Source organism: Chlorocebus sabaeus, chromosome 10 (genome assembly GCF_047675955.1).
Source record: "Chlorocebus sabaeus isolate Y175 chromosome 10, mChlSab1.0.hap1, whole genome shotgun sequence".
Taxonomy (NCBI): Eukaryota; Metazoa; Chordata; class Mammalia; order Primates; family Cercopithecidae; genus Chlorocebus; species Chlorocebus sabaeus.
Window position 1 is genome coordinate 103,121,844 of NC_132913.1, and position 61,848 is coordinate 103,183,691.

General features: G+C 39.0%; 1 long non-coding RNA gene across 2 annotated transcripts; it reads left to right on the plus strand.

Annotated features, from left to right (window-relative positions):
- Positions 1-7,634: 7,634 nt before the first annotated feature.
- Positions 7,635-43,890, plus strand: LOC103217805 (uncharacterized). 2 transcript variants are annotated; one of them, XR_491239.3, is made up of 4 exons: positions 7,635-8,586; positions 22,386-22,530; positions 26,357-26,551; positions 42,761-43,890. It is a non-coding gene; the product is annotated as an uncharacterized lncRNA (long non-coding RNA). The 2 variants fall into 2 exon arrangements; XR_012094302.1 differs by having other exon boundaries at positions 7,636-8,586; positions 26,357-26,492.
- Positions 43,891-61,848: the final 17,958 nt, after the last annotated feature.

Consider the following 61,848-nt stretch of genomic DNA (forward strand, 5'->3'; position numbering starts at 1 on the left):
CCTCTCCAGTAGCTGGGACTAAAAGCTCGCAACACCACACCAGACTAATCATTTTTATTTTTTGTAGAGACAGGGTCTTGTCATGTTGCCCAGTCTGGTCTTGAACTCATGGCTTCAAGTGATCCTCCCACCTAGGCCTCCCAAAGCTTGGATTACAGGTGTGAGCCACTGGCTATAAAACACCACACAGCCTATTTGGGGTATTTTAAACTCGACGTCATATTGTGTTTATCCTTCTGCAACTTGATTTTTGTTGCTCTGTTTTTATATTTGGTGAAGGTATTCACCTTGATAATGTAACTCTAGTTCATTCCTTTTAATTACTGGATAGTGTTCCACGGTATAAGTGAGCCACAATTTCTTGAATCATTCTCCTGTTGATGGACATTCAGGCTATGTGGATTTTTATTTTTGTTACTGCTAACAGTGCCACAGTGAACATCCTTACATATATCCTTGCATACATTGAGAAGGTTCTCTCTTGGTGCCTCAAATTGCTGGGTTCTAGGGTGTGTACATCTTTAGCTTTACCAGATCTAGATACTGCCAAATGCCGTCCAAAGTGTGTATCTGGAATTCTTCATACTCGTCCCTTTACAGACTGCTCAACACAGTGACCGTAGTGACCCTCTTACAACATGTCACATCATGTTACCCTTTGCTTGAAACCTTGAAATGCCTCCCCACCCTATTTCACTCAAAACAGCTACAAGGCCCTGACTGACCTCACCCTAGCCCTGCCCTTGTTACTTCCATGTCCCCGCTCTTTCTGCTCCTCAAATACTCCAAGCATTCTCCCTGCTTAGGGCCTTTCTTCCAGCAGTTTGCTCTGCCTCACATGCTATTCTCTCAGACCCCAGGGAGCAAAATATTTCACCTTCCTTGAGTTTCTGTTGAAATCTCACCTTAACAATGAACCTTGCCATGACTACCCTTCCCGCATGCTCAACTGATGTTTTCTTGCTTGAATTTGTTTCTTTTGCAGTACCAACACCTTATAATGCATTATATAGTTTGTTAGGTTTATTGCTTAGTGTCTCACACCATCTAGACTGTCAGAGCTTTGCCTGATGTGCTCATCAACGTATCCCATATATCTACAGTGGAATCTGATGCATTGTGAGCATTCAACCAATGTCTGAGAGGGGCGACTAGTGTACATTTGTGATTTCGCATTATGCTTTGCAGGGTATTATCCAAAAGAACATATGATATTTTGGTTGGTTATACATGAGGACTATGATTTGAAAAAAGACTAAATTTCAGCCCCCTTAAGGGTAGGGACCAGATCTGTGTTCACCACTCTATTCTTTGTGCCAAGAACAGTGCCTGACTCATAGCAGATGTTCAATAAACGTCAAATGAATGAATGGATGAATGAATGAACAGAGATGTTTTCAGAAGGTTATTCCATAGTTCGGAAGTGAATTATACTGGAAGACGAGTTGGTTCAAAGGTTTGTGATTCAGAGATGCCCATCAGACAAAGCAAGCAGGTGGTACTCCCTACTTCTAAATTTACTGTTGGGCCATAAGTTTCCCTGTTCGAAATCTTTTCCTCTTTACAGTTTCCCTGTTTTGGGGGAATAAAAGGATGGAAATTTGCTCAATTGAATGTGCCCTTGTAGAATGTTTCTCATATTTGCCTCATGATTAGAATCTCTCAGGTAAGTTTGTTAAAAATACAGATTTGTGGACCTAATTCTTAGAAACTCTGGGAGAAAATTCTGACAACAAACCCAAAAAACTGTTATAAAACTGTTACAGTCAGGTGAGTTACAAAAACAATGGGATCCATTGACAGAAGAAAGAACAACAGCGTGCCTGAAATGTCAACAGGAGGAAACAGCGCCTGTTATAAACTGTGTTTTAAAAAAGTCAGAAAAATAAATAAATAAATAAATAAATAAATAAATAAATAAATAAATAAATAAATAATAAGGCCGGGCACGGTGGCTCAAGCCTGTAATCCCAGCACTTTGGGAGGCTGAGATGGGCGGATCACGAGGTCAGGAGATCGAGACCATCCTGGCCAACACGGTGAAACCCCGTCTCTACTAAAAAATACAAAAAAAAAAAAACCTAGCCAGGCGAGGTGGTGGGCGCCTGTAGTCCCAGCTGCTCGGGAGGCTGAGGCAGGAGAATGGCATAAAGCCGGGAGGCGGAGCTTGCAGTGAGCTAAGATCCGGCCACTGCACTCCAGCCTGGGCGACAGAGCAAGACTCTGTCTCAAAAAAAAAAAAAAAAAAAGAATAAATAAAATAGCTGCTAAACAGCAGAACCACCTTCTGCATTTGAACTGGGTCTCAGAGTCTTTCCTCTTGCCTACCTAACATGGTCATCAGGGTCTTAGGGAATTTGGGGGTGACTCACAACCTTGTGTTTATGAATTAGTCATTGAGAACACAACTAGAAGAAGGCAGGCCATCCTCAGCTGTTCCTGAGATCCTGCTTGTTTCCATCCCATGAGTTTAAGAAGCAGACAGTGGGAAGTAAAGTTCCGGGCTAAACAGCAAAAGAGAAAAGAAATATTATGAAACACAAGGAGAAAGAAAAAAATATTTTATTATTCCAGGTTCATTTTATCTTTCTCCCAGTCTAGAAGTCTTTCTTTATATGGGAGTGACTTGGTAAAGGTGATTCATCTATTTAATGTATTCTTCCAGATAGTGACATGTGTATCTATAATAGGTTTAAACTACAGCCTTTAAAATGTAATGTTTATTCAAGAGGAAGGGGAATTTAATGAACTCTACAGTATGTTTCTATTCCATTGACGTTGCTGGTAAAGCTGGTTAGTGGCTGTACTTTTTGTATTTCAGATTTCAAACATTTGCATTCCAACTCATCATTCCGGAGTATTTCCAATAGAAGACATTTAATTAAAACTTATGCTAAAGTACAAAAAGGGAATTTGGTGAGAAAGAGACCTATAATTTGATCAAATGAAAACTCTCTCCATTTTTAAATTTGGCATACATTTTAGACACTCACGTGTTTTGTTTCCCATTTTGGCAACCGAGTTGAATTTGGCTGCTGGGATGAGAGGGAAAGGGGTAGATCAGAGACCCTGTGGGATGTCACAAGTCTTTGCCAAAATCAGCACATATTTATTAAGCGGTGGGCATGAAGTTCCCCATCTGTTAGTTTTCTCAAAGTGCTGACAAGAACATTCCGATTTCCAGCTTGAATGCTTTTTTTAAAAAAATGTCTTTTCTCCATTTACTCTGACCAAAGGGCTGTGTTAGTGTTCAAAGACAAATGGAAAAATGATGCTTAAATTTTCTAATTTGATGTTGTAAGTAATGGAACCACCCAACACCTCACACTTATGGATATTTTTGCCAGCTTGCAAAATATGGGTGAGAGCCACCCAATTCTACCTCCTTTTGGAATTGGGTAGCTCTCATCCAATGAGGAGCTAACAAAATTAGCCTTTTGTTGCCCTTATCTCCCTGTTATGGGAGAAGCCCAAACTCTGCTATAAATAGACAGATACCCCTAAGGTCTCCAGCAAAGGAAGTCGAAAGGGGAGACCTTTAGAACTGTTGCTTGCTTCCTTTCACATGGAAAATGCACAACTTTACTTTCAGAAATTAAATATTTGGGTACAATAGCGCAAGCCAGGGCATGATTTCACTTTGATTCATTTTAGGGCTACATCAGTTAACTCCCTTTATGTTATCTCACTTGCTCTGCTTCTCTCCTCTCCCCATCCCCATTCTCATCCTAGCAGCTTGCTAGTGCAAGCTCACTGGTCTCAGAAAGTCTCCCTCAACCTCTCAGATAGTACCTGTGGTATCCTATAATTCTCCTTCATAAAGTTTTGCACAGTTCTAATTGTTTAGTAATTTTTTTGTAATAATTTTTTAAATATCTGTGATAGAATTCTAAGATGGCTCATAAGATTCCCATCCCCTGCTATACGAGTGCTGTATAATCAATGCCCTCCCTTTGATGGGTAAGACCTGTAAATAGGATGGACTGTCACTCCTATGATTAAGGATTTTGCAGATGTAATTAAGGCTCCTAATCAGTTTACCTTGAGTTAACCAAAAGGATATTATCTTTGGTGGGCCTGACCTAATCAGGTGAGCCTTTAAGGGGGGCCTAGATGTTCCCTGAAGTCAGAGACACTCTCCTGCTAGCCTTTAAAAGCAAGCTGGCATGAGTTTTATAGCTGTAAGGAGAATTTCTGCCAGCAAGCAAAGTTCTCTTCAAGGAAGTTCGTCAAACTCCTCCCTAGTTTGGAGGAAAACTCAATGCCTCCAATGAGACAGCAATCCTGGTCACTGCCTGTTCTCATTCCCCCCAGGCCCTGGCCCGAGGACCCAGTTAGGCCATGTCCAGACTTCTGTCCTACAGAACTGTGAGATCATAAAGGTGGACTGGTTTAAGCCACTAAGATTGAGGTAATTTGTGACATAGCAATTGAAAACTTAAACAATACTTCTCCTCTACATGAAGGCAGGGTCTATATCTCTTATTTACTGTGTGCCAATGATTACCACATTATCTGACATTGAAAAACTCGCTAAATATTCACCAAAAGAAAGACTGATTGACCTTAATTAGTGGGCAGGTTCAATAGATTGGGAGTCAGTCAGTATACATCAAATTTTCAAGAAAAATTTCATGAGAATAAGATAATCACCCACCATGAATGAGCCTGGCTCTCACTTTCTAAGTCACTATCCTGGCCAAGGAAAGGTATCAGGTTCAAACAGAGATGAAGGGCCTTTAATAAATCATCTTCAGATTTGTATCTGCTTTGGAGCAAGTCTGATGAATTTTAAATTTTTCTCCAAAACTTTTCTGAATTGACTGAATCTTCTGAAAAGTGATGCACCCTCCCACTACCAACCACCATCACCGCAGCACAGTACCTGTTCTGCCACATTGGACTCTGCTGCCTGCTGGGGAAGGTCTGGACCATGGACGCCGGGCAAGTCATCCAAGCAAAGCCCAGAGAAGTTCCAGGATAGGCTCGTGACTCAGTAAGAGGCAGTGTTTCTCCCTGAATCAGCCCCAGCGCGGCCACATCTGAAGGAAGCATGGCTGCGAGCTCAGCCACTGCCTGGCTGCCTGTGGACACATGGATCCTGCACTGTCTCGGATGAGAGGACACCGTCTGCTGATTCACTTGCACCTGGGGTTTCGTGGGTGGACATCTGGAAAGAGCCTCTCTTGCTAGCTCAAGTTTTATTTATCTAAAATGATCTTTTAAAAATCATGTCTTCAAAGTGTCTGGACATGGTGTGGAATGTGGTTTATTCTGTCCACATGGCAGCAGGCTCTGTGTCATAACTTGCTGAGATTTTAGGTCTGCCATCAGTATGCAGACTGACACTGGCTTTTACTGAGTAGCAATGTAGAGCCCTTGGGAAAAACAGGAGAAATGAAATAGGAGAAACTATTTTGTCAGATGAAGCCCATACTCAGATAACCTAAATGCACCTTTCTGGGAATACGCAAGGCACTATGTCTGAAGGGTCGATTCAAGATCAAAATATGCATTCAAGTGGATGGTTTGAAATGAGATTTGTTTGAGATAGCTAAAATTTGTCTTCTGTGCTTAACAGTTTACAAAAAGTGTTATATACAATAGGCCCTGTATCTCACAACACACTGTGAGGTGGGGAGGATATGTAATCTTAGCCCCGTTTTCTGTACAAGGGATGACATAAGTGCCAGCAGGCTGTGGGAAGAGACCTGCAACCAGGTTTGGGTGTCAGCTCTGCCATTTGTTGAGAAAATTAACCTTTAGGAGCTTCTAGTTATTAACCTACAGAATGCAGTCAACAGTCCCTCCCCAGCAAGGTTATTGCTAGGATAATCCGAATATGTGTATGAAAGCATCGAGGATTCTGACCTGTGATCAAATGCTCAGTTAATTTTCTTGAATCTAAGGCCCAGAGATGTTTAGGAATTTGTTGAGGGGACTTAGCTTGTAAGGGAAGGACCTGGGACCTAAACCAGGTCTTTGATTCTGAATTCTTTTACCAGCCTCCAGAACTTTGATCTATTAAAGGCTTTTAAATGAATGAGGTTCACCCATGACAGTTATATTCCCCATGGACTGAGGACCCTTTAATAAGTCTTTGATTTTCTGTTCCTTTGTTACTGACGTCCCTCTCTCCAGTCCCTTCTCTACTTCAGCCAATCTTAAATAGCTCTTTTCCAGAAATATCTTTCCAGATATTGAGGATATATCATGAAATGAAAGGAGCAGGTTCAAAAAGTATATTTAATAGGAATTATGCCATTCTTATTAAAGACAAATGAGGTAATTATAGGCAGAAAAAATATATGAGATCTATATGAACATATTAACAGTGGCTGTGTTGAGTGGGGAGATTAGAAGCAATTTTTACTATAATTTTTGCTTTTTTTACAGTTCCCAAGCTTTTTACAATAAATATACATTGTTTTAGTAATAGGGGAAGAAGTTCCTCATTCTCTTCAAATGCCTCTAAACTCTCCCGTGAACAAAGTCAGATCTTTTGTCTCCAGTTGGGTGTAAGTTACCAACTGCTGTGTCCTTGACCTGTACATTCTCTGCATCTCCTTCAACCCACGCTCATAACACCCACTTCAGCCTTATTCTTCTACATTAATCCATAGGCTCTAAGAGCCTAAAGCTTTCTAAACAGCTCAAGCCATGGAAACAGCTGTCAGCTCTTTCAGTATAGGTGCCAAATCCTTCCCAGAGTTAAAGTAATAATTCGGATACCCACCTCTAAATATAAGAAGTCCCGACATGTAAGGCATCCTTCCTAACTAAGCCCCTCAATATTTGTCCACTCTCTTTCACTAACATCCACTTACAAATTATGTATATGGTTTTTTTTCCCCTCCTGGATCGCAAACTCCCTGAAGGGAAGGAATTGATATGCCCATCTTCTATAAATCTCAAGAAGACCACGTGTTTCTTTCTGAGAATCTAAATGTGTTTATGAACTGTGTGGGTAAATTATGCCTTGGCAAATTAGCAGATTGAAAGTGTTGAATCTCTACATGCCCAGACTTATAAATTTTGCCACTATTAACTTTTAATACATGTTTGAACTTTTTTTTCCTCTTCAAAAATTGGGGTAGTATTTCTCACTGAGGACTTCCTTAAGCCAAATTTAACATTTTATAGCTCCAACTGTTTTGGAAGTCAGACAGCCAGACAGTCAAATGCATTAGAAAAAAGCATTCCCAGATTTTCTTTTTCTGTGTCATGTTTATTCCCCTCAAAAGCAGTTGAAGGATGTTTCTCTCCAAGATTTTAAAAGACCATCTATTCTGTGGATGGCAACTTCACACTCTGAAAGGTGTCTACCATAAAAAGGGAAAAGGAGAGATGTATCGTGAAACTGTCTGGTTAACCCAATATTTGTCACTTCAACTGCTTCTGATGATGCTTTCACTGTGAAACAACACAAAAGGAAGAGTAAAACACTTGAGTCAAGGGGAAAAAATAGCAACTGCCTTAAGTGTCTACCAATTTTACAGAGTCAACAATGGCCTCTACTTAGAGTTAGCACTGAATCAGCCGGGCTCACGCCTGTAATCCCAGCACTTTGGGAGGCTGAGGTGGGTGGATCACCTGAGGTCAGGAGTTCAAGATCAGCCTGGCCAACATGGCGAAACCCTGTCTCCATTAAAATTACAGAAATTAGCCAGGCATGGTGGCTTATGCCTGTAATCCCAGCTACTTGGGAGACTCAGGCAGGAGAATTGCTTGAACTCAGGAAGTGGAGGTTGCAGCAAGAGTAAGCCAAGATCGCACCACTGCACCCCAGCCTGGGCAACAGAGCAAAACTCCGGCAAAAAAAAAAAAAAGTTACAGTTAGTACTGAGTCATGCTTCTTGAGAAACCCCAGAATAGAGTTCCTATCATAGAGAACCAGAGGGGAGTCCACCCCCAGCACTGAAGATGTATTCCAAACATTCTAGCAGGGTTCCATGTGAGGTACGGGACCAGGTGAGAGGAGGAGAGCCTGCCTGAGACAAGTGAGGTAGGTAGTCACCTAGAAGACATGTTTTAAGGAAACAAAGACCCATTCACCTACAGATCTGTCTACCATGAGTCTTTCAAATACAATTAGAGCCAATCCTTTGGATTAAAAATTATTGGCTCAAACTGGCCTTTTCAACTAGAGGCATGGAAACATACTATGACCTGTCTTTTAAAATCTTAGCACCAACAATTCATTAAGTGTATATCTTTGACTCAGTCACCCATCAAGACTTTGAGACAACGCACAGAACAGATCATCTTTGGTGGAAGTTAGAAGGGCAAAATACTGCTTGAGGTGAAGATGTCAGGGTTGAAAGAAGGCAACAAATAAACAAGAAGTCTTATTAGTGGAGACAGCAAGAAAGCCTGGAAAAGATGGTGCCAAACTGGAAAATACGGTGCTAATGAGCATAGGAATGGGAACACCAAAGACCAACCTTACTTAGCCATCAGATTGTCTGCATCAGTACTGTAGAGAGGCTACTAAAGGGAACTATTGCAGAAGGAAAACAGTCTGAAAGAGACGTTATAGAGGGAAAGAACTTGAAGAAATTGAAGGATTCTCATACTTTGGAAAAAGTAAGTTCTCCTATTCTGGTCCTATTTAATCCGTGTGTGTGTGTGTGTGTGTGTGAGAGAGAGAGAGAGAGAGAGAGAGAGAGAGAGAGAGAGAGAGAGAGAGAGAGAATTCTTGGAAGCAAACCCTCTCTTTTCTCATGTTATCCTATTTTAGGATATTCCATGTTATCACTATTTTACACTGAGTTAGGAGGATCTTCTGCCCACACATTTGTATTATTGCTTTTCTTTTAAGTATCTTAATTCTATAGTAAAATTTGCCATAAAATATTCATGGATGGATGGGCCTGGCTCTTTAGCCATAGGTCCAGCAAGACTTACTTACATTAAATGTACCATGATATTCTAGATGTTTTAGATTATATCAGAGAGTCAAGTCAAAAATCAGAAAGTGTTTTATTTCTACACAGAATCTTAATGATGTCTTTTTTTAAAAAAAGTAATTATAGGAAGTGTGTATTTTGAACACAGTAGATTTGAAAGCCCCATTTTGCTCACTTTACTCAAGTATCTGCCTTCTTAAGGTACTAAGATTTGCCATCATCAATTAGCTGTGCAAACCATGCTGACAAAATCCCTTTTAGAATAGTTTCTTTCACCACCAACTTGCTTCAGAGCCTCATGAAATGACTCATCTAAATGAGACGGGTCCTCTGGTCCAAAGGGAACAGCTAAGTGAGTGACTAATATTTTACACTTGGGAGAGAACAGGAAATTAGCTGCATGTTTACTATGAGGAGACACTGAAGAATTGTAAGAGAGTACCTTTAAATACTTGAGTCCCCAAAAATGTTGCTCCACCATTTGCCTAAATGTTGCTTTTAAGTTGGAAGTGTCTCAGTTTCTAAGTGAGGGTTGGATGGTGTTATTATAAGGCACACAGAATTAATGAAAGTCATTTCAATTTCAACATTAAAAAAATGGAAGTCCAAAGTTCCTGGATGAAAGAAATGAGGCCTCAATTACATTACGACATATTTTGCTTTTGTCTGTCTGGTGAGATACAGTACAATTAACAAGATTCTCTTTCAATTTACAGTTAAACCAGACATCTAAAACCAATCTAACAATGAAACTTTTCAAGTTGACACATCTTATGAGTTTTGTATGGATTTCATTGAAATATTTTCAATGAATTTGTTGAAAGATTGCATGCTTGCAACAAGTTCTACAATTCATAGGACTAATAGTGTTCTCATCTTTCTTGCCTACTACAAAATTCCCATCGTCCATACTGTCTCAACCACTGTATAGCTACCATTTATAACAAAAAAGAATCACTTTCTAGGTACAGTGTTTTCATAACTTCAGATTTAACCAGATGATCTAGACAAATTATTTAAAAAATAAAATACTACACAGTCCTTTTTTATTGATTTTGGTGGGAAGATTGTTCTTAAACTTATCAGTTTCTACTGTTGATTGTATTGTGTTAGTCTTTTCATCAAAGGATATTTCATTTTCTTTGTCTACCTATTCAGCATTTCCTCATGAAACACTTCACTGCACAGAAATAATAAGTGTTGTCTATTGACTAACGTCAACAGTCAACCCTTCATTATCTCTCCTATTGGGGAAAGAGAAAATATGATTAAATTGAATCTGCTGTTTATCCCAAATTACACTTTTGCTGAGATTTTTTAACATTCTTAAAAAACAAACAAACAAACAAAAAAAACAAAAAAACATTCTTTGCCACCAAACCTGATGATAACATGCGAAAATTGATCTTTTTTTTTGTTTTCACCTCTCCTCTGTCCTTTTCTCTGAAGACTCGCTGTAAAGAATTTTGTAGACTGTGGACAAATACTGAAATGCCAAAAGCATGTAACCTTTAAATTAGACCAACAAACAATCACAGACATCATCACATTGGCTTTATCTCATAAGTGTAAATCTATTAAATAACCACTGAAAGCTACTGTTGCTTTAGATGGATGCTTAGGAGTTAAATTATTTGCTCTATTCACAAGAAGGATTGTTTCCAAAATCCTCCTTAGTTTTGAATAGAAGAGTAGACCCTCATGTCTCTGCTGATTGTCTAACACAATTCACTGGGTCAGGAGTCAAGGATGGCCCTGTCTATTTTTAATTTAGAATAAATGCACAACCAGTTGAGCAAAATGAAATTTGTACTGTTAGTTCTCTATTTTCAGGTTTTTCCTATGCTGAATGATTTAAGACTTCCATTAGTACATTCACCTAAAATGACAAGAGAAAGCTCTCAGCAAAATTTTTAGTAAATAAGTATCTTCAGTATATTCTCCTTTCCTTCTTGCTTCTATTCCCAAGGATCACCCTTATTCTCTTTCACCTGTCCAAAATAACAGTTTATCAAGTCAACCCATCATAAACTGAATACCGAACATTCTTCAAAGTTGACCTTTCCTTCATCCCATTCTCCTAGAATTCTGTTAGCTAAGTAATGCAATCTGATACACTATTGTTTTCTACGGTAACAATGGTTTAAGAGATTATTCTTCATAGATGATATATTTGCATTCCAACAGAAATTCTCATTACCTTAAACCCATATTTTCCACACTGTATCTTTGAAGAAAAAGAAAGGCATTCTATTCTGGAGAGTTTCTGACACTTTGAAAAACTGATAATGGAAATATGTCAGGGTTAGGAAAACCTAACATGGTGGACAAAAATGCTCAACCTGCCATTTTATTTTTACTTAAGTGCCAAAGATCACTCAGTGAAAGGGGCACGTCATGTGATATAATTCCAGATAGTTCTATTTTCACTCTCATAGAGTTTTCCTCCTCACCTTAACCTTTCATTTTCTCTCTACATAAAGTTGCTTCTATCATCTATTGCCTCTGAATCCTTTCTTAATTCAATTACATAAGTTTCCAGAAGAAAACAAAAACATTGAGAACTGAGCTCTCTCTGATTTCTGAGCAGTGGGGAAGCAGAGAAAAAAACAGTTGTTCCCATCGACTTAGAAGACACTGTAATTTCCACAAAAACTACTGTGGGTTTCAATGTAAGTCGTTGGACAAAAGGAAACAAAAGAAGTAATTGAGGCAGGCTATAAGAGAAGGGAGCATTTCAGGACTCCTAAAGACTAATTTTTAAAGGCTCTCGATATCATAGTTCATAACAGCAATCTGACCTACTAGCATTGGAAAGAAAGGCTCATCCCCAAAGACTGAAATGATCATCAGACAGAGCTTCTGTGAATGTGTGAACGTGCGATGGTGACATTTCTCAGTCTGCACATGGTCCATTTGCCAGAGATCTGAGATTTGCTGGCTCCACAGGGAGCTGCCCTAATAAATCTCAACTCCAGGGAGATTTGGTCCAGTGTTCCTAGGTGATTGTCTTGCCTATTCCCTGAAAGGAAACAGAAGGGTATTTAATTCTATAGCGGCGGCCCACATTCACCCACAAGTGACATTATTTTAGAAACCGATTTTAGAGATTAAAGGCGAAACAGAGAAATCCTACATTGCACAGGAAATCACTGCCAATTTTAGTGACTAGTTACAGAGAAACACATTTAAGGGGAGTGTTTCTAACATAGCGTTCTCTGACAGCATTCCTGCCATAGATGTAATGCTGATGTCAGGTTATTTTTATATTATACTTTAAAATCACATCTGGTAACTTAATTTCTGGGACTATGTAACCCCCTTTCAGGCATGTAACTATCCAAGTTGCAGCATTAAAGGGATACAGAAAACAATGCAAACCAAGGAAATTCTCTGGTTTTCACACCCAAAAAGTGTTTTACCCCCACTGTTTTCCACTTGCACAGTTACTCCAAAGCACTAGATGCATAAAGGTGTAAATGAAAACCTTTTGATGGTGATGACGAATTTGAGGAGATATGCGCTACAGGCCAGGAGAACTCCCTTCCTCATTATCATGCCCCAGTGGATGAAAATGCTTCCAAAACTTCTTTGAGGACTGTGTGGGAATGTGATGAAACACCTGATAACTGTCCAGCACACCCCCACTGCGAGGCAGCCTGGTACATGGCTGTCTTCTGAGCTCTCTCTGTGCTTGGCACACACAGCATCCTCATAGGAGGAAAACCAGCTGTTTTTACACATGATAACAATACCAAGGAAGCCTTGGCTTTGGAAGAGAAGGCTGGAGAGGAGTCAATGACGGCTTGCTAAGGACACCAAGATTTCCCAGATGGCTCTTTTTATTTAATGATAATGAAATCTGGTCTCCGCACTTCTTCTTTGCAGCCAAGTTATGCTATAAGCTGCTTTGGCACTGGCGATACGAAAAGAAATTGGAGGGGAACCCTTAATTGAATCTAATGTCTTTTCTCTTGGATTTTCCTGTAAGCAGTAACAGGTTATACTAACAGTTGCTAGCGTCAGCAGGCGACACTTCAGATTAACGCCTTAACAGGGGTAGCAAAACCTGATTGAGAATTTGTCAGAAAATACAAGAGCGACTGAAACAAATTATTTATTACTCCAGAATCCTGCACTAGTCAGCCACAACAGAATAATAGGGTTTGGCCATGAAGGTAGCAGGAGTGAAAAATTAGGAAGAATTTTCCCGCAACATACACACAATCTTCTACCACCTGGTTAACATGAAGCATAAAATGACATATTTTCCCGGGTACAGATGCAAACAAGGTAAATTCAAAGGCAGAAAGTGACATGGTATTGAGACTTCCTAGTGCCAGCTTAGGGGTGCCTGACCCTCCATTCATCTGCCTGTTCTTTTTTTCTGGAAACTGAGGAGGGTGGCAAGGGCAGGGTGCATTCACACAGGACAGAAAAGAGTTGTCCAGGCTGTACATAGACACCGGAGCATTATACAAGGCCCAGTGCGTAACAGAAGACCTGAGTAAGCTGGCGGGGGTGGAAATATGGCAAGGGCTTGCAAATCGCCTGCCTGAAGGAAAGAAACACAGACTGGTTCTATTCTGTATACTCAGTAGTAGGTAAATCTGGCAAGAGAGAGAGAGAGAAAGAGAGAGAGAGAGAGACTGACTCTAGGGAAGAAAAAAAGTGAGTTGTTTGACACAAAAGGGAGATTCTGTATCTAAGATCCTTATCCGAATACAGTCAGAATCTGATGGCTTCAGGTTGGCCTCCCTGGGATGGCACTTTACTCCCAAGTCCTGGTCATTGTCACCAAAATGCAGAGCTCCCCCTGCCTTGCCATTAGCCTTGAGCTCTCACCCAAGTCTCCCTTCTCAGTTCTGACCATCCATCCTACCTGGAGCTTTGGAGACAGGTTGCCTCCCTAGCAGGTCTGGATGTTGTTCTCCTGTTTTAATCAAAGCATTGACTATGGTCTAGAGCACACAGAGAGCATCTTCCAGAATAGCCAGCCCATATGCCTGGCTTTCCATAATCCCACCATGGAGATGATGGGATATCCTATTACTTACCCTTCTGGACAAAAGACTCCCTGATCCACTCCACATCAGTCATGGGATCTATCAAAGGAACTTGCCTCAACTCCTCTCTTCAGTTCCTTTTCCCCTTTTCCATCTCCTATGGCAAGAGGTGCTTTCTCATTTCTGACATCTGGGATGATAACTGTGCAGCCATGTAAACAGCATTAGGGAAACTCTACCTCAAGATCTCCAAATCCCTCTCTTTTAGTCTTTTCACTTTTAGACCTTTTAAACTTGCAAATCACAGCAAATCATGATTAGAAAACCAAACAGAAAGGTTCCCAAAGCAAAATGAATGGAGCTATTAAAATAAGATAAATTAGGCTGCATTCAACAGCAAAATTTGGCTTTAGAGACTCTGTTATCTCCACCTTAACACTACCTATCAACGCTGACACTCAAATCTTAGGCTTAATTATTATATAAACAAGGCTACACCTAAGCACCTTGGGCCAAAGTCTGTTCTGCCTGTTGAAAATGTGAATGAATGACAAATCACTCAAAGTTTGTGGCAAGATTTCTATAGGGATTTAGGATTAACAACGGCATTTTCAATTTTACTGTGAACCAGTATCTGAAAACAGTAAAACTTTTGTTCCTAAAAAATAGGCACTTCTAAAAGTGCTGAATGCATAAAGGGAGGTTTTGAAGACTCACCTCCCCCAGGACTCACATCATCTGAACAAGTAATCAGTTTCTGCAACTACCATTTGCTGGGTCATCGTTTCTGAGTTTGGTGACAAGGGAGGTATTACCAGATGAATACAGCAGTATTCTATTACCCAGTCTTTTGAGTTATTAGTGTTGGTGATAAATTACTCACAGCAGGGGATGTCTAGCCTCACCTATCAGTTACTGAAGTTACAGAACGGTGTGATAGGCTCCAACTCTAAGTAGAGTTTCAACTTCCACTGCTACTATGTCACTTTGATCACGTCACTTAAGAGATTTTTCCTATTTATCAATAAGATGCAGAAAAAATACTCCTCACTTTCTTACTCTACAAAAACAACGTGAAATTGATCATGCACACACTTACGTAACTTCCTGAAATAATCTGCACAAATATGTTCCTTTGCCCTATGTGCGTACCATCTGACATCATTAAAAGATCTCACAGCAATGTTAGGCCCACACTTCACCAGCTGCACTGGCTTTTCAGTGCCTGCCATACCCATTCCTTGTTGTTTGAGAGTTGTCGTGTCTCATCACCCTCCTCTCTGTCAGTTGACATCAACTCTGGCCCCTCCTTCAATTGCTAAATTTTACCTCCTCCCCAGCTTTCCCCCAACCAGTCAAATGAGCTTAATGAATTTCTAGAATAGTGATTCTCAAACTTTAGTGCACAAAATGATAATGGAGAAACCTTGTTGAAGATTATTCCAGAGCCCCACCCCCAGAGTTTCTGATTCAGTAGCTATGGGGGAGTACCTGAGAATTTGCATTTCTAACAAGCTTCCAGGCGATGCTGATGCCAATAGTCATTCTGAGTAGAGCTGGCCCAAATACAGAATCTACTGATGAAACTACTGAGGAATGAGAGCAGAAGGTTGAGAGGAACTGAAAGAAGGGGAGATAACTACAGGTGGGTCGTAAATATTCAGAGCCAAGAAATGAATAGCAAGAAAAAAGTGAAGATAAAGAGTTCTATCATGGGGTTTCCTGGTATAGTGGACTACACAGCTGATATTCTGCTGTGGTTTTCCCAGTATGGAAAAACAAATGAACATGTATGTCTGACTACATAACTTGGGAACTGTATAGAAGTCCTGACTATAACTCTGTCTCTTTACTGGACATCACTGACTCCAGAATGTCCAAGAATGTCATAATGAAATAATTTTTTCAGACACCAGCTGTTTAACAAAGAAGTGAACCAGCCAGACACGGTGCCTCACGCCCGTAATCTCGTGTTTTGAGCAGCCGAGGCAGGAGAATTGTTTGAGGCTAGGAGTTCCAGGTCAGCCTAGGCAATAAAGCAAGACCCTATCTCTACAAAAAATTTAAAAAATAGCTGGGCATGGTGGCACGCACCTATAGTCCCAGCTATGTGGGAGGCTAAGGCGGGACGATCGCTTGAGCACAGGATTTCCAGGCTGCGGTGAGCTATGATTGCACTACTGCACTGCAGCCTGAGTGACAGAGGGAGACCTTGTCTCTAAAATAAAATTTAAAAAAAACAGAGAGATTTAGAAAAATTTCCAAAATATAGTAGTATCCATGATCTCAGAAACAGAAGTTTTAAACAAAGACTTTAAGCAACTATTTTAACTATCTCCCAAAAAGTAAAAGTGAACACTAAATAAATGTATGGAAACTTTTTTGTATTTTTCCAAACATTTATTTGTATGCATAAAAAAGGAAACAAATAAAAAGTACAGAATTTGAAAACAATAATATCTGAAATAATTCACTGGACAGGCTCAGTAACATAATGGGAATGATGGAGGAGTCAGTGGATTAGCAGGTAAGTCAACAAAAATTATTCACTTCCTCCAAATTTTCCAAGAACAGAGAGCAAAAAGCTTTATAAAATAAATACAGCCTCAGGAACCATTGGGGAAAATATCTAATGTTTGTGTCACTAGAGTCATAATTAGAAAAGAGAAAAGTATTAGTGAAGAAAAATACTGCATAAACAATTACTAGAAACTTCCCAAATATGGTGAAATGCATACATTCACAGATTCAAGAAGCCCAGCAAACCCCAAACAAGATAAACTCATAGAAAACCATATCCAGATACATCAAATTTAAACCTTTGGGAACTGAAGATAAAGAAAAAAATGTGAAAGCCACCAGAAAGGGAGAACATGACACATTACTTATGGAGAAAAACAATTTGAAAGATGGTTGATTTCTTATTAGACACTTCAGAGGGCAGAGGAGAGTATAACAACATTTTTAAAGTGTCAGAAAAAAAGGACTGAAAATTCTGAAATTATCGTTCAGGAATAAAGGCAAAATAAAAGCCTTCTCAGATGAAGGAAAACTAGGAGACTTCATTATCAGCAGGCATGTTTTAAAAAATGCTTAAGGAAGCTTTTCAAGCTGGAGAAAAGTGATAACAGAGGGAAACATGAAACTTCACAAATGAAATAAAAGCATCATAAATGGTAAATATCTTGAGAAATAGACTAATTTTCTGCTTTTACATATTTAAACATGTATGATTATGAAAACAAAAATTATAACATTATTTTGCAGGGTTCTCAATGTATGTAGATGTAAGATATATAAAACTATAACATAAAGAAGGGAGATTAAAGAACTCAATATGCTTGCAAGGTTTCTACATTTTACTTGAAGTGGTAAAATATTAATTCTAAATAGACTTTGAAAAGTTAGGTCTGTATATTGTAATTCTTTGAACAACCACTGAACCATTGAAAAGTAACACAGTGATATAGTCAAATGACCAGTTAATAAATTGGAATTGAGTACTGAAAAATATTCATGTAATCCAAAAGAAGTCAGGAGGGAGGAAACAGAAGAAAATAGAGAGGATAAGCAAAACACAAATAATCATAGATTAGACTTACATTCAGCCATGTCAATAAATACATTAAATGTAAATGGTTTAAACACCAGTTAAAAGGCACAAATTATGTTATTGGATAAAAAAAAGACCAGCGGGGCGTGGTGGCTCACACCTGTAATCCCAGCACTTTGGGAGGCCGAGGCAGGTGGATCACAAGGTCAGGAGATCAAGACCTTCCTGGCTAACATGGCGAAAGCCCGTCTCTACTAAAAATACAAAAAATTAGCCAGGCATGGTGGTGGACGCCTGTACTCCCAGCTACTTGGGAGGCTGAGGCAGGAGAATGGCATGAACCCGGGAGGTGGAGCTTGCAGTGAGCAGAGATTGTGCCACTGCACTCCAGCCTGGGTGACAGAGCGAGACTCTGTCTCAAAAAGAAAAAAAAAAAAAGACCAAGCTATATGCTGTCTATCAGAAACCCATTTTTAGCATAATGATACAAATATAAGTTAAAAGTAAAAGGATGGAAAAGGATATACAATGTGAATGTTAATCAAAAGAAAGCTGGAGGAGCTATGTTAATATCAAAGTAAACTATAGAATAAGGAATATTTCTAGAGATAAGGAGGAATATACAATGACAACAAAATGGCTAACTCACTAAGAAGATATCAGCCCTAAATGTGCATGTACCTACAAATAGAGCTTCAAAATACATAAAACAAAAGTGGATAGAATTGTAAGGAGAAATTAGCACACCCACAATTATAGTTGGAGACTTCAACTCAGTAGTCAATAGAACATTTTATAGAAATAAAATTAGTAAATATAGATTTATGGAAGACCCAACACTATTGACCAACTTGACCTGAATCACATTTAACCAATCACTCTACCCAACAATAGCAAGACATATAAGATATATATATATATGTTTTATAAATAAATTACTCTTTAAGATAAACCATATCCTGGACCTCTGTAAAAAAAAAAAAAAAAAAAAAAACTTTAAAATTTGAAAAATTTTAAATCATTTAAATTATGTTATCTGACCACAACCAAAGTAAACTAAAAATAAAACAGAAAGATATCTGTAAAATTCCTGAATATTTATAAATTAAACCTATGCATCATATGCATCAAAATGGAAGTCTCAATGGAAATTAGTAAATATTCTGAACAAAATGAAACGGTAAAATATAAAACTAAAATGTTTAAAAGAAATACAAGAGACTTTGAGTTAGGTGAAAAGTCCTTAAGTACAATGCCAAAAGCATAATTTATCACAGATAAAAATTAATAAATGATCTTCACTTTATCATATTAATTCACGTTGATTGTAGCTCTAATTCAGGGTTTCTCAACCTTAACATTATTGACATTTTGGACCAGATACTTCTTTGTTGTGAAGAGTCCTGTGTATCATAGGAAATTTAATAGCAGCCTTGGCCTCCACCTGCATGATCACAAGGTGCCAGTAATACTTCCTGCCCAATCGTCCCTGAGTAGTAACAACCAAAAATGTCTCTAGACATTGCCAGTTGTCCTTTGGGGAAGGTAAAATCATCCCCCATTCCCTGGGATAAAAACTATTGCTGTCATTTTTTTCATTTTAACTGCTAAATATCTTTTCTTTTTCCTCTGGAAGGAATTTGGGTTGTTAAAAAATTTTCCTATTGCAGACAATCCTATATAAATCTTCGTGTGTGTGTGTGTAGTGTGAATACATGAGAATTTCAGAATAAAATTGCTGGGCCATAAAAAATATGCATCTTTTATTTTGGTAGATAGCGCCACATTTCTTTTCAGTGGATGAACCAATTATGTTCCTTCCAGCAGATGAGGAGTGTCCATTACTTCACCTACCTGCCACATTTTGTATCACTGAATGTGGCAGATGCATGAAGTACCATCTCATTTGTATTTTTCTGATTTTTAGTAAGCTGAGAATATTTTTGTGCATTTATTGTCTATTTATTTGACTTTCCTTTTCAGTGAATTACCTGTTGACGTTCTTTTAAATTTTTTTTCCTTATTGAAGGTAGAAGTTCTTCATATATTCTGAACACTAATTTTTTGTTAATTATATGCATTGCAAATACACCTTCAAAGTCTGTGGATTGTCTTTATCTTTTATTATACAGTCTTTCAATGTACAAAAATTTAAATTCTTTACATTAAATACATTACATTATTATTTTGTTTTCTTTCAGTTTTTTATGTTTTCTTTAAAAATTCTTGAGTTATAAACATATTCTCTAATATTTCCCTCTAGAAATTTTAAAGCTTTGTTTTTTGCATTTAATAGAAATTTTAAAGCTTTGGGGTTTTTTTGCATTTAATCTACTTGCAATTGAATTCTATGTGTAGAAAATATTCAATTCTCTTTTGTTTCACATGGACAACCGATTGTCCTAGTATCATACATTGCATTGCATATTCTTTACCACTAGTCAGAAATGCCGCCCCTGTCATTTAATTCTACTCTATTCTATTCATGTATTTGTCTCTTCTATGACATTACCAGACCATTTTAATTGCTGGAATTGTATAATAAATTTTCAGTTATGTTATTGCAAGTCCCTCTAATATTCTTCTTCTTCTTTACTTATACATTTGTTATTTTTATATGTATTTTTAAATTGGGTTATCACATACTCTCTACAGAATTTTTAAATGGAGTGGTTGAATTTGTACATTGATTTGGGAAAATACAATATGTATATAATATGGTGTGTTCCCATAAATGTTTTTTAAGTCTCTATTTACTGAAGTGTTTGTAATTGCCTTTAAATAGAGTTTTGTAAGTTTATTTATAAATTTCTAGGCTAACTTGTATTAGGTTTGTTCCTAAGGTTTTGGGATTTTTAAAGCTATAGTAAATGCCATTTAAAAAAACTAAATGTTCACTCTTTGCCACTAGTACAAAGGATAGCAATGTGGGTTTTTTTTTTTTAAATTTTGATATTATATCCTATAATCATGTTGTATTCTGCAATTAATTCTAATAATTTGTCAGTAGATCTTTGTGGATTTTTGGTATATGAGCAATGGTAGTTTTATTTCTTTCTTTTGATTACTTATAACTAGTTTTTCTTGCCTTCCTCTAATGACTATGACCTCTGAACAATGTGTAATGGAAGCTTTGGTAACAGGCATCCTTGTCTTATTTCTGAATTTCAAGATTTACTTTTCCTATATTTTATTATTAAATTTTACCTTTCCATAGGAGAGATCCCCTTCTTCAAGTAAGGAATGTAACCATACTTCAAGTTAATTAATTAATTTTACTCAGGATATAAAATAAAATTTTCAATTTCTTTATAATACATCTCTCTGCAGAGGTCTGTTTTTCTCTTAGATATTATGATCCCAGAATGCTAACCTGATTTGGAAGAAGAAAACAGTGCATAAGATATGACATAATTAGAAGATGGGGTAGCTCAGGGTTGTTTATTGATATCTCTCTCTCTCTCTCTCTCTCTCTCTCTCTTTCTCTCTCTCTGTAGAGAGGAGGTCTCACTCTGTTACCCAGGCTAGAATATAATGGCACAATTATAGCTCACAGTAACCTCAAACTCCTGGCCTCAAATGATCCTCCTCAGCCTCCCAAATAGCTAGGTCTACTAATGTGCACCATCATGCCCACTAATTTTTTTAATATTATTTTTTGCAGAGTCAGAGTCTCCCTATGTTGCTCAGGCTAGTTTTGAACTCCTGGCCTCAAGTGATCCTCCTGCCTCAGCCTCCCAAAGTACTGGCATCACAGGTGTGGGTCACCACACCTGGCCTCCTATCTCTTTTTAAAAAATAATGGTCTAAATAGATAAAGCCATTATAGCCTGTTGTCTATTGGCAGAACAGGTTAAAAATATTTAAAAGAACATTGGCATAACACTCAACTTGTTTAAAAATCTATAATAACTATGGTTAAAATGAAAATAAAAACAGCTAAGTATCAGTCTCAATTTTCTATCTATGGTTCACACGCCTAGTTACACATTAAATCATCTTAGGAGTTTTAAAAAAAATTCATGTCAAGATCCCACTCTAATTTAATTGTTAGCCCTAAGGTGGGTTCCATTCTCTGATGCTCTCTCTCTCTCTCTCTCTCTCTCTCCCCCTCTCTCTGTCTCTCTGTATAATAACCTTTGTTTATGCAATGTCTTGATAGTACCACTTCTTTCTTTTTCCACTCCTAAAATGGCCATTAAACTCAACTGCAGAAAGATTGTTTTACTAACAATTGAGCAAGGGGCATGTTCAGAGCAAACCCTTTTGCTCCCAAAAAGGCCCAGGAAAAAAAAAAAAAAAAGTGTGTATAACTAGTGATAAATCCATCACTAGAAAAACAGGTAGCTTCACTTCTTTCCATCAGAAAACCCCAAGCAGTAGAGCCTTCCTGCTGGTGAAGTGGATCATCAGCAGAACCAGGCCCCCATCTCCATGGCTGACTTTTGTTGGCTCTGCCACAGCACTTCATCAATAGCACCCTTTTCGTTCCCATCTCCTCCCCTCTCCTATCCTGCTCTACCTCCATCCAGTGACTCCAGTTTTAAGGGAAATTAGAAGGAACATGTTTCCAAAAAGGGTAAAAGCTGTAAATTTATATGAAAGACAGTATGTCAACAGCATTGCCCAAAAAAAAAAAAAAAAATTAATACCTCAAAATAGCAGACGGGTTGGTCAAAATAAAAATATGAAAAACTGTTGGGTGTCATGTAAAACTTCTGGAATGTCTGAGGTTTCCTTATCCCTGCCTTTTTGAAATTTAGGTTTTCTGCAGGGTATTTCTCTCGCTTTTCAACATTCTCATAACTTCCTTTGGCAACTTCCAGATTTAAATATATGTGTGTATATAGATATGTATCGATAGACAGATAGACAGATAGATAGATGACTTGCAGTGACTGCTTTCCCTCTTCACAGAAACAAGTCAACATTTCGATTTCAAACATCAAAAAAGGTGTCCAGAAATCTCAAGAATTTAAGACATCCTAAGGAACTTTAAGTGCTGTGAGCCACAAGTAACATCAAGAAAAGAGAGGAATGAAGAACCACACTTACAAGCTAAGTAAGATTAAACCCAGCATGGATTTAATATGAACTAATATGAACTCTGAGAAAGAAATTGGTCAGCTAAAAAATATATGGCTTTCCTGAATAGACAAAAGAACAAAGATTTTCCCTTTGGTATACAACTTGTTTCATTTAGTCACTTATATCTTCTCTGAGTGTGAGATAAATGTTGTGAAAAAAATGTTTTTTGATTATGCAAGAGTGGATTGTTTACCTAGTCAGATCAAAACTGGAAAAAAGAACTGCTGCTTCATTATATCTACCCCACAACTTCATAGAAAGTGATTTTAAAAAGAGGAAAACCAAAGATTTATAGAGTTGGGTGCCCATCTTCATGGCTGACTTTCTTTGGATATATATAAAATAAGTATGAACATTAAAGTTCATCTAGCAGCCCCCCAAAAAAAACTGAATAGACATTTCTCAAAAGAAGACATACAATGGCCAACAGGTATATGAAAAAATGCTCAACATCATTGGTGATCAGAAAAATGCAAATTAAAACACAATGAGATATTATCTCACAGCTGTTAGAAGGGCTATTATCAAAATGATGAAAGATAGCAAGTGCTGGTGAAAATGTGAAAAAAAGGGAAACCCTGTATATTGCTGGTGGGAATGTAAATTAGTACAGCTATTATTAAAACCTGTATTAGGGTTCCTCAAAAAATTAAAATTAGAACTACCATATGATCCAGCAATTCCACTTCTAATTATATATATCCAAAGGAAATGAAATCAGTATATCAAAGAGATACCTACTCTTCCATGTTCATTGCAGAGCTATTCACAACAGCTAAGATTTGGTATCAACCTAAGTGTCCATCAACAAATGAATGGATAAAGAAAAATGTGGTATTTAAATAAGAATGAATAAGACCTAGTATTTGATAGCACAACAGGGTGACTATAGTAAAAAATAATTTAGTTGTACATTTTAAAATAACTAAAAGAGTATAATTAGATTGTTTATAACACAAAGGCTTGAGGTAATGGATACTCCATTTACCCTGATGTGATTACTACACATTGCATGCCTGTATCAAAATATCTCATATACCCCATAAATAAATACACCTACTATGTACTCACAAAAATTAAAAATTAAAAGAAAATGATATGCCCTATTTAAAAAAAAAGAAAGACAATGTATTTAGACATAATGGAATATTACTCAGCCTTGAAAAAGAAGGAAACGTGTTATTTGTGACAACATGTAAACTTGAAAGACACTGTGCTAAGTGAAATAAACTGGGCACAGAAAGACAAGGGTCAAATGATATCATTTATATGTGGAATCTAAAAAGTAGGATACATAAAAGCAGAAAGTATAATGTGTTTACCAGGGGTAGGGAGGTAGAGAAGAGAATAGGGAGATGTTGGTCAAAGGGTACAAATCAATGAGACAGGAAGAATAAGTTCTAGAGGTCTGCTGTACAGCATACCTCTGTACTTGAAAAGTACTTGCATACTTGAAAAATTGCTAAGAGAGTATATTTTCAATGTTCTTACCTCAGAAAAATAAGTATGAGGTGATGCATATGTTAATTAACTTGATTTATTCATTATACTATCTCTCTCTCTCTCAAAACATCATTTGTATACCACATATAGATACAATTTTTTGTCAATTAAAGAAATTATTTGAAAAATAATACAACAAAGTCATCTAGCTGGGTGTTTCCCAGAGTTGATTTAAAAAATAAATAAATATGTTTATGCAGGTATGGCAAAAAGTGAAATAATATGAATGATTCAACTTCAGAGAGGTCAGGTGACTTTCCTGGGATCACACAGAAGACTCCCACCTTCTGCAACTCAGTCTGGGTTTCTTTCTGTCACATTACATGCTTAACAATTGTTCTTTAAAATGTTGTGTATGGTAGATATTATTTACGTCCTCAGTGTTTTTATGTTTCCCAATTACAATGTGGGTAATTTGATTATTTCATCATTAATAGAAATTAGATAAGAAGAAGAATCTGTAAATTTCTGAATTCAATTTTATAAAGTACATCAGAAATATTAAATATCTAGAATTATAGCATTTTAAAATTATTTTTAAAATGTAATTATTACAAAATCATGAATGGAAATTCAGGGCCTTGACATTTTGTGGGCTATAAATATTCTGAAAAATTTTAGAAGTTGATGTTCCTCGATGAGAACACATGGACACCTAGGAGGGGAACAACACACACTGGGGCCTGATGGTGGGGGCAGGGGAGAGAGAGCATCAGGAAGAACAGCTAAGGGATGCTGGGCTTAATACCTAGGGGATGGGTTGATCTGTGCAGCAAACCACCACGGCATGCGTTTACCTGTGTAACAAACCTGCACATCCCTCACATGTACCCCAGAACTTAAAATAAAAATTGATTAAAAAAAGAAAAGTAGAGATAAAAAGAAATGGATGTTCCTAAAAGAAACAACTGATACCTTTTAAAATACGCTTTTAGTATAACTAAGTACTTTTTCAAGTTGGTTAAAAAATTCTAAAAGTAAAGTAGTCAAGTGCTTAAATAATGTGAAAATCATATCTAAAGTTTAAATAAATGTTCAGTCATCCCAACAGAAACAAATCATAAAGAAATGTAAAGAACATATCAAATTCGCTAAATGCATTCTGTATTCATAGTGTACTCACCGAAACATTGTTCGTGGGCTTTTTTTTTTTTTTTTTTCTGATTCTTACCAAGTCTACATATTTCTTTTTAATTTTTTCTTTTTATGTTTCCCAAGTTTACAGTTCACATAAAATACCCATTGAAGCAGAGAGAAAAGTGAAACAAATATTTCACAGCTCTTTGGGGATCTGAATGGGTTTTTACAATAAAACCTTGATTACTCGAAGAGCACAAGAGTGCCTGAGACCTGACAGCAGAAACAGAGAGCAGGCAGTTCTAAAGGTGCCAAGGGAGACTCAGAACCTTGTAGAGTTGATGCAGTGGCTCTTCAACCCTGGAACCCAGGCCAAGCACCAAACCAGGAAGAGTGCAAACAGCTCTGAACATGGCTATGGTGGCCAAACAAACCAAAAAAAAAAAAAAAAAGGCACTTGGAAAAGATGTGCAAGGTTGTGGTTTCCTGATAAATTAAGATGACACAGGCAGTACCACAGGGCTTGCTTCATTACATTATTGTGAAATCTGGACTCAAATAGAATGAGGCAAACCCACAAGTTAAAGTGTTTTTAAAGTGGCTCAATAATCACTTTGAAAACAGAACACCCTTTCGGGCAGCATGACTGGAACTTTGATCAACAAATACCCAAGAACCACAACCCATCTTTTGTGAACAAATAGTATCAAGGTGGGGGTGGGTTTGGAGTGCACTGGATGCTTTTCTTCTTTCGTCATGAAACCTGGTGGTTTTGTGTTATGTGACATGTTTGTCAGAGATTCGGTAGGAAGCTTGCACCCAGTGAAGGATTTATAAAGGTTATAGGAGATAACACAAAGCTATTTTATCTCTTTTTAAAAAATCAAAGGTGTTACATTTTTTTCTACTTCTCCATTTTTGTTTTCTCATGTAAGAATTAGCTGCCAAAAATATTATTCCCCATCTGGGCATAAGGTTAGTTGGCATACAATTTTCTTCTTAATTTTCATGTTCTGGATTCCTTGATGACCTGATTTTGTACAAATTCATGCTGCAGAGATAAGGATTGACTGACTACAAATCAAGGATTTCTGTAGAGTGGGAGTGAGAAACAGAGGAAGAGGAGGGACACCACAAACCATCTTATCTTTTCAAAATGTGATTGGTGTATTTCCAACATTGGCTTACCTTTCCTTACACTGTCCATAAATTTTGTGCAGGTATAAGCTTATCCTACACATGTCATTTGGGCCAGACCAACGCTGCTCTCCCAGAGGATCCAGACCACAGCTTGGGAACCATTCATCTACCACATGACTTCAAATGACTCCTCTAGGGACCACCTGCCATGCTCGGGTACCAGCTCTTCCTCTGAATTCCCAATCCATTTCTTAAGAACTATTGTTTTTTATAAGGTACTGTTTTTAATAACTTTCCAACAATGGTTTATTCATTTATTCATACATTTAAAATACAGACTTTTTTCAGCATCTGCCATGTTGAAGATCCTCCTCTAGCACTAGGAATACATTACTGAATAGAACAAAGTCCCTGATTTCATGGTGTTTACATTTCAAGGGAGAACTATTCCTTCTTAGAATAGAATACCATATAAAGTTGTAACATACTAAGTGAAAGTGCTCTGGCCAAGGCTGAGACCACAGTCTACCATGAGCTCCTTGCATTGTGAAGAATGAATATTTCTTAAACACTTAACTGTGTGCCAGGCATTGTGTAAAGTCCTAATATACATTTGCTTCCTCATCGGGTGGGAAGTTAAGCAGGAGGCTTTCTAAAGTGTCTATTAAAACCCAGGTTATTTTGTTGGCCACTTTAGCCTGCGGTGGATTATCTGCACATTTTGCCCAAAGATCACTTAATATGTGGCATAGAAAAACTATATTCAATTGGCTGGGTGTGGTGGCTTATGCCTGTAATCCCAGCACCTTGGGAGGCCGAGGCGGGTGGATCACAAGGTCAGGAGTTCGAGACGAGCCTGGCCAAGATGGTGAAACCCCGTCTCTACTAAAAATACAAAAATTAGTGGGGTGCGGTGGTGGGTGCCTATAATCCCAGGTACTTGGGAGGTTGAGGCATGAGAATCACTTGAACCCGGGAGGTGGAGGTTACAGTGAGCAGAGATCACACCACTGCATTCTAGCCTGGGCAACAGAGCAAGACTCGGTCTCAAAAAAAAAAAACAAAAAAAAAACAAAAAAAAGAAAGAAAAGGAAAACTCTGTATTCAATAGGTCTCTTGAAATAACTTGAATTTGGTGGGGAATGAGGAGGGATTTCTAATAAGACATGTAATGTAGTAGAAAGATCTAGGCCTACTTTCAAATCCCATTTTTTCCACTCACTGGAACTTCCTTAGTAAGTTGGGGTTAATTCATTTCTCCCAGTATTATTGTAAGGATTACATTGATTTTATTTAACAAATTTTTATGACGTGCCTGTGGTGTACTAGGCACTGACCTTGCTACTGAGGATATAACAACAATCAACGAGACATATAAAAGTCACTGCTCCATGAGGTGATCTAAAACCTTGCCCTTTTGCTTCCTCTGTCTTCCTTTTTTTAGAGGGGAAGAAGGTCATGTGGGAATCAGTTAAATCATTCGTGGGTAGAAGACAAGTTCCAGCTTTGTGGGAAACCCCCTAGCCTTCGCCAGGTACACCCTGACAATCTCAGAACTGATCAGGTAAACCCAGCTCTGAGTTAGACCTTTCTGTGGCCTGTCAGGGAGAGAAGAACGGGATGTGCAGAATCCAGGCAAACCTGTTATCTGGACTGTCAGGAATGGGAAGCAGCATTTCCAGATCCCAGCTGAACAACCAAACCATCACGTATGTTCAAAGGGCTTCTTATTAAACACATTTCAAATCAATTTGCAAACTTTAAAAATCTGTCTTTAGTTTAAAAGCTCTAAATATTAAAAAATCAGTAAACTCTCCTTTAGCACAACCCCACCCTCTGCCATTCTTCTCTTTCTCAGCACAATGGCATTACTGTTCTAACCACTCAATATTATTCAATATCTTGTGTACTTTTAAGAAAATTTTAGGCACAAGAAAAAAGTTTATTTGTGAGGTGAGTTAACTCTTGTTTAAAAGAAATGGGTGGGGTCATATATAAACCTTACAAAAGGTTAATGCATAAAACACAAATATAGTTCAATTTCCTTTTTATGTGATTAGAGAAACTTACCTACAGAGTTGCCTATGACACCTACAAAAGAGGTGATGATAAGAATGATACAGTTCATGCTGTTCAATGGTTCCTTCGAACACCAGATATGTTAGTGTGATTTACCTACAGAGTTGCCTATGATACCTACAAAAGAGGTGATGATAAGAATGATACTGTTCACGCTGTTCAATGGTTCCTTAAATTAACGAACACCAGATATGTTAGTGTGATTTCTTTTTCCTCTTTCAAGTTCTTTATTTACCACTCCATGCCCTCCAGGTTAGCTGAGTTTAGTGCTCTGGAATAATGACTAGTCGAATTCACTGCAATTTTTCAATATGCATAGCATAGGGGCCAAAGGAGAACTTCCCTTCCACTCTCTGAAGGTTCACTGGCAAAAGGCAGATTAGTAGGAGAAATGGCATACAAATTACTAGCATCCATGAGGGAGAAACACAGAGTGATTGCCTCATACCCCGTGGGGTAGAGGTGTTTACATACCCTACATCTTAGGGGAAAGGAAATGGAGACGTATAGGTGACTTTATGGGAACAGAAAACAATTTTTAGGGGAATTCACTGGACTTGAAGAACATATGATGGCCTGGGACGAAGTCTGTTGGGCCTGCAGAGTGGACAATGGTTTGTGACAAAAGTCTGTCCAGGTGTGTTGACAGATTTCAGTCCTCCTTCCTGTGATAGGAGATGAGTTAATGGAAACTCAGGGAAAACCTAAGGTAATTGTTTTCTTCTTTGGTGGGTCCAGACTTTCAGCAGATAAGGAAACTTCAGAGAACAAATTTATCCTGTGCTTTGGGAGATAGGGAGGGGAGAAGGTCAGGGAGACCTTGAGGCTCCTTCAGTTCAGCACGTCAAAGGGCCATATTTTAGGGTATCAGTTTCTGAGGCCCAACACTAGAAACAGGAACGTGTTAACAATTCAGTTAAAAGGGAGAGAGAGAGATGAACTGAGTGAAGTGCGTTGTAATCCTTGCTGAGGTTAAGCCAGTGATAGTTGGCTCTCAGGCGATCATGTTCACCCTCCTAGTGTCAGGGAGACATCTTTACTGCTTTTCCTAACAGAATGTAAGAGATACTGTGGCAGGGCAGGGAATTGGAAGCAGATAGCAATGTGGACATCTGACTTTGTTAGCAAATGACTAACCTGAATACAATGAAGTTAAACATCTGCAGACAGTTTCTTGTTGTAGGCTTTTTATATCCATGTGGAGTGGTGGGGTTGTGATTTAGAAAGCTGATGGGTTGTGAATTACATTTTTCACCTTTTAGTTTAAGGATTGAATATGACACCTTTGGGTGGAAGAACACATCAGTTGGATTTTACTTTTTAAAAAAATGCGACTGAGAGAAAGTGAATCAGCTGTCTTTTGTATTTATTCAGGTTTCATAGTGCTGACTCAGGGACAAGTGTCTTTGTTTTATATCAAATTCTGGGTCTTCTTCAGCCGAAATGAATCAAAGAGACTCAGAGAAATGTGAGTTGACTTTTTTAAAGGAAACAGAGGAGCATCTGGTGTCAGAGCTTTTAGTCCAGAGTTTCATATGGATGATAGCTGTAGTGCTTTCTAGAATTCTCAGGAATTAATTACAACCAGATTTGTTTTTGTGGCATTCACATCCCATCTATTTGTCAACTGCTCATCCACTTATCCAACTTCTCCAGCTCCATCTCCATTTCTTTTTTCCAAGGAAAATCACACAGGAAAATAATAGACTCAACTTGGAAACATCAAAACAGTCAAAGCAGTCTTTCTGAGAACAAGGCTTATATCCCTCTGCTTGGTCTGTTTCCCTGAAAACACCCTGAATGATGTTTTTCTTATGTTGAACTCTTCAAGATCCATATTCTTAGACACTGGGCCAAAAATAATGGGCTGCCTTTCCCTATGTGGGATCTTGCCCTTCGACCTAAGCTGCCCACACAACCACTGAGCAATAATCCTGTTGGCCTCTTAGAGGGAAATAATGAAAACAAGAAATTGTCCCTCCAACTTGAGGGTTTTTTTTCTCCATAAGTCTTAAAGTTAATGAGAGCAGTAAGAATGCATGTGGCTTTAGTATAAATATAAAAACTATTAACTGTAACGATAGAGAAGAATTCATAATTCATAATCACTTCCATCTTTCACGTCGAATATTTCAGGGTTTGGAAAAAACATTTGCATTGATATTTTTCTGTAGCCTAAATTATCCACAAGTATTATGTATCACTAAATTGTGTGTTCAACATAAACACCAAAGTATATAACTTTGAATATTTCCACAAATACAATGGATAAAAAGGTAATTTTGTTCACGAGTCAATGAATTTCGGAAGTAGAGGTGGCAATTCAAACAAACTCTACGCTCCAAACCCATCTCTTTGTGCTTCTTCAAGAATCAAGAATCAAGGCTACAATTCTTAATATCTACATGTTCTTTGGCCAGTTACTTAAGTTTTCTTTTTTCAGTTTTCTCATCCGTAAAATGGAGCTACTTGTTTCTACTGCATAGAAGTATTATGAGAATTGCAAGTATTAGAACAATGCCTGCAGTATAGCAAGAACTCAATGTTAGCTATCATGTTTATTTAAACTTCCTAATGCACTTTGTAACTTCTGTGCCTAAAGTGAAGATCCAGGAATACTTAAAGAAATCTCTGAAACAGTTCCTTCTTCGTTTTTTCTTTGCTTGTTTTTATTTTTTGTTTTTAGACGGAGTTTCACTCTTGTCGCGGTGGCGCCATCTTGGCTCACCGCAACCTCCGCCTCCCAGGTTCAAACGATTCTCCTGCCTCAGCCTCCCGGGTAGCTGGGATTACAGGCATGCACCACGACGCCCAGAAATTTTTGTATTTTTAGTAGAGACAGGGTTCCAAACCATGTTGGTCAGGCTGGTCTCAAACTCCCAACCTCAGGTGATCTGCCCGCCTTGGCCTCCCAAAGTGCTGGGGTTACAGGCGTGAGCCACCACACCCAGCCAACAGTTTTGTAACTTCAGCACCACTGGCATTTTGGGCTGATTAACTTTTTGTTATGGGGGTGCTTTTCTGTGCATTGCAGATGTTTAGCAGCCTCTACTCACCAGGTGCCAGGAACATCTCCCCATTTCAGTCATGACAACCCAGTATGTCCTCAGACATAGTCAAATGTCCTCTGGGAGAATGAGGGGACAGAGTCAAAACTGCCCTTGACAAGGACTCTAGAATATTCAAAAATTTAAAGCATATGTCTAAAGCAGATTTTCTCTATCAATGGCATTGTCCAACCAAACATTGCCCAGAGATTGAAACAGCATCTATTTCTTTTTTAAAAAAATCTAATTTCTGATAGGATAATTTAGTTACAATTTGTGGGGAAAAGTTGAAACAAGAAAACAAAAGGGAAAAGAAGGGAGAGAGAAAGGAAGAAAAAACAGGAGAGAAGGAAGAAAAAGAGAAAGAAAAAGGAGGGAAGAAAAAAGAGAGAAAGATACTTAATTGTACAAGAATTCTCTATCACTTAACTAGAGACCAGGTCCTCTCTTCCTGTACGCTACAGCAATTGCCAGTTTTTTAGCTAACACACAGTAACTGAAATCTAGAAGCTTTCTCTAAAAAGCATTTGCTTTAAAAGATTAAGGAAAATCCCATTAGATGGTTGATGGCCTGTGTTTTGTTACATAAGACATGTGGGCTAACTTAAAGATCAACCACTCCTTTCAGTGCTCACTTCTGAAATGGATTTTGTTGGAGGGAGAAAAAGAGGAAAAGATAAAAAGGAACCAGAAATGTCCATTCATTTTGTTCATGAAAATTGCTTTTAGTATTTATTTATCTCCAGGTCTTTGTTAGACAGGACCTCCATTATTATCTTACTCATCTATTTTTATTCCTTTTGACAAAAATTCATATTTTCTTCTCATTACTACAAGATAGTTTAAATCAATCTCCCTAGTGCTCAGGTTGGTGTCGATAAGGCTAACTCGGCAGTTTGGTTTTTTAAAATTGATGAGGAGGAAGAAGAACTCAGATTTAATTATAACCAGCAAAATGTAACTCTGATCCCAAAAGATCACCAATACATACTTGAGGCAAATAGAAATGTATACATTAAAATGTATTAAATAGTCCAGTCCAAACTCATTCAGAAAACATCAGCCTAACCTCCAAGAGTAACTAAAAACAATGTAAATTTTTCTTTCACTTTCCTTAAAAATTCCAGGAGGAAAATTATGTTCATAATGCGGACTAGAAACCTCTTTTGTCCATTTGCCACTAGCACTGCCGCCCATATGTAGCCGTGTCCCCCAGCAGTTCCTGTCCTTTGAATCTCGCCTAGAACTCAGTCGCCAACACAGTACTTGTATTTTCAATTTCTCTCATCCCTTCCACCTTACCAATGTATTTGTTTTCTTCTCACAGTAGTTGTCTGTTCTTTTGATGTCTATCCAGCTATGATTCCCAACCTCATAAGGTGTTTTCTTCTCTCTCTCTTTTTTTTTTTTCTTTGAAACAGAGTGTCGCTCTGCCATCCATGCTGGAGTGCAGTGGTGCAATCTTGGCTCACTGAACCTCTGCCTCCTAGGTTCAAGTGATTCTCCTGCCTCAGCCTCCCAACTAGCTGGGATTACAGGCACGCACTGCCAATGGTAGTTGTCTCTTCTTTCTATGTCTATCCAGCTATGATTCCCAAACTCATAAGACAGTCTCATAGGCCCATTAAGTAAAGAAATACACAATCTCTATCACTTAGAAAAGACAGAAGCTATGAATACTCATGTAAATATATTTATATTACATATAACATAATATGTGTGTGTATGAGTGTGCGTGTGTGTGTGTATGTGTATGTGTGCATAACCCATCCCTGTACATAACAAATTGAGGGTGTTGGCTTGTTTATAGAATAATGAAATATGAAACTATTCTCACAGTGAAATAATTGCATGAAACTTTTATCAGAAAGGAAGACAATTTTCATTGCCTTTCTAATGAGTGGCTTGGCTATGTATGTTTCTTCTAAGCTTTTATGACTGTTAGTACCAAGATGAAGATGAAGTTGGGAATCAATTCAGCTGCTCTTTCTTTCCTTATTTTTTCTTTTTGAGAAAGGGTCTTACTCTATCACCTAGAATGGAGTGTAGTGGCATGACCATCGTGGCAGCTTCGACCTCCCAGGTTCAAATGATCCTCCTGCCTCAGCTTCCTGAGTAGCTGGGACTACAGACATGCACCACTTCATCTGGCTAATTTTTTAAAATCATTTTTATTATTATTATACTTTAAGTTCTAGGGTACATGTACACAACATGCAGATTTGTTACATATGTATACATGTACCATGTTGGTGTGCTGCACCCATCAACTCGTCATTTGCATTAGGTATATCTCCTAATGCTATCCCTCCCCCCATCCCCAGCCCACGACAGGCCCCAGTGTATGATGTTCCCCTTCCTGTGTCCAAGTGTTCTCATTGTTCAGTTCCTACCTATGAGTGAGAACATGCGGTGTTTGGTTTTCTGTTCTTGCAATAGTTTGCTGAGAATAATGGTTTTCAGCTGCATCCATGTCCCTACAAAGGACATGAAATCATCCTTTTTTGTGGCTGCATAGTATTCTCTGGTGTTTATGTGCCACACTTTCTTAATCCAGTCTGTCATTGATGGATGTTTGGGTTGGTTCCAAGTCTTTGCTATTGTGAATAGTCACCTGCCTAATTTTTTGATTTCTTTGTAGAGACAGGGCCTCTCTGTGTTGCCCAGGCTGGTCCCAAACTCCTGAGTTCAAGGGATCCTCCTGCCTCGTCCTCCCAAGCTGCTGATCTTTCATTCAGTTTCATTCAACTCTTCCATTACATTCAATTTCAGTTAGTTCTGCCTTCTGTTTTATTTGAAAGCATGAGGAAAATGACAACTTCTATTTAATACTGTACTTTTAATGGCTTTCAAAAATCACATAAGTGGTTAAAAGTCCAGAGGGACTCAAGATCAGTGTTCACAACCTATTAACTTTTAACACATTCTCCCATTCTGCTTTGTGCTTTGAAATATTTGTCTTAAAACATAATTAGTCTTAAAAACTGCATTAATTACAATAATGTCATTTTCTTCTTTTCAGAGTTTTTGTTCCATGTTGAGATACCCATGCCACTTTAAAAAACAAACTATCCTGACATCTAATTACTTTGTGAATGATTTTAATGGCAGTGACAATAGAGATGGAAGAATTTTTGAAACAATACTAGTTCCACAGCTTTCATGTAAGATACCAAGGTTTAACATCCTCAGATTGGCAACGAGATTGGATAACTTCTGGGGTCTTTTTGAAATTGTATCACTCTTTTCTCTAGGATCCTACTTCTGGAAAACAAGATTAATACTAGTACTACTAAGACACAAAGATTTTTAAATGGAAATAGGAATATCTTCAAAGGATGGATGGACATTGAGTGCACTGTATGACAACATTCTTGTATAATAAGATCCTTTCCTTAGAGAATGGGGCAAATCCAGATGGAATGTGAGAAAGACTTCAAGGTTTCAGTGGAATATGCTTATATTGGGAACTGTGTTAGTTAAGAATAGGTTTGGCGGCCGGGCGCGGTGGCTCACGCCTGTAATCCCAGCACTTTGGGAGGCCGAGGCGGGCGGATCACGAGGTCAGGAGATCGAGACCATCCTGGCTAACACGGTAAAAACCCCATCTCTACTAAAAATACAAAAAACTAGCCGGGCGTGGTGGCGGCGCCTGTAGTCCCAGCTACTCGGGAGGCTGAGGCAGGAGAATGGCAGGAACCCGGGGGGCGGAGTTTGCAATGAGCCAGATCACGCCACTGCACTCCAGCCTGGGCGACAGAGCCAGACTCCGTCTCAAAAAAAAAAAAAAGAATAGGTTTGGCTACACATGACAGAAAACTCAACATAGTCACTTACACAGGATTAAAACATATCCTTGTCATATGAAAGTCTAGAGGTGGTATGTAGCTCTGGGTGTCGGGGATCAAAACTCCTTCTAACTGGGAACCCAGCTCCCCATTCCAAAGATGGCTTCATATTCAAAATGGCTGCTGGGGCTCCAGATATAGGGTCCACCTTCCAGCTAGAAGAACAAAGAACCAAAAAGGGGCATGTTCTTCCCTGTAAAGATACTTTCATAAGTTGAATAGGATGCTTTCATAGGCATCTCATTGGACAGAGTGATTAGAACTTAGTAATTGGCCACAATCAGCTGGAAAGAAGGCTGGCAAATAGAATATTTAAGGCGGTCGCTGTAATCAGCTAAAAAATCATGAGTTACATAATATATAGAAAAGGAGAACAACCACAGAATGACAACTAGAAGTGTCTGCATATCATTCTTCCATTAATTAAAAAAAAATCTTTACTCCAAGATTCACTTGGTCTTGGTAGAATGAAGAATCAGTGTCAACATACCTAGTCAATACACAGCGGTTGGCATTCTTTTGATGGAATGTTGAGTCAAGCTGCATAGATACAATCAATAGACACACCTGCATCTTCAAACAACTGAAAATCTTAAACACCTGCTGATCACAGGGACGTGCAGAGAAAGGCACAGATTAACCTGATAAGTTAACCAAAATGGCTGGACCTCTGTTTTTGTAGATGCATAAATGATATTTTTTAAGAAATCAGATCTTTAACAACCAAGGTAATAAAATCTGAACCTGCCTTTTTTTTTTTTTTTTTCAGATGGAGTCTTTCTCTGTCGCCCAGGTTAGAGTGCAGTGGTGCAATCTTGGCTCACTGCAACCTTGCCCTTCTATTTTTTGATGGATTTTGCTCTCTTGCCCAGGCTGGAGTGCAGTGGTGCACTCTTGGCTCACTGCAACCTCCGCCTCCTGGGTTCAATCGATTCCCCTGCCTCAGCCTCCCGAGTAGCTGGGATTACAGGCACGTGCCACCATGCCTGGCTAATTTTTTGTATTTTAGTAGATAAACGGTTTCACCATGTTGACCAAGATGGCCTTGTCTCCTGACCTCGCAATCTGCCCGCCTTGGCCTCCCAAAGTGCTGGGGTTACAGGCATGAGCCACCGTGCCCGGCCCTGAACTCGCCTTTCGAATAGAGAATTAGAAAATGGATTTATCTAGTAACAGTAATATCTCAAATATTCATGAAGAATGAGGTGATCCACAGGAAAATCCTAGAAATCTGCATAGCACTAATCAAAAATAAGGTGTTTGTACTGTTTGAGATGATGATGTTAGAGCAGCATGCAATATCCAGAACAGATAAACCCAAACAAACAGAAGGCAGATTAGAGGGTGCTAGGGGCAGCGGGGAGAGGAGAATGACCATGACTGGCTAATGGTTAGAGAGTTTCCTTTGGGGGTGATGAATATGTTTTGGAACTAGATACAGGTGATGATTGTGCAACATCATGAACGTATTGAATGCCACTGAATTGTACACTTTAATATGGTTAATTCTGTGTTATGTGAATTTTATCGCAATTAAAAAAAAATGAGTTAGGGTAGCATTGTACCTACCACACTGTAGAATGACTGTTACACAAAATGTGTGACATAAACATACAAATGCAGAAAGATTTATGCTAAAAGGGCCAGCTATCCAAAGCCGCCCATTCCCAAACATGTCAAATTGTCATGATTTAACATAGTACCATCAGACTTAAAACAAGAGAGTTTATACATGGGCATATACTGTGATTGAGGAGTTTTCAAACTTAAGAGCTCAAATATCTAGTTAGAATTAAATCAGTACAATGTGACCCAGAAAAGTGAGATGAAGCTGACAAAACAAAACAATTAGTTTAAATATCAGGAGATGTTGCCTAATGGTGAAGTCAACTATATTCTGAAAAGAGCAGCCAAAGAAAGTTATCCAAATCTTGTAATTTGGGTCATTAAACTGGATCTGAAAAAAAGAAAAAGGATCTGGAAAATACTCTCTGCACACTAATTTTATACTGGCAAGGGCAGGATACAAGGACAGAATGGGTGTTTTAGTTTCTGGATCCTATTGCCGATGGTTCTGGCTTTCTTATGGCTTGCACATAAAGCCTCAGGTTTGTTTCAGTCATTTCTACTGAAGAATTTATTTTGTGGAGAATTTGAAACATGGAAGATGGTAAAACACTTCAGGAAAAAAAAATTACCTAGAATTAAATTGCTAAAACAAATCAAATTTATATCACTATTGGATAGATATTTTTAAAGTCTTTGGTCTTGGCATAGAATAGTTCTATGTTTTAACTTGTTCTTCTGGTCATTTTAAATTAAAAGCCCAAATAATGATGTTATATAGGGTGAGTAACATTTCAGGTCACATAAACGTATGACATCACCAGCTTTCCCATGGATAAACACACTGAAGGAAAATAATGTAAAAAGGAAGGAAGAATGAATCCATGCACCCACCTCCCCCTAGCCCTCAGAAAACTTAGCTAAGAAGGCACTTGCCAGAATAAGAGAAGTTCACATTGCTTCTTCATTCAAATAATTCTTTGTTGCTTTTGAAGATAGTAATCAATCCAGAAGAGTAAAGTCCTCCTAAACTCTTCTCAGAGATTCCTGGTACATGAGGTGGGCTGTGCATTTACACTAGAAAGCAAGGCTACTAGTGATAATATTGTAATTGTGGTAGCTAACATTTATGGAGTACTTTCTGAGGCAGAGAGAGATTAATTATGTAACTTGCCCAAAGTTGTATAGCTGGCAAGCTGTGATTCTGGGCCAAGCACCTAAACAGTTTGAACATCAACCACTTAGGCATTCTGCCTTCTGGAACATAATAAATATGAACACCTAGCCATACCTAGATGATCAGAGACGGCTTCCTGATAAAGGTGCAGCTCCCAATACAAATCTTGCAGGACAAGATTGTATCTAGTTCAATAGATGAAGAAGAGGTAGAAGTCAGGCCCAGAACAGGGAATAACATGAGCAAATATTCCAGCCTATGAAGCAGTATGGTATGTCCAGAGAATCACAAGCCATTGTGTGTTATTGAGCTTTGAGGCAGAAAATAGATGAGTTTGGATTTATAAAGAAGAGTCAGATTGTAGATGACTTTTATGTTGTGCAATGAAGCTTGCATTTTATTCAAGGTATAAGAGGCTGCTGAAAGATTTTTGAATGAGGAAATTTAAAGATTTTTAGATAAATTCCTTTGATGATAGCACGGAGGATGTGAAGTTGGGAGAAGGCAAGACTGGAATTAAGGCAGTCAGCTGGGGACTACTGCAATAGTTTAGATGAAAAAAGACAAGGATATAAATGATGGTGCTGAAAGGTGGGAACAAATTGAAGGAGCATTTGGGAGGTGAATCAGTATGACACAGTGAATAGAGGGAATGAGCAAATGTAAAGAATAATTGTCAGGTTTCTCTGATGGTGGTAACTTGGATAATATAAAAAAAGGAGCAGGTGGGGCTGAGATAAATTCAGTTTGGAGTATTGTGGGTTTGAAGCGGCAGGGGCTGTGAAACATTCAACTGGAGCTGTTTGGCAACCTCTGGGTCTGCAAATTTAAAATTCAAGGAAAAGTTCAGGGCCAGAGCCACAGATTTGTGAGTCATCCATTCACTCACTGAACAAACATTCAAAGAAAAAAAATAAAACAGCTTGCTTCAAGAGCAAAGAGGACCTTATAAGTCCTGTTAAGGAATTTCAACCTTTCCTGTACTTAGCAAGAAATGAATGATGAGATTAAGCAGCAGGGAAATAATTTCAAACTCATATTTTTAAGAGATCACTCTGACAAATATAGGGAGATAGTAGTTAACCCAAGTATGGAGAAGATAGGCCAGGGAAAGTGGCCTATCTTTCCCTGGGCCAGAGAAGATAGCCAGGGAAAGAATAATAGCATAATATAAGCAGCAACTCTAGGAGGGGAACTTCAGATCATCGATATGGGCAAAGAAAGGAAAATCTACAGAGGAGACCAAGCTGGAAAGATTGAGAGAGGTGGCAATATCATGGACATCTAGGGAGTAGGGTACCACGAAGGACAAAGTAGTTGACAAGTCAAATAAATCAAAGTGAGGGGCCCTGTAAGATGAATAGTAAGTTGTGTCCATGATGCCAAATGATAAGGATTTCCCTGGTGAATTTTGCAAAGCTACAAAAAGCTGCAATGAATGGAGGAGTGAATAGTGAACACTAAAAATGTAAATTAAAACCACAATGAGATATTACCTCACACTTGTTAGAATGACTTTTATCAAAAAGAAGAACTATTAGCATTGATGAGGATGTGGAGAAAAGGAAAGTGTTGGATGCTGTTGGTGGAATATAAATTAGTTACAGCCATTGTGAAAAATAGTATATAGGTTCCCCAAAAGACTAAAAATAGATCCAGCAATCTATTGATTCAGCAATCCTATTTCTGGGTATATATCCAAAAGAGTTGAAATTGGTATGTTGAAGGGATATCTTCACTTCTGTGTCCATTGCAACACTATTCACAATAGCCAAGTTTTGGACTCAACCTCAATGTTCATCAACTGACGAGTGGATACATACACAGTAGAATACTACCCAGCCTTGAAAAAAAATCCTTTCATTTGTGACAACATGGATGAACCTGGGGGGAATTGTGCTGAGTAAAATAAGTCAGGCACAGAAAAACAAATACCACATGTTCTCACTTACATGTGGCATCTAAAATAGTTGACCTTGGAAGTAGAGAGTAGAATGGTGATTACCAGAGCTGGGGATGGCAGGGGAAGAGGGAGGGAATGGAGAGTTGTCAGTCAAACAGCACAAAGTTTCAGATTGATAGGAGGAATAATTTTGAGATTTATTGTAGAGTCAGCAATAATGTATAGTATATTTCAGAATAACTAATAACTAAGTAAATTTCAGATGTTTCACCACAAAAAAAGATAGGTGAGATGATGGTATTTTAATTAGCCTGATCTAATCATTTCACATTGTTTACATGTATCAAAACATCACATTGTACCTCATGTATATATACAATTGTGATTTTTCAATTAAACTTATATTAATTTTTTTTTTTTTTTGAAACGGAGTCTCGCTCTGTTGCCCAGGCTGGAGTGCAGTGGCGCGATCTTGGCTCACTGCAAGCTCCACCTCCCGGGTTCACGCCATTCTCCTGCCTCAGCCTCCCGAGTAGCTGGGACTACAGGCGCCCACCACCGCGCCCGGCTAATTTTTTGTATTTTTCGTAGAGACGGGGTTTCACTGCAGTCTCTATCTCCTAACCTTGTGATCCGCCCGCCTCAGCCTCCCAAAGGACTGGGATTACAGGTGTGAGCCACCGTGCCTGACCTAAAATTATATTAATTTTTAAGGCCAGACACAGTGGCTCATGCCTTTTATCCCAGCCCTTTGGGAGGCCGAGGCAGGTGGATCACATGAGGTCAGGAGTTTGAGACCAGCCTGGCCAATGTGGTGAAACTCCATCTCTAGTAAAAATACAAAAATTAGCCAGGTGTGATGGTGCACACCTGCAATCCCAGCTACTTGGGAGGCTGAGGCATGAGAATCGCTTGAACCCAAGAGGCTGAGGTTGTAGTGAGCTGAGTTCGCTCACTGAGTTGAGTATCTGTCTCAAAAGAAAAGAGTAATATTAATTTTTTAAAGAAAGATTATAAACTACTCTTAAAGAAGCATCACTTTAATAGAAAGAAGAGAGCCAAAGGATATTTTTCTTAAGATGAAAGAGACTTGGGCATTTTTATAAACTGAGAAGAAGGATGCATCATTAAAAAAAAAAAAAAAAGACGGTTACAGATAAAGACTGATGAGGAGGCAGGACAAGGAGCTGGCTTTAAACACGTTGACTTCTTCTCTTACTGCAACTTTTCAGGCCCAAATTATACAATATATTTCTAATGTAAAAAAAAGTTCTGTATTTTTCAGCTAACTGGGTTTAGCATGGATATACCATATGGATATTTGAGGTAAATGGGTTTAGCATGGATGTATCCATTTGGATCTCTATCATAGACTCATCCTTGTTTTGGACTATGAATTCCAGTCTTCTTATTTGTACTTCTCTTCGACTCTTGTTGAATATTTGTGGCCTGTTTCTGTTAAGGGCATTCATGGGTTTGATGGATGTATTGCTTTGCCTCCTTCCAGACCTTTCCCTGCTCAAAGTCACTGCAAATCCCAGATGCCCTCCATGGCAGCCTGCTTCCCATAACTTGAAACATTGTTGTTTTACATTAATGTTTGCCTAGGGTTACTAGTTTACAACAAATGTGAACAAAAAAATGCTAGTGCTTGCTGACAGGGTCATGGAGGAATTTCTGAAGAGAACATCCGTCAGAGGGAGGACTCTCCTTCCACAGATGCAGCACAGCCTTCTTTCTGTGAAGACACGGGATTGCTGAGTGCCGGAGGACTGGGGGCTGTGTACGTCCTGAATATCTGGCTGTGGTGATAGTGGTGGAAGTGGAAACGCCCCCACAGTTACCTTTATCAGTGAAGTAGAAAGTCATTTTATTCACAAAGGAAAACAGAAAGCTCAGAAGTAGTATGGAATGTAAAAGAAAAAGAACAGAGGAAACGAAAAAGGTCTTTTAAAGAAGGGTTGCTGTGGAGTGTGAATCAAATTCTTAGTGACCTTAAAGAGGTGTGAATTCTACTAAAACTATTTTTATTTCCTTTTGCTCACTTGCCAATATTATTTTTATTGTTACGTTGATTTGAGAGTTAGCCACACGGGGCCTTGTGATTATTTGGCCTTTACATGGTAAAATTAAAAGAGGAAAATTCGTCATTTCCTTCTTTTCTTAAAAAAAAAAAATACAGGTGGACAAGCTGCAAAGTTTCATAAAGTCTCAACAATGGCCATGATAGAAACTGGAAAAGTTAGAACAAATAGACCAAAGCTGGGGGAATTTACTGAACTCTGGGACTCCCTTCCAAGTATGGTGATCAGCAACCAAACTAAACTCACTAAGGTGTCCTGGAAAACATGGGGCCAATAAAAGATAGCATCAATCTGGAACACAACCTCTGAATTGGGACTAAACCCCAAGTCAATGAATGGAGAATAAGCAACAAGTTATAGCTCCAGGGGCCTGGCAAGAGTGAAGAAGGGAAAAGTCTACCAAAAAAATCATAGTTCAGGGAAGACTTTATCTTAGCAGGAGCAGGAGAAGGGACGCAGTTAAATCCATCCATGGGGACTGGGCAGGCTTGCTGGTGATTAGAGGAGAAGCCTGCTATTCAGCCATTCTGCTTCTTATAGATGAGGCTACTTACACAGCTTCAGACTTAGGATTGGGTTGCCAGGGAGGTGGGGACATGCAGACACCAAAATGTGCTGCGTCTCTCTCTGTCTCTCTGTATCCTCCTACCCACATGATGTCTACTGCCCTTTTTGCAAAACTGCATTCTGCTTTGGTAATATCCCATGTCTTGGAGTTTTGCCAATTGTCTCTTCTTTGTCTCATCTAAAGCATTCTCTCACTCTTTTCTTTTTTTTTAGATGGAGTCTCACTCTGCTGCCAGGCTGGAGTGCAATGACACGATCTCGGCTCACTGCAACCTCCGCCTCTCAGATTCAAGTGATTCTCCTGCCTTAGCCTCCCGAGTAGCTGGGATCACAGGCGTGCACCACCACACTCAGCTAATTTTTGTATTTTTAGTGGAGACAGAGTTTCACCATCTTGGCCAGGATGGTCTTGATCTCTTGACCTCGTGATCCCCCCACCTCGGCCTCCCAAAGGCATTCTCTCTTTATTCCCCCATATAGTCAGTCCCTCAAGGTCTTGCCAAAGGCCTAGTTAGAAAGATTTAAAAAAAAAAAAAAAAAAGAAAAACCCAGAAAAGAAATGAGTCTAAAGGCTGATATCCCTGTGGGTTAATTCTCCTAGATAACACTGACATTTTAACAAATGCTTTTAGTGCTAAAGAGGAAATACGTGGGAAAGCTTTTAATCATGGGCCAGGTGAATGGAATAGCTGTTTATCAAAACATTTATTAGATGTGTGTACTTCTCAAATGATGCCATGCAGATTTTTGCCTAATTTGTAGATCTAGTTTGTGCATCCTCCATCTCTCTCTCTCTCCCACTCTCTCTCTCTGTATTTCTCTTTCTCTTTCTGTGTCCCTTTCTTTCTGTCTCTCTCTCTCTCTCTCTCTGCCTCTATAGCTCTATTGCCCTATTTCTCTCTCTTCAGTGATATATATTTCTCCCCTTCCATACAAAGGTATTGTATTACTGCATATTCTTCAGTATTTCCACATAGATTTTATGATAACAATTATCTAAAATGTATAGATTTGCTTGATTCTGTTATACGGTCAGATGTGTGTAACTATTTCATACATGCTTAAAAAGAGTGAGTATTCTCCCAGTTGTTGGGTGCAGTGCTTATTAAATCAAGTATATTAATTGTGTTTTCAAATCTTCTATATCTTTTTGTCTTTTTGTTCTTTGATATATGAATTGTGGATGGAGGCATGGTAAAATCTCCCACCACAACAGATTTTAAAATTTCTCCTTATATTTCTGTAAATTTTTGCTTTATATATCTTGAAGTTGTTATTATTATTCAGTGCATATAAGTTTCTTTCATGTGAACCAAAATCTCTTATCATTATATGGTAACACTATTTATTTGCAGTAATATTATTTTGTCTGATAATTATATAGTTATACCTGTTACATATTTATAGTATTTGTCTAATATATTCATTACTTATTGATACATAACAAATTGTCCTTAACAAGTAGTCGCTCAAAACGATAATTCACATTTATTATCCTCTCAGATACTGTGAGTTAGCAAGTCTGGAGAGACTTAGCTGGGCAGTTCCACCTTGAGGTTGGAGTTAAGGTGTTGGCTGAGAATAGTCATTTGAATGCCTGATTAGAGCCAGAGCATGTGCTTTCAACATGACTCACTCACATGACTGGCAAGTCAGTGCTAGTTGTTGGCAAGAGGTTTCAGTGGCCTTTCCACAAGCTGCTTGAGTGTTCTCATGACATGGTGGTTAGATTCCTTTAGGCAAGTGATCCAAAACAGACAGTCAAGTGGAATACCTTTTTCATAATATCACTTTACCAGTTCCACCACTTTTTGTTAGAATGGTCAGACTCAAGGGGAGAGAAACTAGATGCTACTCTTTTTTTTCTTTTTTTTCTTTTTTGTTTAAGACAGGGTCTTGTTCTGTTGCCCAGGCTGAAGCACAGTGGTGCAATCACAGCTCACTGCAGCCTCGACCTCCCGGGCTCAAATGATCCTCCCACCTCAGCCTCCTGAATAGCTGTAACTACAGGCATGTGCCACCACATCTGGCTAATTTTTTTTATGTTTTGTAGAGAAGAGATTTCACCATGTTGCCCAGGTTGATCTCAAACTTCTGGGCTCAAGCGATCACCTGCCCCAGGCTCCCAAAGTGCTGGGATTACAAGCATGAGCCCCGGTGCATGCCCCTAGATGCTACCTTTGAAAGGGAAAGTGTCAAATAATTTGCAGATGTATTTTACAACTACCATAATGGTCTTTTGATATGCTTTTACTTTCCATCTTATTGTGTTCTTATGTTTTAGGTACACCTCTTGTAAACGAGTATAGCTAGAATTTTATTCCAATGTAATAATTTGTATCTTTTAACTGAAAAATGTAGCCCATTTATATTATTTGTTGAGTAGTAATAAATTAGGATTCATTTTTAACACTTTTTTCTCATATGTTTTATTTTCTTCATATTTCCTGTATTTCTTTTTCTCTCTCTCTCCTTTCTTGCCACTTTTTGAAATTATTTTTCCCTACATTTAAAAATTTCCTCTCTGCTCATTTTGCAGTTATACATTCTATTTATATTCTCTTACCGGTTACTCTATACAACTGAGCATGCATATTTAACTTCAAATTCTGAAGTAAATCAATATCTTCCTTATAAGTTTGTGTTCATTAGAACTTTGTCTGTAGGATTTAAGAATTGGGTTTTAAGCAAACTTTTCCAGAGATTTGTATTTGCTTCCTCCTTAAGGCAGTACCAATATGAAACCACTTTAAAGTTGGGGTTGAGGACCACGCATATAGTGTGAAGTCAGCACACAAATCTATTTAAGAGACTATTAATTAGGAATTCTCAGAAGAGACTTCCTGTTTTCATTAGTACAAGTTTCTATATTTTGGTTTTTGCTTTTTTGCATTGTTGTTCTCTCGTGTTTTAGTTCATCCTTTAACTAAAGGTGTTCTTTGGGGGTCAGTGGTCTTATGTAAGAAGAGAAAACTTTCCAATCTGACTTCTCCCTAGTGTGAACATTGGTTTTGGTTGCCTCTTTCCTCCCCAAAATTGGCCCACTGAAATCTGTAGAATACCAAGGATTGCCATTGCTTATCTCTTTAGACTCATGACTTCTTGCTTTTTTTACTTTTAAAGACTTCCTTATTTTCTTGTCAGCTTAGCCATATGCTTAAAAGAATTTTTAAAACTATGTTAACTAGGGAAGTTTCAAAATACTTTGCAAATAGAACTAACATTGAAGCCATACCAACAAAAGGGTGGCAGAAACTTGCAGCCTGAATTTAACCAGGCTGATTGTCTGCTAAAACAAAAATATTGACATTCTTTATAGGATTCAAATAAGACCCAGGGCCTAAGAACATAATATTTAAAATTCCAAGGATACAATTCAAAATTACATGGTCTATGAAAAACCAAAAAAAAATCTCAATTTACATGAGAAAAGGACAGTCAACAGACATCAATTCTAAAATGATACAGATGTTGGAATTGTTTGAAAAAGACTTTAATCAGCTACTATAAAATCCTCCAAAAAGTAAGGACAATACACACACTCCTCTGGCCGAGGAGATCTGCTGGGCCCTGCTCTCTCCCACTGCAGTGGGCCACTATGATGACTCTTAGGAGCTCAGCTTACAAAGCCCAGGACAAGATTCCCTGTAAGACCATTTTCAGTTCCAAAGTTCAATGAACTAAATCTTAAAGGCATGAGAGTGGAAGGGATCATGCCATTCCTTCATGACATACAGCAGAGGTATTCCTGGAGAAGAAGGAGAAAAGATCTCTCAACCACCATTCAACTGTGTCATAATTACTGTATAAAAATGCCTATACACCTCAGGAAAGAAGACAAGGATGAATTATAGATTAGAGTCTGTTAGGATACTTTCTACTGAAGTTAACAGAAGACTGCACTAGAAATGGCTTAAGAAATGGCAATTTGTTATTTCCTATAACAAGAAGACAAAGATGAATCAGCGACTAGCTGACCTTGTCAAGGACCTGGGTGCTTCCTCCTTTCCTTGCTCTGCCATCCTCAGTAGAGCAAGTCTTATTTTGGCAGGCAGGCAAGTCTTATGTTCTTGCAAGATGATTCAGTAATCTCTTGTGCAAAAATGATCACATCCAGTGAAGAAGAGGAGCATTGCTTTCCATGTGGCCTTTCTGGGAAAGAAAAAAAAAAATGACTTTAAAGGAGAAGTTCCATGACTTCTACCATTTGCAATAAAAATGAGAACTGAAATCCAACTAAGCGCCCAGCTACCGACTAAATAAGACACCATAACTCCTGCCCTTTCAAGGTCCTGTCTTTGTAAAGTGTATCAGTCAGGGTCTCAGCCACAAACAGACGGCATACTTAAATTAGGATAATCTGAAAAGAGTTTCATAAAGGGACAACTGTATTTTAAAAGATATGAGCAGAGGCCGGGCGTGGTGACTCACGCCTGTAATCCCAGCACTTTGGGAGGCTGAGGTGGGCAGATCACAAGGTCAAGAGATCAAGACCATCCTGACCAGCATGGTGAAACCCTGCCTCTACTAAAAATACAAAAATGTGCTGGGTGTGGTGGCATGTGCCTCTAGTCCCAGCTACTCAGGAGACTGAGGCAGGAGAATCGCTTGAACTCGGGAGGCGGAGGTTACAGTGAGCCAAGATCACGCCACAGCACTCCAGTCTGGCAACCGAGCAAGACTCCATCTCAAAAACAACAAAAAAAGATATGAGCAGAGAGTGGGGAAAACACAGAATACAGTTCAATACTCCAGGGCTTTCACAATTCTCTCCAATCCCACACACACTTCAGGAGAAGAGAAAGGGATGGAGGCAACATTACTAGAACTGGAAGGAGAGTCATAGAGCAGGAGTCAGCAAACTTTTTCTATAAAGGGCAAGAGAGTAAATATTTCAGTCTTTGCAGGCTTTGTTTCCCTCTCAACTGCGCAGCTCTGCCATGGTAACACAAAAGCAGCCATAGACAATACGTAAACGTGTGAGTGTAAACTTTATTTACAGATATTGGAATTTGAATTTGATGCAATTTTCATGCACCATGTGAGGCGGAGGTTGCAGTGAGCCGAGATTGTGCCACTGCACTACAGCCTGGGAGACAGAGCAAGACTCCATCTCAAAAATAAAAATAAACAAATAAATAAATAAAATAAATAAAACAATTTTTTTCAACCACTTAAAAATGTATGTAGCTGACAAGCCATGCAAAACATGGTGGGCTGGATTTGGTTCATGGGTCATGATTTATCCATCCTTCCTGTCAAGAGGAGCTGTGAATCTCAGCCAAGGGAAGCATTCACCCTTAGGGACACTGTAAGGGAGAAGCCACAGGAATAAATACGCTGGCCTCATTCTCTTCTCATTAAAAAATCCAACCAGAAGCCAAAGAGTAAGCAAACCCATTAACGTGCTCCATATAGGTTATGCTCCCAAGCAGAGAGCTGGGTGGAGAAGGGCAGAGAGAGCATCTGGAGAACAGGGGACACCTGGCACAGCACTCTCCATATTGCCAGTTTACTACTCTCTGTTTTCTTTAGTAGCTCATAAACTCGTAGAAGAAAACAGAGCAAAAGGGTGTTTGCTGTGCTTTATTATTTGGGGGCAATAAGGCAGAGAGACAGGAGCAAGACTGTGTCCTATCCTGAAACCAGACAGGACAACTCCAAAGGACAAGATAGGATGACATCAGCTCTAATGAGAAGTGGAAAACAAGTCAAACTCTTGGCACCTCGAACAAAGGAAAAAGGAAAGACAGACACTGGATGGCGCCTGCCAGATGTTTCTGATGTTGAATAAGGGGGCGGAGGGAAACTACATGTTGCTCTTGTGTAAAATCCTTTATTGATAACCCTTAATAACCCAGGTACCATCTACCTCTCCTTTGAAGCTCTACAGAATTAGGGGCCTATTTTATAGCAGATTTGGGGCTATAAACTTTTTTTAGTATATATCTTATTTCACTATATTTATTAGAAATTTCTTGCATGCAAGTGATAGAATACAACTCAAATCAGCTTAAGTCTTAAAGTGAAAATTAAAGGAAGGATTCTGAGTTATAATCTAATGAAGTGTTGATTAGGCCAGGTGGGGGGCCCATGCCTATAATTCTAGCACTTTGGGAAGCTGAGGCAGAAGGATTCCTTGAGCCCAGGAGCTGGAGACCAACCTGGGCAACATAGTGAGGTATCATCTCTGGAAATAATTTTTTTAAATTATCTGGGCATGGTGGCACACACCTATAGTCCCAGCTACTCAAGAGTCTGAGGTGGGAGGTTCAGCCAGTGAAGTCAAGGCTGCATTGATCTGAGATCACACCATTGCACTCCAGCCTGGGTGACAGAACAAGACCCTGTCAAAAGAAAGAAGGAAAGAAAGAGACAGAGAGAGAGAGAGAGAGAAAGCGAAGGAAGGAAGGAAGGAAGGAAGGAAGGAAGGAAGGAAGGAAGGAAGGAAGGAAGGAAGGAAGGAAGGAAGGAGAAAGAAAGAGAAAAAAGAAAAGAAACAAAAGAAAAGAAAAAGTTGACTAAGCCACTAGAATGGCAAGGAGCAGGCAGCTCTCAAATTCCTGGAAAATGGGGATATGCACACTACTAAATCCTCTCTATCTCATCTGTGATTCTTTCTCTTTGTTAACATAATTTTCTCAGTGCAGAACAGCTTTCTCTCCAAGGTACACAACCTGCATCCCAGTTTTACATCATGTAGCCAAAATTCTCAAGAAAAGGAATCTGGTCTCGTTTGGATTATGTGATCATTCATGGACCAATCAACCATGGTTGAGTGGTAGCTGGGAGCTTATTAAAATCTTCCTTCCTTCCTTCCTTCCTTCCTTCCTTCCTTCCTTCCTTCCTTCCTTCCTTCCTTCCTTCCTTCCTTCCTCCCTCCCTCCCTCCCTCCCTCCCTTCCTCCCTTCTTTCCTTCCTCTCTCTCTCTCTCTCTCTTTCTTTCTTTCTTTCTTTCTTTCTTTCTTTCTTTTTTGAGACAGATTCTCACTATGTCGCCCAGGCCAGAGTGCAACAGAGCGATTTCAGATCACTGTAACCTCTGCCTCCCGAGTTCAAGCAATTCTCCTGCCTCAGCCTCCTGAATAGTTGAGACTACAGGCACCTGCCACCACTCCCCGCTAATTTTTCTATTTTTGGTAGAGACAGGGTTTCGCCATGTTAGTCAGGCTGGTCTCAAGCTCCTGACCTCAGGTGATCCACCCACCTCAGCCTCCCAAAGTGCTGGGATTACAGGCATGAGCCACCTGTCTCATAGGTATCTGTTCCTCATATTTCCGCATGTGAGAACTTGAGGGCAGGACTTTTCCTGTTTTGTCCCCACAGGACCCAGCACAATGTCTTGCACATGGCCCTCCATCAATATTTTTGGAATGGAAAAATTACTTTTGCTGGTGACATTTCCCTTATATCAGTGGAAACTTACATGCTCTGGATAATGTTTCAAAATTTTCATATTAGTTAAGATTATCTCATAACTTTTCTCCTATTTTTAAAACTTTGGAAGTCTTATTAATGCAGCTGACTATAATCATTAAGGCACAATTTTTAAAATAAAGCAAATTCTGATACCAAATTCTGGATCAAACCAAGACAAAACGGAGAATAGCTATCATGTCAGATTACCCTCCACTTTGAGTGTTCATGATTTAATTACCAGATGGCTACCAACTGATTATTAAATCAGTTGGGTAGAGAAGGATTGGACTGGGTTTATACCTATCCAAATCCTTTCACTTAACATGACAGGTAGAAGTAAAACTAAGATAATACCCAAAAACTTCAACCCAATTTTAAGTCTGTTGTTTGGATTTATACCTATCCAAATCCTTTCAGTTAACATGACAAATAGAAGTAAAACTAAGATAATACCCCAAACCTCAGCCAGATTTCAAGTTCAATATATTTTCTCTGTAATCACCTTATTGTCTTCTTCAGTGAATTTTGTCTCATTGACCAAAATTCCTCTTTGACCTCATGTTTTTCAATGTCTCAGTTCTGAGTCTATCTCTCACACTATTGGCCTCTTTCTCACTTAAATTGCCTTCTACAAAATGGAAGCCAGAGTCAGTCTTTTCAGTGGGGATATATTACATTTAAGAATTTTTTATATCCCTCCATTTTCCATCGATAACAATTTCCCTAATTCCAGTTCTACAATATTTTATGCCAAGCGTCCAAGCATTGTCAGAGAAAATTCTAAATTTGTTATGTACAAATACATACCAAAGAGTTTGAATGCATACTTTTAAAAATTTTATTGCAGCCTGTTTTTTTCCTCCCCAAAATTTTTACCTACTCTAGTTTTAAATCTTGCTCCACTGCCCTACCCCATCAAATAATCTGATTAAGTGGATTTTAGTCATCCAGGATTAATTCCTCTTTTTAAAATCTTAACTTTAAAATTGCACTTTCTCAAAGAATGAAGTGCCTTTTGGTTTACCAAAGACTACTGTTCTCTTTGTAATTCTATCCTGTTCTCCTAGTCTAAGACTTTGTGTCTTAGCTCAGGCTGCCATAACAAATGCAGCAGACTAAATGGCTTACACTAGAGAAATTTACTGTCTCACAATTCTGGAATCTGGAAGTCCAAGACCTAGGTACCCATAGCATTGGATTCCTCTGATGCTTCTCCCCTTGGCTTGCAGATGGCTTTTCTCTTGCTGTGACCTCACATGGTCTTTACTCTGTCTCTGCACACTCCTGGTGTTTCTCTGTATATCCTAATCTCTTCTTCTTGGACACCAGTCAGATTGGATTAGGGCCCACCCTCATGTCTTCATTTTAACTTAATCACCTCTTCAAAGGCCCAATCTCCAAATATAGTCACAGCCTGAGGTTCTGGAGGTTGGGGCCTCAACCTATGAAAAAATGAAAAATTACTACTCGACACTGCAATTCCTTCTGAAGGGATTAGCACCTATAAAAAGAAACATCAGGACTTCTTCCAGGCCTTTGCTATTTATGTAACAGAAACTTTGAGCAGATTGGTGGGTTTTGGACATGAGCAAGTGGGCCAGGAACTGAGTTGTATTCATCTTCAACAAATATTTACTCTATGCCTATAATGTGGTGTCGGGAATCGAGAGGGAAAAGACCAAAATTGTTCTTCAATAATAGAGCAAAAAGAATTTGGAGTTCTTGAAGGCAGCTTGGAAGGGAAAGAATGAGGAAGATGAAATGGAGCCAACATAGGGTGGGAAAGTTCAGGATGCTGCCTAGGCCGGGAGTGCTGGTGATAATATCCCTACAGGTAGAATGGCCAGAAGCTCTTTCTGAGTGGCAGCAGCAAATTTTAAGTTGCTTTCATTCTTAAGACGTAAATGCTTCTATATCTGCAAATTTTAAGACTACTGCATTTGTGGGATCAGCATATGTTTAAACCAAGGAAAAGGGCTGAATTTCATGTCTCCACTGAGCCACTGTGGAGGGAAGACAACCAATCAGTCAGCTTGGTGGAAAGTTTTCTCACATAGCACACATACAGTAGAAGCAGAATGTTGGAATCAGAGGTAAGCACAAAAGCATAAGACACCTATGAATTCACAAAAATTCTGAAGAAGGAATTGGGCATTTAAAAGTTTTATTAAAAAGCATTTAAGTCATGCAAAAAAAAAAAAAAAGGATAAATACCATAAATTTCCAGGTAGACACACCAGCCAGCCTAAGAAATGCATTATCAATATATTTGAAGCTCCCTGTGTTTCTTCAATATTGTTTCCCTTCCACTCCACTCTAGATATAACCCCCATCTTCAATTTGATGTTTGTCACCCCCCAAGTCATTGGATGTCCCACAAATAGCAAAATGAAGTTCAGTTCAATCTTGTCTATGTCTAAGGCAATTCTGACATGTGGTTTATGAACACATAATTTGTGCACCCTGATGCCAAGCAGCTACTTGGTATATAATATGTTCAAATCAGATAAATACACATCAACACAATTACACACACACACACACACACACACACACACCTTTATGTAAAGCATTTATACATAGAAACATTGTAGTTATAAATGTAATATACATAAATATCTTGACTATTTCAAGGTATTCGGGCTATCTGAGGTTTATTCAATTCTATTTCATTTTAACAACTAAACACAAATTAATACTTTATCTGTTTTTATAAAAACAGTCTTCTTGGGGCTTAAAAAATTTTAAATATGTAATATACTCTGATTTCCCTGAAAGCCACAAACCAATTTTCTTCTCAGCACTAGGCACCCAATTACAACATTTAAAATTAAAAGTTCAAATTACTGTGGGTTTTCTGCTCAGTTGCAATTAATTTTGAAATTTATGTTTAGAAGGACATGTTTTTCTCAAATCTCTCAGGTATCAATTAATTGTATATGCATGATTATTCATTGTTTGAGGTAATCTAAGACACCATTTTTCTTTGTGAACGTTGAATACTTTTATTAGCAGATATCACATTTAGAATATTGGGCTGAAGGACAGGAAACATGCGAAATTCATATATTCTCAAGTTTGTACAGTGTGTTTGGAGGAAAGTGCTTAATTCTCTTTCTTGTAAAAGATAATACCAGCAACCAATGAACTATATCTTTAAACACTAAAGCAGGAAATGAGCTATGTCCTTATCTGAGGAACGTGTATTGCATGATTGCTGATAAACACAGTGCTGTTTCTGGAGGTGATTTGCAAAGTCAGAGTTATATACACCCATAAAGCATCACTGCATCCAAAGGAATCTGAAGAGTCAAGCTCCAAAAGGAAGGGGAACTCCATCCCAGCTGTCTCTGCTGCAACATGGTGGAGCATGTAAAGTCTTACAAACTCACCCCAGTTAGGAAACCAATGAACACTTGAGGGGCTATGTAACATTCGGTACTGTGCTAGGGATCCTGAGAACCACAGACATATTAAGCAGGCATGATATTTCCATAAGACACTCACAAGGCCATTGGAGGAAATAAGGCACCTATAAAGGAGGGAGCCATCTTTGAGGTTGGAATGATCAGGCAAGGCATAGGCTTTAGGGTCTGTTTTAGTCTGTTCCTGTTCTCAAAGATTTTATTATAGTAGCAGGACCAGACTGAGACAGACTCCAAACCCAAAGAACATAAATTTGGCCTGACACAATGGCTCACACGTGTAATCCCAACAGTTTGGGAGACCAAGGCGGGAGGATCACTTGAGCCCAGGAGTTCGAGGCTGCAGTAAGCTGTGATTGTGCCATTGCACTCCCGCCTGGGCGACAAAGCAAGACCTCTCTATAAATAAATAAATAAATAAATAAATAAATAAATAAATAAACAAACAGAAATTTATTACCCACAGTTCTGAAGGCTTGGAAGTCTAAAATCAAGGCACTAGTAGATTTGGTGTCTGGTGAGAAGTCATTATCTACTTCATAGATGGCGCCTTCTTGCTGTGACCTCACACGACAGAAAGGGTGAACAAGTTCCACTGAGCTTCTTTGGTAAGTGCACTCATCGCATTCTTAAGCTCATGACCTAATCACCTCCTAAAGACTCCATCTCTTTAATACTGTTGCACTGGAAGTTAGGCTTCAACATATAAATTTTGCACCAATATTCAGACTATAACAGGTTTTCCAAAATATTAAATAATTTTCCAAAATATTAATATTATTAATCCTCTAATGTAGGATTTCAGGGTGGATTACTTTTAGGTAGAGATAAGAATCACAATATACAAAAGCATGATGTTTGTGTCAGGAAAGGATAAATAGATTTGCCTGGCTGGAATAAAGGATTCTTGTAGGGCAGTAGAGAAAAATAGGTAGAATGGGAAAAGTAGGTTGGAGCCAGAACATGGGATCTTCAAGGCCAAATCGAAAGTAAACAATAGGGAATCTTCCCTGGCCCCATTTTTTGTTCTTTATTTATTTATTTATTTTTTTTTTGTGAAGAGAGGAACATGATTTAAAAAAAAAAAAAATTTAAGGCATTGTATACAGAAAAGCCATAGTAGAATGAAGATGCGTAAATCCTATTTTTCAGGTTTCTTATTTTTCTTATGTTCCACTCCTGAATAATGTTGTCACCTCCTTTTGATACTTTGAGACTCGAAACTAAATCATCTTCAGCTTCTCATTTTAACTTCTACTCCACGACAAGTCCTCATAATCTAATTTTCAGGTACTTTGCACAGTATACAGCACCTAGCATAATCATCTCTTAGTAAGTGTGTGTTGAATCAACACCTGAGTTGGACAATGGGTTACATTTCTGATCTCCTTTCCCTTCTTTCCTTCTCTCTACTGCTTACTCTGTTCTGGCCCTTCTATTTGGACTTTTTTACTCATATCTCTCCTCTCCGAACCATCCTGCATATGGCAACCAGTGTGATTGTTCTCCATCATATGTCAATCACATCACTACCTCGTTAGTAAAACAAAACCCAAAATACAAAAAGTCAATGGATTCTTACAGGAAGAAAAATTACAGGATCTATAAGATGACAAGTTATTCTGGGATATGGCTCCAGCCCATCTTTCTCACCTCACTGCTTAATATACTCCCCTGCCTGTTCTGTGTCCAATCCAATTAGTGTCTTCCCTAATTACAATGAAAGTTTTGTCACTGATTTTCATGAAAATTAAGTAAGTTTAAACATATAAATTGCTTACATCTGTCCCTAGCACATAGTAAGTTCTCAGTAAGTATAAATGGTTGTTACTATTAAGTCTGAATATTTTCCTGCCTAGTTTCCTAAGTACTCTCATCTCTGTCAACTATTTACCAACTTAACTCTTTCTGATAAAATTCTACTTCTTCTTAAGGCCCCATTCCAATACTGCCCTCAAAGACTAAGAAAACTTTCCTAATTGCCTAGTCTGAATCTCTCTTTATTCCACCTACCCATAGCTGTATATATCTCATGTAGCACTTAAAGCAGTCTACTGAACAGTGGCAGGATAAACTCACACACACACAGAGACACAGACACACACACACACACACACAAACACACACTTTCTATGGGACAAAGATCATGAAGTATCTATATAAAGCAGATGTCAATGGTTCAAACAGCCATAAAGACCATTCTCAGAATGTGGGTTCATCCCTATAATGTGAGCAGAAAGGAGCAAAATGAGAAATAGAAAAATAATACTAGAAATATTATTTCATAAGAAATAAGGCTGAAGTTATCTTAAGGGTAAGGAAAAGTTTTGCTCACTTGCAACTAACTTGTATTATCTCAGAAAGAAACAAACACTCAACTGTGGTGAGGTTATGCATGCTCTTCTGTAATTCATTAGGAAATCAGATGAATCCTAATTTTCCACCACACTGATGCAAACATCGAGCTGCCTTCTTCCTTCACCCCACCAGGAGATCTCAGCTCATCCACCAGCCCTTTAGAATTAGCAAAACCGAGGTAGAGCCAACTAACTTTTGCCCCAAATCTGAAGTGTAGAATTTTATAAACCAAAAGAAATAATTTCCTTCACATTGGAAAATGGGAGGGAGGTGAGGGGGAGAGAGGGGTGGGACACAGAACTATAAGAGGAAGGGTGGGAAGAGGGAAAAGTCAGAAATAAGATGCATTCAGAACCCTTCAAGCTGCATGGCCCTCCTCAGTATGGTATAAGGGACAAGTCAATCAGATGCAATCAAAATTCCCAGCCCTGATCTGCATTGCTCCATGGCGTCTACTCAATCTTTAAGCAAAACAATTTTATGAATCTTCCTTTAGTTCATTTTGGTTAGAATGTGTCTGGTCTGAGGAGGGACACAAGAAGTGAATGGTACTCAGTCTCTGACCAACATACAGAGTGCCTGCAAAGTTGGGTTAAGCAGCCCCATGGTCTACCTTGTTGTGAATTTCGAAGTGCATCCATGTGCTGCAGAGAAAGAATCACAAACAAGAGGCCTTCTGGGCTTCCTGCTGTGGGGAGCCTTCCCTGGCAGCAATGGGAATAAAGGATCTCTACAGCTGAAAAGTTTTTTGTTTTTTTTCTTTTTTTTTTTTTTAGACAAGGCCTTGTTCTGTTGCCCAGGTTGGAGTGCAGTGGCATGATCATGGCTCTCTGCAACCTTGACTGACCTCCTGGGGTTCAAGCCATCCTCCCACCTCAGCCTCCCTAGTTGTTAAGACTACAAGGGCACATCACCATGCCCAGCTAGTTTGTTTTATTATTTTTATACAGACAGGGCTTGGCCATGTTGCCCAAAAGTTATTTTCACTGAACTGATTTTGAGGAGGTCCCCAGGAGATAAAGAGTAGGGTTAAGGTGGGCTTGGTGGGGAGGGAGCTTGTTAAACACAGACCCTAGAGACATGTCCATGAGATTACACCAAGTCAATATTATGAATCAGACTTTGCTTGTAAAAGCATAGCTTTGGGCCTTGCAGTGTGGCTATTTCCGCTTTTCATTTCATCTTCTAACTCCAGAAGGAAAAGGAACTGTCTGTGTGGGTTTCCTGCTAGATGTATTACAATATCACATTCCTTTGGAATTGCCTCACATTCTTGACATAGTGGGAAATGGGAAATTCACCTAGTGAAGCAGAAACTCACATCTCCTAAAACTATCATCAAGGAGCCCTAAGTCCCCTTAGAATTCACTTCCAGAGTTTCCCCCATGTACTGGCCAAGGGCGTGCTTGACATGAAACCAGACACGGGAAGTTCTCTGAGGTCCTGCTTTGTTTCTGTCAGATTACAAATTCCTAGAAGACAAGATCCATGTTTCTGCCTAAGTCTGTGTGCTTAGTAAATGCTTGATCACTTAGTCGGTGCTGTTAAGATTTTCTCAGACATTTGTCAAGCAGATACAGCCTTTCATGCAGTCAGGTACTTGTTTATGTGATCTGACTTCAAAGGCCAGAAGAGGGGGGAAAAAACGATGTTCAGTAATTCTCAGTTGATGAGTGAGAAACTCCTCAGCTCCCTACCTTCCCCTCCATCCAGCTGTAAGACTTAAAATACAAACAATAGTTACTCTTTTCTTGTCTGTTAAATATAAAATGTTTGCCTCGGAAGGTTGAGACTTCCCTAAATCACATAGAAAATAATTCTATACAATTTGGATAATAAACATTTATTTATCCCCTTCTATTTGCAAGGCATGTATAAGGTTTTTGGGGTGAGAGGGCCACCTACAAGTCTTGAACTCAGAGCCTAGAAAGCCTGAGACTTGGTGGTGTGTATCCTGACTCAGCTGCTTCCTAGCTGTGTGACTTTAGGCAAATGAGTGAACCTCCCTGAGCCTGTCTTCCTGACATGTAATATGAGAATAATAATAATTCCCACTCGCAGGACTGCTGTGAGGATTGATTAGATAATATCTGGACTTTACACAGACCTTTACTCATGGTCAGGACTTGATGACGGACACCATTATTACTGTTTTTATTGTTCTGGTATTTGCATTTGTTCTCCTTACTGTAATGACTGTTGAAAAAGCTTTCCTGAGATATGAGCAGTGATTAACCCCCTGGGTCAAACTGCATTTGCAGAGTAGCTGCTCAGTCATCTGTCTGGGCTCTAAAGACAAAAGACAGAAATTTTTGGCACTAGGGTCTAAACCTGGGAGGAAGCACACCACGCTGAACAATGCTGGTAAAGGGTCACAGCCACTGGATATTAGGAAGGCTCTGGGTGTTGGGGTAAAGAAAGTACTAGAAGTACTTTTTCACTCAGAAAGTACTAGAAGTCACTGAGAAGAGATCTGTCAATGCTGCCCCTTCACTTAAGTCCAGCAAGAATCACTGGAACAAGGATTGTGAAATGTAAGCACTTCTCCTACTCCTCTGCTGAGTTCTGGAGGTTTGAGAGCAGCACAAATAGTTGCTTTGTGTCATTTCTGCGACTGCCTCCTTCCTTTTTCTTACTTACAGGGAATTCTGTAGGAGTGCAATTTGAGGTCAAAATACATAAGCATTTAAGACATTGCTTTGCTTCAAATCCTTGAACAAATATTAACTTATTCATCATCTCATTACCCCGAGAGTTGGGAAAGCAGAGCCCAAATAGAGGTTAGAATGTTATAATCCCATCTATAAATTACAGTGCTTGTCATATTTACTAAATGAAGGCTTTAAGATTTTAGGAAGCTTTTCTAAATGTGATCTCTCTATCCCTATCATAGGATTTGCTCAAAATGGATTTGCAAAGAGAAAAAAAATTTAATGTCACACTGCCATGATAAGCCAACCAACCATCTCATAGATCAAAGGAGAGAGGCAGAGAAAGAAAAAGGAGGAGGAGGAAGAAAAAGAGGAGGAGGAGGAGGAGATGGAGGAAAGGAAAACCAAAAGGAGGAGAAGCCCCTTCTTACTTTGGATTAGTGTTAAACTAAATAGTTCACTATATTTTAGGTGGGAAAACGTTAGTTGAAAAGATATTTGTCAACCACGAACATCTGAAAGGGAAGCACTCCAAAGATTTTCACTGTTTATGTTCAAATTACAACATGTGCAGACAGTTGTGCAACTGAAAGTCCTTTCAAACAACAGCTACAAAAGAGTTTGGTCAGTTAGGACAGGAATAGGAAGTGGAAACTTAGAAGACTGGCTACTCCTTGTGTATAATCGCTGGGGTGAGTCTGCGCTGGGAAATTTTTACTAAGGGTGTCCTTTGCAGATATGAGAGGGGGATGTCAAACTTCTGAGTGATCACTGTGGGTCCCTAGTTTAGACATCTTCTCTGGTCCAAGGTGGCACTCCTTGTTCTTTTTCCATGGGACACAAGGACCTTACCATCCTTCCATCTTATAAGCCTTCTGTCATGATTTTTCCTTCATCCTAGATAGCCTTAATTTGGGCCAGGTCTCCAGGTTCCCCCACTTTCTTCTGTCCCATCCATACCCCTTACCCATCCTCTGTAAATTCTTTTCTAGGGTTTTACTGAGAACTACAGAGAAATAGGCTGGGGAAAACAGACATGGGGAGTTACATCGTTAACGTACACTTTGACATCACCTAGTTATTTTCCTGAGTATACAGATAACTATTATTACTGGTTATAAGGTCCATGAGAAGCCTTTATCCTTTTCTGGAAACCAAGAAAGCATCTGCCCTCACTCAGTCCTAAGGGGAGAATCTTTATGGGTGAAACAATAAAATGGATAATGGGAAATTCTGATGTCCTCAAGCATACATTCAGATGTCCCCATTGAGAATCATTTGTGTATCAAGGGAACTCCAGAGAGATGATCCACAATTCAGTGTGTCCCTTTGGCCATAGAGAGGTCACCTTAGTCTGGAAATAATGATGATAATAATGTTAAAGAAACCTAACTAAACAAGTCTTTTTTCTCTATCCCATGTAATGTTTTATATCTGACCTCATAGAGGACCAGCCTTACTGTTTTGTACTCTTCTCTGCAGCTGGGTAGGTAAACAGAAATTGAGGCTCCAGGTTGCCTGGTGGTTCACAGTGATGGTGCTTTTCAAAGTCCTTTGGATGGACAGGGAACCGGTTTCCCCACCACCATTTCTGACTAGCACTTCCCCACCTTCCCTGAACAGATGATGCACTAAACCCTGGTGAGGTTTCTAGCCTTCAGGAAACTGTTCCAAGGCTATCAAGGAATAGGGAGATGCAACTGGAGCACTCTACATCCCAAGAAGACAGCCCTCCGGTCCTCTCCCAAATCCTAACTCTCCCCTTTTGCTCTTTCTACATCTTCTTTGCCTTTACAGCTCTGCCTCATTTAGTCTTTCTGATTCTATCACCCTTCCCCTGGATGCCCCATTGCTGGTTCCTTTCCTGTATATTTCAAATTCTGGAGGCTCAGGCTGAAAGTCAGTAGCTTTTGTGTCTGCTCATAGAGAAGAATGGGATCTAGACTCAAAAGGAGAGTGGGTACAGGTGCAGTGGCTCACACCTGTAATCCCAGCACTTTGGGAAGCTGAGGTGGGCAGATCACCTGAGGTCAGGAGTTCAAGACCAGCCTGGCCAACATGGTTAAACACCATCTCTGCTAAAAATACCAAAAAAATAGCAGGGCGTGGTGGTGGGTGTCTATAATCTCAGATACTCAGAAGGCTGAGGCAGGAGAATCACTTGAATCCAAGAGGTGGAGGTTGCAGTGAGCCAAGATTGTGCCACTGCACTCCAGCCTGGGTAACAGAGTGATACTTTGTCAAAAAAAAAAAAAAAAAGAGTGAGCTCTGGTTCTGCAGATGGAAGAGACAGTAACAGGGGGCAATGCCCCAGGATGGGGTTGGATTTCTCCCACCAAACCTACAATTATGCACAGTTCATAACCATAAGGAGTCATTTTCTAATGAAGATTATGTCATTAACGCCATCTGAAGAATGCGTATGCCTCCTATTCACATGACTTTGACCCTGTTTGGGGGATATGATCATCTCGCCTTATACTGTCTGAATTGAAGCCCTCCATGACTTGATGTCTCCAATAAGTCTCCTCACATTCATGACAAATGTGCCTGAACCATATCTCTAATCCAAGGCTTTCTCACTTGACACTAGTTACCTTTTACAAGCCACAATTATAAGAACAAGAGCAAGCATGCATTATCTTGCTTCAGTCTCACAATAATTCCACAAGGCAGGCATCCCCATTTCTTGAGAAGGACATTGAACTTAGAGAGGTTATGTCATTTGCTCAAACTCATACAACTTTGCCAGGGTGGATCTAATTAGAAGCAAGATCCATCTGATTGTGTTGTGTCTGGTATGTTCCATGGTGCCATTGACAACAGCATGGCACAAGGGCACCACTTGCCCTGTCACACCTGAGACAGGCATTACAAGTTGATTATGACACTTCTCTCTGGAGCTAGTCTGCGTTTACCTGCAGAATGCTCATCAACAGCCCCTGTGGGTTGATCAGAGTCGTTATGTTGGGTTGTTATGTAGTTTGCAATCTGTGTCTCAGGCCATTTCTCCACCAGATCACTTCAGCATCAATACCACCTCTTATCTCTTAATGGAGACACATCACCAAAGGGCAATCATCACATGTCTCTGAGAGTGGCTCTCCTGGTCAAAAATCTATCATGATAACTAAGAGGAACATTTGTCTGTGTCTTAGAAAAAGCCTTAGCTACCTCTTCAAAGGTTTGGCAATAGGAGGTTTCTACTGAAGATACTAAAATGAAACTTGCAGCAGCTCAACTGTCCTTGGCCACTACTTTTAGCTCTAAGCGTGCGCGCGCACACACACACACACACACACACTCCATTGCCCCTACTTCTGCTCACACCTTGCATATGAATTCAGAGGGCAGGTGAATCACATCACTCTTACTAAAACCCACTCCATGCCCAGAGTGTCGTCACACTTTAAGAGACCTCAGTGAGGGCAGTAAATGTCAACTCCAT